The following is a 72,089-nucleotide window of genomic DNA, read 5'->3' as shown; positions in this document are numbered from 1 at the left end:
TTAAAGATCACAGCATAGATCAGGATGTCAGTATTGAGAATTCTCCTGAATCATATGACATTGGAAGTAATAAAAACTTGCAGGCTTCACTGAGCAAAGCTCTGGCTAGACATTCCTTTTACCCCTGGAGATAAACAGAACACAACTGAATTATAAAGTCCAAAGTCAAGATATAGATTAGAAAAATGTGCAAAGACCAAAAAAGACTTGACCTTTAAAAGCTTCTATAGTGACAGCAAAGTTCAACACAATACTAACTTGGAAGATAATGACTTGACAGCATCTACAAGCAAAGCCTCAAAGAAAATTCTAGATTGCATACAAGCCCCCCCAAAAATCCAATAAGAATGTTTGACTAAAATTGGGAAGAATAATGGGCTAGGTGAGAAAATTATGAAAAGAATTAACAGCTCAGTTTAAAAAGGCCCCAAATACTGAAGAAAATAACTTCCTCAAAATAAAAATTGGCTAAATAGTAATCAAAATTCAGAGCTCTCAAATCAAGGAGAAGATATTTTTAGAAGCCAGAAAGAATGAATTAAATATTATTGAATCACATTGATAATCACACATGATTCAGCAGCTACTACCATAAAAGAGCAGAGGGCTTGTGATAAAATATTTCATAAGGCAAAAGAGCAAGAATTTCAATTGGCACTAGCTTACCCAGGAAAACAGACTATAATCCTATAGGGGGGAAAGAATATTGAATGGAATAGGGAATTTAGTATTCCTAAGCAAAGAACAGATGGATAGAGAATTTATTATTCAAAAATTTGTGTCTTTGATATCATTGAAGTATAAAAAGGTAAACATGAGGAACAAATCATAAAGCATTTAACAAAATTAAAGATGAAAAGGAGAAAATTTGAAATTTTAAATAAAATTTTAAAAATAAAAAAGCTCAGGAGCCAGATTGCAAAATTATGAAGATAAGGAGAAGAAAAAAATTGGAAGCATTAGTTAGAGATAGCTTTCTTTAGTGGTGTGGTTATAGATAATGGGCATGGAAAAAAATTGCAATAACACAATATGAAAGAAAAACAAACAATGCTCAAGAGTGATTAATGTGGGGAAGATTTTTGTGAGCTGTCCTGAGCGCTGGTGGTGCTAATTAGTATTTTTCTTCCAATAAACTCTAGATAGAAATTTATTAAAATATAACAAATTATTTTATTTTATTTTTTTAGTTCTGGCTACGTTGATATAATAAAGAAGTGTCAGAAAATCATTTCATCTGTTCATTTTCAACTGTGGAACAATTCTCTACAAAATTTGTAGATTTGAATCCCTGAGCAAAATATCAGTGGTATTATTTATAACCTTTCCAAACAATATACTGAAAACATGCAGAAGAACTGTGAAGCAAATCATGGATTTTGTGCAAGGTATGATTCCAAGGGACATTTTGTAAAGACAACCTATCTTATTCTGTTATTGAAAGTGACTTCAGGATAGAGTGCACAGTTTCTATTAAGACCATATGATTGGAATTAATTTTTTTTCCCTGTTAACTGAACCAAGTCCTCTTCATTTACTCCCAATGTGTCTCTTAAATGGAAAGCATATTCTTTATGCAATTTTCTACTTATCAGATACTTTAATTTAGTATTTGATTATTTGCAAGAAAAAATTCACAGCTAAAATTTATTATACTTAAAAAACTGAGAAAACCAATCTCATCTTACACAACAGTACCATGGAAAACTAGCTTGTCAGACTCAAAATTAATTTATTTAAAAAGCATATTTCTGTTGTTCAGTTGTCACTATAGATATACTGATAAACCATAGATAGGTGCAACTTTATAGATTTCTTTTTTAATTATTTTTTTCTTTCCTTACCTAGTCATTGTAGAAATAATATTCTACACAATGATATTAATCACATGTAATCTTGTTGTTTTGAGACAATTAAAATAATTACAATAAATAATACATTTAAGATTGGTTTAGAGATTAAAGACAACATAATTCAACATTTTAATATTACAGATAAGGAAACTTATGCTGAAAGGGAATAAATCCTTTGTCAAGATTATACAGATAGTAAGTGATAAAGGTAGGATCTGAACCCAGGTGTTCTGATTCGGAAGTCAGTGTTCCTTTCACCATACCATGTTTGATCTCTCAGAAATGCATTAGTGCCTGATACATTGTTGTTGGAATTGTGAATACATCCAGCCATTCTGGAGAGCAATTTGGAACTATGCCCAAAAAGTTATTAAACTGTGCATACCCTTTGATCCAGCAGTGTCTCTACTGGGCTTATACCCCAAAGAGATACTAAAAAAGGGAAAGGGACCTGTATGTGCCAAAATGTTTCTGGCAGCCCTGTTTGTAGTGGCCAGAAGCTGGAAAATGAATGGATGCCCATCAATTGGAGAATGATTGAGTAAATTGTGGTATATGAATGTTATGGAATATTATTGTTCTGTAAGAAATGACCAGCAGGACGAATACAGAGAGGATTGGCGAGATTTACATGAACTGATGCTGAGCGAAATGAGCAGAACCAGGAAATCATTATATACCTCAACAACAATACTGTATGAGGATATATTCTGATGGAAGTGTATTTCTTCAACAAAGAGAAGATCTAACTTAGTTTCAATTGATCAAGGATAGACAGAAGCAGCTACACCCAAAGAAAGAACACTAGGAAATGAATGTAAACTGCTTGCAATTTTGTTCTTCTTCCCGGGTTATTTATACCTTCTAAATCCAATTCTCTCTGAGCAACAAGAAAACTGTTCAGTTCTGCACACATATATTGTATCCAAGATCTACTGTAATCTATTTAACATGTATAGGACTGCTTGCCATCTTTAGGGAGAGGGTGGAGGGAGGGAGGGGAAAAATCGGAACAGAAGTGCGTGCAAGGGATAATGTTGTAAAAAATTACCCTGGCATAGGTTCTGTCAATAAAAAGTTATTTAATTAAAAAAATAAAAAAAAGAAATGCATTAGTGCCTATAGATTAAGTAAGAATTAAATACTAGTAAAATGATTAGAAAATAAGAGCAATCCTAAAAACTGATGGAAATCATTTATACAAAAAAAAAAAAAAAGATGGAATGAATGCTGGTTGTTGCTGTTGTAGTCAAATCATTTCAGTTTTGCCCAACTTTTTATGATTCCTGTTGAGGGTTTTCTTGGCAAAGACATTGGAACAGCTTGCCATCTCCTCCACCTCATTTTATTAATGAAAAACTGAAGCAAATGGCTAAGTAACTTTTCCCATATAGTCAGTAAGTTTCTGAGACTGGATTTGAACTCATAACGATGACTCTTCCTGATTTCAAGCACAGTGATTTATTCACTACTTCTCTAAACAATTATACATTACATCAATGCACAAAATTTATCCATTTCTCAATTAATGGATAATTAAAATTGTTTCTAGTTTCTTATATATGTATGTATACATATATGATAAATATTACTATTTATGCATGGGATCTATCTTTCTTTCATTGACTTGATAAATATGGGCAACAGGGTTATTAATTGATCAAAGATGTGATGGATTTAGTGAATTTATTTGTAACATTACAGGTTATTTTTCTAGGGAAATACAAATAATACAAATATAGAATACAATAATACATATATAATAAGATAGCAATACACAATAAACTAGTCGTTTCTTTCCTTCCTCTTTAAAGATGGTATGGAAATATTTATTTTCACTCCAGATTTTAGGAAAACATATTATGTGTGGTTAAAGTATCTTTAGTTTGCTGATACAATTAGTGATTCTTATACTGTATGTTGTAAACTATTGATCCAAATTCTCTTTTCATACTTATTTTGTTCAGCAATCCAGTTTTCTTAAGAGCTTTTAAATGAATAACTATTCTGTTTCTTAGGGCTTTGTCATTACTTGCTTGCTTTTTAATCATAGTTTTACCAAATTATTTTTATGAGACAAAGCAAAATCATGGATAGAGAACAAGGCTCCAGATAAAGAAGACCTAGATATAAGTACTACTTTAAAACATAAGGTCTGAATAACCCTGGGCAAGAAGTCACAGTCTCTATGTAGCCTACAAAAGTTCCTACTAATCACTGGCAGGAAATTCTTATACCAATGAAGTCAGCAATCTAAACAAAATAAAACTTTCATATGTATTGGATTCTATTTCTGGATTCCATTACTCAATTTCCCCTGGAATAAGTTCATTTTTTATAACATTTGCTATAGTGTGTTTTGAGAAATAATCACCAAATTTCTTTTCTTTATTATATTTTGTCTTCATATCTTGTCATATAAATAATTATTGCTTTAATCCTATGAAAAATATATTGATTTTTAAAATCAGTTTTCGATTAAAATCAGGTTAGATTCAGTTTTTTTGGGGGAAGTATTGACATTTTTTCCCTATATTTTCACAAACTATTCATGAGTGAAAATTCTTTCAATCTGGTTAGTTTGTATATGATATTATCAAAATTTTTTGAAATTTCCATTTCCACTGTATAATTATAAATTAATGCCTACATATTTGATGTTTTTTTCATTATCTTAATTTTTCACAGTACTTTGTACAAATAAAAATGATTCTGTAAGTTTCTATGTTATTCTAGTTTGTTGTTTCTGTTGTCATTAAGTTGTATTCTTTATTAAATTTTTTTTTAAAAATTACTTTTCACACACATTTCTTTATGAATCATGTGGGGAGAGAAAAATCAGAAGAAAAAGGGAAAACCATGGGAGAGATAAAAAATAGAATAAAGAAGTTAACATAACATGTTACATAGCAATCTACTTAGTTCTTTTTCTGGATGCAGATGACATTTTCTGTCCAAAGCCTATTGGAATTACTTTGAATCACTGAACCACTGAAAAGAATCAAGACTTTCATGGTTGATCATTACACACTCTTGCTGTTATTATGTACAGTGTATTCCTGGTTCTGCTTGTTTTACTCAGCATCAGTTCAGTATAAAGCTTTCCAGGCCTTTTTAAAATCAGTTTGTTTATCACTTTTTATAGAACAATAATAATAATAAAAATAAATAATAAATTCCATTACCTTCATATACCACAACTTGTTCATCTATTCCCCAATTGAAGGGTATCTTCTCATTTTCCAATTCTTTGTTACCACAAAAAGAGCTGCCATAAACATTTTTGCACATGTAGATCCTTTTCTCTTCCTTATGATTTCCTTGGGATACAGACCCAATGGCATTGTTGGGTCAAAGGATATGCACAGTTTAACAGTTCTTTGGGCATAGTTCTGGATTGTTCTCCAGAAGGGTTGGATCATTTCAAAACTCCACCAACAATGTATTAGTGTCCCAGTTTTCCTACATCCCCTACAATATTTATGATTATCTTTTCCTGTCATCTTTGCTGATCTGAGAAGTATGAAGTAATATTTCAAAGTTGTTTTAATTTGCATTTCTCTAATCGAAAATGCTTTAGAGAAGTTTTTCATATAATTAAAGAAGGCTTTAATTTCATCATCTCTAAATTGTTCATATCCTTTGACCATTTAGCAATTAGGGAATGACTTGTATTCTTATAAATTTGACACAGTTCTTTATATATTTTAGAAATGAGACTTTTATAAGAAACACTGGCAATAAATGTTTTTTCCCCAGCTTTTACCTCCTTTTAATCTTGTTTCTGTTGGGGAGGTTTGTGCAAAATCTTTTTGATTTAATGTTATCAGAGTTGTCCATTTTATCTTTCATTATGTTCTCTAGTTCTTTAGTCATAAATTCCTCTCTTTTCTAAAGATCTGTTAGGGAAATTATCCCTTGTTCTCCTAATTTGTTTATGGTATCATCCTTTATGCCCAAATTATATATCCATTTTGACCTTATTTTGGTATGGTATGAACCAATTTTATGACATATTATTTTCCAGTTTTTCCAGCAATTTTTGTCAAATACTGAGCTCTTATTCCAGAAGCTGGAGTTTGGTGGTTTATCAAACAATAGACTGCTATAAACCTTGATTATTATGTTGTGTGAATTAAATCATATTTAAATCTCCATGACCTCCACGGACCATAATGTGTCAGGTCCTTTCATCTTCTGCTATTTCCTAAAATCTGCTCCAAATTCATCTTCATTGTTTTTCTGATGCTATCTATCAGCTTAATTCTCTTCCATTACCTTTTTGTTTTGCGTTTAATCTTTTCCAACATCAGGGTCTTTTCCAATGAGTTTCATGTACTCATGATATAGCCAAAGTGTTTAAGCACCTTCAGTATTTGACATTCTAGCAAATAATCTGACTTAGTTTCTTTAATTAAAAAAAAAAATTATGTCTATCTCCTTAATATCCAAAGTACTCTCCAAAGTCTTTTCTAGCAACACAATTTGAAAGCCTTGATTCTGTGAAAAATAATTTTTCTTTTTAGCCCAACTCACGACCATGTGTTGTTTCTGTGAAAAAACACAATAAAATAAAACATGAATTTGAATATACAGACATTTGCTAGCAAGCTGAAGTTCCTGCTTTTTAGAATGCTGTCTAGATTTGCCACAGCTTTCTTCCAAGCACTAAGTATCTTTTAATTTCTTGGCTTCAGTTGCTGTTTCCAGTGATCTTAGAGCCCAAGAATATAAAATTTGACACTTCTTCCATTTCTTCTCCCTTTATTTGCCATTGTCCCAGGTGTTTCTTTCTTCTTTCTGTTTTTGTCAAGCTTCAAGCCATCTTTAACATTTTCCTCTTTTACTCTCATCAAGAAGTGTCTTAGTTTTTTGCTTATTGACATCAAAGTGGTATCGTGCATATCTGAAATTGTTGATATTTTGCCTGGCAATCTGGAATTTGTCTTTTGATTCATCCAGCCTAAATAATTTAATAAATTAAGTGACAGCTCGTTTATACTACTTACCCTGTCTTAAACCTATCAGTTGTTCAGTTCTACATGCTATTTCTTGGCCCACAAATAGGATCCCTTAGGATTCAAGTAAGATGAACTGGTACTCCTATCTTCATGAGGATTTGGCATACTTTTTTGTAATCCATATATTCAAAATCTTTAATGTAGTCAATGAAGCAGAACTTTTTTGAACTCTTTTGTTTCCCCACAATTTAGAAAATTTCAGCCATTTTGTCTCTATATCTATGCCTATTCAAAAACCAATTGCTCTTCTGATAATTTTCAATTGGCATATTGCTAAAGCAAAATTTTAAGCATTACCTTGCTGGTATGTGAAATAAGGGTAATTGCTGGGTAATTTGAATATTTGGCATTGCTTCTCTTTAGGACTGGAACATACATTATTATTTTCCAATACAGTGGTCATAGTTGAGGTTTGCAAATTTACTAACATATTTAACACAACACTTTAACAGCAACATTATAAGATTTTAAATTATTCAGTTGAAATTACATCACCTTCATTCGCCTTGTTTTTTAGCAACACTCTGTAACCTTTAAGCAATGCTTGACTTCATCCTCCAAGATGTCTGGCTCTAGATCAGCAACCACACCACTATAATTTTTAGTGACGTTAAGAACTCTCTTATTTAGCTGTTGTGTATATTCTTGCCACCTCTCTTAATCTCTTTTGTGCTTTTAATTCCCTATGATTTTTATTTCTTATATGCCTATTTTGCATGAAGCTTTCCCTTGATATTTCTAATTTTCCTGAAGAAATCTTTGATTCTTCTCTTTCTAATATTTTCTTCTATTTCCTTGCATTGCTCAATTAAGCAATTCTTTGGAATTCTTTATTCATTTGGGCATTTCTCTTCCTTTCTCCTTTCCCTTTTGCTTTAATTCTTTCCTTAGATATTTTATAAAGCCTCCTCAAACAATCATTTTGCTTTCTCATCCTTCTTTTTCATCCATTCTTATTCATTTAAATTCACTGACACTCAAGATATTGATATTTAATTATCAATAACATTTAAGTCATCTACTGTCTGACTACTTCCAGCTTACCTTGGTAATTAGATTCAGCAGGCCAGGTTGCAATTCTGATACTTATGATATTGGTATGGTATGGTAATTTTTTTTTTCATCATCAGATGAATCACTGAGTTTTCTTTTGGCGTTGGCCTTTTTTTTTTCCCCCAGAAGCTGCATTACTACTTAAACTTTGTATAATTGTCTTCTACTCTTCCCCACTACTTTACTAAAATAATTTATTACCTCCATTAATTTTTTCAACTGTATTAGATTTTTTAGATATATAAATACATTATCTACAAATGGAGAAAGATTATTTTTTTCTGTCAATGATTTTTCCTTTCATGTTTTTATATCACTATATTTAGTATTACATTCTAAAATTTAATTAGAGGGGTTAAATAATAGAGAGAAAGAGAGAGGCTTAAGAACTTTTTAAAAGTGGTAATGCATTTATCTTTTAAATTTTTACATAATATTTTATCAACATATTAATCTTTCCCACAGAATTTTCCTCACTTATTTCCTCTTCTTTTATTTCCATGACATAACATTATTAAAACTTTTGTCATTTATCAAATGTATGTATTTGTGTGTATCTCCATATCTACTCTATGTATATATATACACACATATAAATATATACATATATCTACATCTAAATACATAATTATTTTCAAATTTGATAAGTAGAACCCATATTTCAATGAGTCGTTACATTAACAATTGGTTTAGCTTGAAGTAATCTTAAAATAATGGGTTTAATTGTTGGTGGAATTGTGAACACATCCAGTCATTCTGGAGAGCAATTTGGAACTATACCCAAAAAGTTATCAAACTGTGCATACCCTTTGATCCAGCAGTGTTTCTACTGGGCTTATACCCCAAAGAGATACTAAAAAAGGGAAAGGGACCTGTATGTGCCAAAATGTTTGTGGCAGCCCTGTTTGTAGTGGCCAGAAGCTGGAAAATGAATGGATGCCCATCAATTGGAGAATGGTTGAGTAAATTGTGGTATATGAATGTTATGGAATATTATTGTTCTGTAAGAAATGACCAGCAGGACGAATACAGAGAGGATTGGCTAGACTTACACGAACTGATGCTGAGTGAAATGAGCAGAACCAGGAGATCATTATATACCTCAACAACGATACTGTATGAGGATGTATTCTGATGGAAGTGGATTTCTTCAACAAAGAGAAGATCTAACTCAGTTTCAATTGATCAAGGATGGACAGAAGCAGCTACACCCAAAGAAAAAACACTAGGAAATGAATGTAAACTGCTTGCAATTTTGTTCTTCTTCCCGGGTTATTTATACCTTCTAAATCCAATTCTCCCTGAGCAACAAGAGAACTGTTTGGTTCTGCACACATATATTGTATCCAAGATCTACTGTAACCTATTTAACATGTATAGGACTGCTTGCCATCTGGGGGAGAGGGCAGAGGAAGAGACGGGAAAAATCGGAACAGAAGTGAGTGCAAGGGATAATGTTGTAAAAAATTACCCTGGCATGGGTTCTGTCAATAAAAAAGTTATTTAAAATAAAAAAAAAATCATGGGCTTAAATATTTAATTCTGGAATGGACCTCAGAAGCCATGTACTCAGATTTTCTCTTTTACATATGAGAAAATCCCAGGATAAAGGAAAATTAAGTGAATTGTCAAACATCTCACTCTGGTAATAAGCATGGGGTTATATTTAAACTCACAGTTTTTGACTACAGAGAAAGAGATTTTTCAATTCTAGGACATTGATTCCTTAGAAATGTGAATTGATCCTAATACTTGTGGGTTTCTTTTTGTTATTGTTGTTTTGTTTTGGCCAGGAGATTATTTTGTTGTTTGAAAACTTCCTCAAAGTGAGAATGTCCTTTCGCCAACTTTGTAAAGTTTATTTCTCCTTATGCAAAAGTATTCAAGCATACACAAAAAAATCATATATATATATATATATATATAAACAGAAATATGTGGATATGTGTGTGTAAATATATATGCACATATGCGCATACTGCTATATAGTCACATATATATAAATCCATGTATACAGCCACATAGGTGTATTCATGTATATACACCTGTATCTATATACCTATCTTTACATGATAACCTTAGTTTTAATTTTGATATATAAATTATTCTGGACACATACTTCAAGGACCTTATTTTTTAAAAAATGATTTATTATAAATTTTTCTAAGTTTTACATCTTTTATTTGAAAAGTCCTCTGTTGTCATTTCTAAATTGCTTATATTTTCCTATATAATTACATATTCATTTCTAAATAACTGTAATTATACTTGCATATTTTAATTCAACATACTCATTATCTTACATTATATAATTATTTCTACATTACACAGAATAAAATGTATATTGAAATATATGCATGTGGTATATGCATAATCTATATGTATTTATATAATTGATTTGTGTGTATGTATGTGCTTGAAACACCTATAGCATTTTTGCTATGTGTTAGAATTCATAATGTGTCTAAACAAATTAAACCTTAGTTTCTTCCTTGTCAGTGCTTTATGGATTCATTCATTTTATATTTAACCATTTTCACCTATTGAAGATAATTTCTTTGGGAATTGTCTGAAAAGCAGTGTTCAAATTTTCATTTTTCTACATTCTCTAGGATATCATTAATACTGAAAATGATGAACTATATATTGTCTTCCAAGCTTATATCTTAGAAAAGATGGAGGGAAGTTCACAAATAGTAATTATAACTTTGAATGTGAATGGGATATATAAAGCAGTTCTCTTTGTGTTGGCAAAGAACTGGAAATTTCAGAAAATCCTGTGAACTGGGGAATGGCTAAACTGATTGTGGTATATAATTCTGATGGAATAATATTGTTTTTATAAGAAATGATGAACTCTATTATTTTAGAAGAACATGGAAAGACTTGCACGAAATCATAAAGGTTAAAGTGAGCAAAAGCAGGAGAACATTTTATAAGTTAGACTTGCAGTTTCATGTGCAAGCATATTTTATATTGTACTATGTCATGGAAATACTTTCGTTTTCTATGAACCAAAAATAAAATACTTTAAAATATTTTAACAAACATAGGTTGTTGTTTTTTAAAGGCTAGATTCTTTTTGTTTCTTTGGAAGTCTATAATAAAAGTTTGAATTTTAAGAAAATTAGAAACAGATTTTTAAGCAGTCGGTATAATATAAAGGATATAACTCTACTACTTGAGTACACAAAATCTCAGGACTTTAATAATTAGAAAAAGAGGAATAGTTCTATAAAAGCTCTTTTAAGATCTTTTTTGAAGTTTCATTAACTGAAATTTGCTTGATATCCTATAAAGCTTCTTCTTCTCTGTTGCCTGACAGAAGTATTATGTTTTTACTTGGAAGCATAGCACAGTAGATAGAGTACCTGTGACTATATCTGTAGGAACTAAATCATGTGTATTAAAATGTATATCCAGATGTTCAATCTCATGCAGGCAAAACATCTGGATGAATTATGCTTTTGCTTTTCTTCTGTATTTTTAAAGCATTATTCCAAGAGAACACAGGAAGAACTGTCTGTAGGTTGAATGCATAAAAGTCTCATTCTTTTGAATAATAGAAAAGACTTGAGCTATTCTTTATTTAAAGGGACTGAGACATTTTAATGTAGTCCTTTTAAATGTTATCTTATTGCTTTTTGCATATGTTAAAAAGAGATCTTAATGATTGCATCATAACATTTTCATTTTAACAAATGTTGCAGAATGGTTCTCATTTTGGAAACTCTGTTACAATTTTATAAAGAAGTGTATTTGTTTATTTTTTTTTCTTTCAAACTCCAAGAACTTATTTTCCACCAGACAGAAGTGCAAAATTAATCACGCAGAAATGTGCTTATATAGAAATGCTTTCTCTTCCATAGCCTGTCAGTTTCATTCAATACCATTAGTCAGAGTGATTAATTTGTTACATAGAATGTCTAAATCTGTTTGAAGGGTTCTAATTATTAAACATCCTTTAGGCTTATACTAATCTTAGGCAACATAGCCTTTGAAATACTCCTTTAGTTCACTTGTAATGTAAATTAAATAATTATGTATTAACCTGGCAGAAATTTAATAATAATAATAGCACAATCCCAAAGCTTTTATTTTCATGAGGCCCAAGAAATTCTTTTATCACCTTCCTAAAAGTCACCAACATTCTTTGATGTATAGAGTCCTACATATATCTATATATATCTATATCTATATCTATATCTATATATATATATGCCTTTCTTTCATTTACTTTGTGATTTTTAATTCATAAAATTTTGTAGCCTTTCTCATGTATCTTATCAATTTGCACAGGAGGATTTAATCATGATTAAATCATGATTTCAAGTAGCATGATACTGTTCTTCTAGGATTACAGAAGTTCTCTATTTTTCCCCCTTCAGTTGTTTTTCCATTGCCTTTGTAGGAAGCCAAATATAGGGATGTTGTGTATTTATACCAGCTATAGAAATTTTAACTTTTCAGCTCAGACTATACTGCAGCAATGATAATTTACATTTAACCCTTTATTCTCTACAAGACACTTTGAATAGACAATATTTTTATCTAACAATAATCCTATAAAGTAGAGAGAATAATTATCTTTCCTTTTTACAGATAAGAAAACTGTCTTTTAATGAGACTAAATAACTTATTTAAGGTGACAAAGCATGAACTTCAACGTCAGTCCACTATTCATTCAGTGCCTTTTTTTTCAATGTAATAAATGATTTGGGACAATATATATTTTTATCACATCTCAGCTCTCTGGTTAAATTATATTCAATATAAATAAACAAGTAAAATACATGCAGTAGGAGATTTTAGTTCATAATTCCATATAAATATCCATTGTGAAAGGAAAGATTCAACTAATGGTACCAATAGATATGGTATCAAGCATGACAAATATCAGAAATGTATATACTAATCCTCAGACCATTAAGGAAATTTGAATTTAATTTTAAGAGAAAGATTACTTAATTATGGAAATTATGTTGAATTATTCAAGAGAACTGATAAAACATAGACTGAGAAAATAATAATAGATAGATTTACATGAGTTTTTTAAATGTTCTATGCCTTCTTCTTATGGGGAAATATATTGTCTCGTTGTTAAACCATATAAGCATATCTTCAATTTCTGAGGAGGAATCTTTTAATTTAAAGAAGCTGTTAATTCTGTAATTCTGATAAGTTAGAGAATTAGTATGGAATTAAAATGGCAGAAGCCAATAATAGAAAACAGACATAGATTTCCATAGTGTTAGTAAGTTCTAAGAGTGATTCTGTCATTCTCAAATGTTAGTGACTTGGCATGATTCATTGGAGGAATGGGAGAAAATGAGAGCAAAAGATAAAGCTGGAGGGAAATTATATGCTGGAAAAGACTGAGAGAAATCCAGACTCAGTCTTGGATAAAGATCCTACCATTGTTGTCTCCATCCCAAAAGCCTTATGCTTAGACTAGGGCAGAAAATGGAAAAAACAAATTTCAACACCAAAAGTAGTCAGTGACTTCAAATAACATATTTCCTAAAGGAGGACAATCAGGAAAACAGAAGAGAACTAGATAACTATTAATAGATAGAGATATAGATAGATATAGATATAGATAGTCTCAAGGTAGATAAGGTTGAAAAAAAAATATATATATATAGCAGTCTCAGGGTAGATAAGGTTGAAAATACAAAAAGATATTAAGTCCACTGGGGATAGTCAGGAAGAATAGAGAGAAGCTTTCTCATTGTGGGAAGCACAGGAGACAAGATCTTACTTTTCTCTAGCCAATAAATATGGAATGGAAGAGATACTGAAAAGTTAGTATAGAGGGGGACAAACTATAAAAGAAATCACTTTAAGTTAGGGGAGTATGGAAGGTAAAGATTCTTGTAGTTACATATAAGTTACTGTACCTTATCAAGGGACTTATACACACACACATGTACATATGTCCACACACATATATGTATAATGGCCAAATATATTGTTCACAAAATGTGCAATAGGGAATAATCTGGCTAGTCAGAGAGAGAAGAGATAAACTGATAGATGAGCTTTATACTTCATTAGAATCCAAATAATGTTAAAACATTTTGAGGAACACTTCTAGTGTATTGGGAAGATTATCTATTAAGCATTTACAGAACAAAGACATGGATAGGTAAGAGGCCTCAAAATCAATGAGTGTTAACCCTAAAAAATCCCCCCCCAACTCAAACCACTTAAATCTAAAGAAGTTTTTATGTTATTTTCTGGGAACACAGTAAAGAGGGAAAAATACTTGATCTCTCCTGCAATCAAAGTTAGTTAGAGAGTAAAAGAGTAGACAATGAGAAAGAAAGATTACCAATAAATTAAATACTAGATCAATGAAAAAAGCATTTCATCATCTCTGTTGCTTACTCTAGAGGGGAAGAGTGCTACAGAGTAAAAATCTTTAGGGTTGAAATTTAAAAACCATAGGCCTGAGTTCAAGTTCTCATATACATTAACTATAACACCACAGAAAAATCATTCACTTCTCTCACACTCAATTTCCTTATTCTTAGATTGGAAATGTTATTTGTAATGGCTACTATATGAAGTTAGTATAGAAATGGAATTTATAGACATTAAGTGACATTTGTCTATTTATCTTTTTTGTGTTTATAGACTTTTGGAGAAAATTTGGCCCTAAAACACCATAGATTATTTAAACCTATCATATTCCTAGGGTCTATTGTTGTTTACTATCTGTTCTATGCTTTGATATAACCATGGTCTTCAATTGCTGAGAGGAACATGGCTGTCTGTTGTCAGAAGAAGCAGCGGAATATCTTTTCATATAGGAGAATCGTTTGATGTAGTGTTTCTGGTTGGTTTTCTGGAGGTCTCTGGACCAGTCTTCGTTTCAGTAATCACCACAAGAATAGCCAGGTGTTAAATTCCAAATACTTTATTATTCCCTTCCCAATTTAGTTTCCTTGAGTGGGGCCTGGGCTAGCTTTCTTGGAGTCCTTCTGCAGTCTTTGTTTCAGTGGAAAAGTGAAGGAGGAGAGGCCTGCCACCAAGGTGGTGTGAGATGGAATGAATCTGTCTGGCTGAGTTTGTCCCAGTTTATATGCTCTATTCTAATTACATTATCATAGATGTGAATCTTATAGAATAGGTATCAATCTTATAGAACTATATTAAGTACTAACTACATGTACTGAACTAGAGTACTATTAATCACCATGTTAAACTAGATAACCATTCTCTTATCAATTCTACTGAGTTAGCACCTTGTAAGAATCCTTGTTTCAAGTACAGAGTACTGGCCCATAACAGTTAGATGTTAGAAATAGAACAGAAAAAAACTTTAAAACTATCAAATCTTAAACTCTCATTTTACAGATGGGGTAACTAAGGTCTAAAAAAATGAAGCAACTCACCCAAGTTTATACCCCTAGTTCAGTGGAAATGGAAGAATAATAATCCAATAAATTTAGAGATGGAAGAGGCCTTATAGGCCAAAGTCTACAACCCACTCACTTTACAGTTAAAGAAACAGACATAGATGAGTAAACTTACTTCCATAGCTCACAGATATCAAGGGTGGTTTTGGACTCTGATCTTTTTAATTCCAAGTGAGGTACCCTATTCATAGTATCACCAAATATTGGTATTCAAAATTGTCTCTCATTGCCTAGTGAAATTTAATTGCACCATATTTTGAAATATCTTTTCATAAGTATTGGAGAAGGGCTTTGCTTGTTGTTGAAAATTAACAGGAAAGAATGTGGTATGGTAATAATTAGTTATTACTCAAGTGACTAGTTACTTCCCTGCATTTTGATAATTGGGAAAGTAGCACATAAGAATGCTTTCCTACTAATACCCAAGAGATATTGTTAGCAGTGCAAGAGAAAACACAAGGAGGGGTGCAAATCTCACTGCAGAATAAAAATCAGAGGTAATGCATGATTGGGTCAATTACATGTAGAGAAAAATCTGAAAAATTTGTATTGGAGATAACATAAATATACATAGAGTGACTTCTATGGTATCTGATGATTGAGAAAGTACTATAGAAGAAAACTTCAAATTTTGATCCAAAGATGATCAAAAATCTCAAACTCTATAACAACATAAAAATGATGATGATTAAAAAACAATGGGGATAGAATAAAGATGGCAAAGAGGACACATGTCTGTTTCTGACCTCTTCCCACATCCCTCAAACTAATTAGCAAATTCAGCCTCTGAATTAGCTCTGGACTGGCAGAATCCATGAGTATTGGGAGTGTAATAAATTACCAGCAGACGATAATTTTGAAGCTCTCCAGAAAAAGGTCTGTTTCAGTTGAGCATCGAGGGAGGTGGGCCAAGAACAAGTAGGCTGAGCATATAGCCAAGTGAAGGCAGCACAGACCCTAAGTGGTGAGGGCTCCATGGGGCAAAGAATCTACCACAATGTTGGCTACTCTGTCCTGGCTGCAAGTCAGTAGATAAACAGAGAAGTTATAAAACATCCAATACAAACACAAAAGGTAAATAGTAAACCCCCAAACACCAGAAGTTCACAGGATCTGGCTACAACTTACCCAGCACCAGAGGTCAGTGAGCACTGACCCAGAGCAGTTGCTGCCATTTGTAGAGGAAGTGTGGACTATCTCCCTTGCCCTAAGAGCAGATCTCAACTAAAAAAAAAATAGGTAAAAATGAAAAAAAAAAAAAAACTCTGACCATATATAGTTTTTATGGTGAAAGAGAAGAACAGATTTCAAACCCTGAAGAGACTAAAAGCAGATTGTCACCAGATGAAGCCTCAAAGGGTGAGATATCGATCTCCATCACATAAGTCTCTCCTAGAAGAAATTAAAAAGGATCTTAAAAGAGAGTTATAAGAAAAATGGGGAAAGGAAATGAAAAGACATTGACAAATATCTACACTTCATCTTATACAAAATCTTTTTGAGGGTTATATATAAGTGAAAAATAGAAGCCATTAATGAAGATCAATACACAGGCATTTAAAAAATTATAGCTTTTTATTTTTAAAATATTTACATGAATAATTTTCAACATTGATGCCTAAAAAACCCTAATTGCTCTCATTTTTTCCTGCTTTTATGCCTACCCCCTACCCTAGTCAGCAAGTGATCCAAATATATGTTAAACATGTGCAATTTGGCTATACATGTTTCTACAAATATCATGTTGCAAAAGAAAAATCATATCAAAAAGAAAAAAAAATATGAGGAAACAACAAAAAGAGTGAAAATACTATATTTTGGTTCACATTTAATTCCCACTGCCCTCTCTTTGGATGTAGATGTCTTTCTTCATCACAAGATTTTGATACTGGTCTGAATCATCTCATTGTTGAAGATAGCCATGTCCACAAGAATTGATCATCATATAATCTTGCTATTGCCATGTAAAATGATCTCCTGGTTTTGCTTATTTCACTTAGCATCATGTAAATCTCTCCATGCCTCTCTGAAATCATCCTGCTGATCATTTCTTATAGAACAATAATATTCCATAACATTCATATACCATAACTTGTTCAATCATTCTCCAACTGATGGGCATCCACTCAGTTTCCAATTTCTTACCACTACAAAGAGGGCTGCCACAAATATTGTTGCAGATGTGGGTCCCTTTCCCTTTTTAAAAATCTCTTTAGGATACAAGTCCAGTAGAAAGACAGGATCAAAGGGTATGCAGAGTTTGATAGCTCTTTGGGCATAGTTCTAAATTGCTCTCCAAAATGGTTGGATCAGTTTGCAACCCTACCAACAAGGTATTAGTTCCCAGTTTACCCACATCCCCTCCAATATTTATAATTATTTTTTCCTGTCATTTTAGTCAAGCTGAGAGGAGTGTAGTAGTACCTCAGAGTTGTTTTAATTTGCATGTTTCTGATCAATAATGATGTAGAGTACCTTCTCATATGACTAGAAATGGTTTTAATTTCATCTGAAAATTGTTCGTAGCCTATGACCATTTATCAGTTGGAAAATAGGTTGAATTCTTATAAATTTGAGTAAATTCTCTATATATTTTAGAAAAGAGGCCTTTATCAGAGTCCTTGAATGTATTTTTCCCCAATGTTTTGCTTCCCTTCTAATTTTGTTTGCATTGCTTTTGTTTGTACAAAAACTTTTTAACTTAATATATTCAAAATTATTCATTTTGCATTCAATAATATATTCAACTTCTTTTTGGCTGCAAATTTGCTCCTTCTCTACAAATCTAAGAGGTAAACTATCCTTTGTTCTTCTAATTTGTTTATAATATGAAACATTATATGTTAATCATGAACCCACTTCAATCTTATCTTGGTATAGGGTACTAAGTGTGGGTCAGTGTCTAGTTTCTGCCATATTAATTTCCAATTTTCCCAGATTTTGTCAAATAGTGAGTTCTCATCCCAAAAGCTGGAGTCTTTGCATTTGTCAAACACTAGATTTCTATAGTCATTGACTCTTTTGTCCTGTGAACCTAAGCTATTCTACTACACCATTTCTTAAATAGTCCCAAATGCTTTTGATGACTGTTGCTTTATAAAATAGTTTTAGGTCCATACTGCTTGTTCACCCTCAATTTCATTTTCATCAATTTCCTTGAAATTCTTAACCATTTGTTTTTCCATATGAATTTTGCTAATTTTTTTCTAAATCTGAAAAATAATTTCTTTGAATTTGAATAATATGACACTGAATAAGTAGATCAATTTAGATAGTATTGTAAATTTTTTTATATTAGCTCTTGATATTTTCCCAAGAGATTAGATCTGACTTTATTGATGTTGAAAGTGTTTTGTAATTATATTTATGTACTTCTTGACTCTGCCTTGGCAGGCAGACTCACAGATATTTTACATTATCTCTAATAATTTTAAATGAAATTTATCTTTCTATCTCTTGCTGCTGAGCATATATAAAAAATACTGATGATTTCTGTAGATTTATTTTGTATTCTTCAACTTTGATAAAATTGTGAATAGTTTCTAGTAGTTTTTTAGTTGATTCTCTAGATCTCTAAGTATACCATCATATCATCTCCAAAAAAATGATAATTTGGTTTCCCCCTTATGTTTCCTTTTATATTTTTTTCTTCTACTGCCAAAGCTAACATTTCTTTTTTTTTTAAAATATACATGTCCAAACAGTTGTTTTGCTTTTCAAAAAGAATCAGACTTTGAAATAGTGTGCAATTAGCCTGTGAAGGAAATAAAAAATGCAGGTGGACAAAAATAGAGGGACTGGGAATTCTATGTAGTGGTTCATAGTCATCTCCCAGAATTCTTTGGCTGGGTGTAGCTGGTTCAATTCATTACTGCTCTGTTGGAACTGATTTGGTTCATCTCATTGCTGAAGATGACCACGTCCATCAGAAGTGATCATCATATATTATTGTTGTTGAAGTATATAATGATCTTCTGGTTCTGCTCATTTCACTCAGCATCAGTTCATGCAAGTCTCTCCAGGCCTTTCTGAAATCATCCTGTTGGTCATTTCTTACAGAACAATAATATTCCATAATATTCATATACCATAATTTATTCAGCCATTCTCCAATTGATGGGCATCCACTCAGTTTCCAGTTTCTGGCCACTACAAAGAAGGCTGCCACAAACATTCTTGCACATACAGGTCTTTTTCTCTTCTTTAAAATATCTTTGGGACACTGCTGGATCAAAGTTTGATAATTTTTTGAGCATAGTTCCAAATTGCTCTCCAGAATGGCTGGATGTATTCACAATTCCATCAACAATATATCAATGTCCCTGTTTTCCCAAAGCTAACATTTCTAACAATATGAAATAGTAATGGTAATAGTGGGCAACCTTGTTTCATTCCTGATCTTACTTGAAATGGTTCTAATTTAACCCCATTAAATCTGATGTTTGCTGATGGCTTGAAATAGATGGTATTGATCATTTTACTGAAAACTCCATTTATTCCTATGCTCTCTATTGTTTTTAATAGAAATGGGTGTTGGATTTTGTCAAATACTTGAAATACTCATATGATTTTTGTTAGTTAGGTTATTGATATTGTCATTTATTATGCTAATGGCTTGCTTAATATTGAATCAGCCCTGCATTCCTGATAGAAATCCTACTTGGTCATGGTGTATTATCTTGGGAATGATTTACTGTAATCTTGATTCTGTCCTTAGGACTTTTCTTTAAAATGATCTCTAGCATCTATTTTAAACCATCAGCAAGCATTATATGTAATGGGGACAAATGAGAACCATTTACCATAAGATCAGCTGTGAAACAAGGTTGCCCACTATCACTATTACTATTCAATATTGTATTAGAAATGTTAGTTTTGGCAATAAGAGAAGAAAAAGAGATGAAATAAATTAGAGTAGGCAATGGGGAAACCAAATTATTACTCTTTGCAGATGATATGATGACATACTTAAAGCATCCTAGAGAATCAAGTAAAATAATACTAGAAAAAATTCATAACTGTAGCAGAGTTGCAGGATACAAAAGAAATCCACATAAATCATCAGCATTTTTATGTATTACTAACAAAGTCCAGCAGCAAGATAAACAAAGAGAAATTCTATTTAAAATTATTGTTAATAATATAAAATATTTGGGAGTCTATCTGCCAAAGGGAAGTCAGGAACTATATGAACACAATTACAAAACACTTTCCACACAAATAAAATCAGATCTAATCGATTGGAAAAAATATCAAGTACTCATGGGTAGGCCAAGTGAATATAATAAAAGTGACACAAAATTAGTGTACTTACTTAATTCCATACCCATCACACTCCCAAGAAATTATTTTACAGATCCAGAAAAAAATTTTTAAAAAGTTATTTGAAAGAACAAAAGGTTAAGAATGAAAAAAAAAATGACAATGAAGGTGGCCCAGCTGTACAAGACCTAAAACTATATTATAAAGCAGTGATCATCAAACCCATTTGGTACTGGCTAAGAAATAAAATAGGTTAGTGGATCAGTGGGATAGGTTAGGTTTGCAGGACAAAATAGTCAATGAATATAGAATTCTAGTGTTTGACAAACCCCCAGCCCCCCACTTTTGGGATAAGAATTTACTATTTGTGCAAAACTGCTGGGAAAATTAGCAACTAATATGGAAGAAATTAGGTATTAATCCACACCTACCACCATATACCAAAATAAGATTGAAATGACTTCATGATTTAGACATGAAGAATGGTATTGTGAGCAAATTAGAAGAACATAGGGTAGTTTACCTCTCACATAAGTGGAAAAGGAAGGAATTTGTGACCAAAGAAGAACTGCAACTCATTATTGAACACAAAATAGATAACTTTGATGATATTAAGTAAAAAAAAAATTGTACAAACAAAACTAATGCAGATAAGAGGGGGAGCAATAAATTGGGAAAACATTTTTACATTTAAGGGTTCTTATAAAGGCCTCATTTCTAAAATATATAGAGGATTGACTTAAATTTATAAGAATCTAACACATTTTCCAGTTGATAAATGGTCAAAAGATATGAACAGACAATTTTCAAATGAAGAAATTGAAATCATTTCTAGCCATATGAAAAGATTCCCTAAATCACTATTGATCAGAGAAATGAAAATTAAGATAACTCTGAGCTACCACTACACACCTGACTGGCTAAGGTGACAGGAAAAAATAATGATAAATGTTGGAGGGGATGTGAAAAACTGCAACACTAATATATTGTTGGTGGAATTGGGAATGGATCCAACTATACTGGAGAGCAATTTGGAACTATGCTCAAAAGGTTATCACGTTGTGCGTACCCTTTGATCCAATAGTTTTTCTACTGGGTTATATCTTAAGGAGATGATAAAGGAAAGAAAGAAACCCACATGTGCAAAAATGTTTGTTACAGTCCTTTTTATAGTGGCAAGAAACTGGAAACTGAGTATATGTCGATCAGTTGGAGAATGGCTGAATACGTTATGATATATGAATGTTATGGAATATTATTGTTCTATAACAAATAATTAATAGGATGATTTTAGAGAGACCTGGAAAGACTTACATGAACTAATGCTAAGCGAATTGAGTAGAACTAGGATTTCATTGTACACAGCAATGGCAAGATTATACAATGATGATCAATTCTGATGGATGTAGCTCTTCTCAGGCCACAGGCCTGTTCCAATGTTTTTGTGATGATGAGAGCCATCTACAACCAGAGAGAAGACTGTGGGAACTGTGTATGGATTACAACATAGCATTTTTACTACTTTTGTTGTTTTTTTGAATTTTATTTTCTTTTAAATTTTTTCCCTTTTTGATCTGATTCTTCTTGTGCAGCAAGAAAATTGTGTAAATATGTATGCTTATTTATATTGGGGAAAAATTTAAAAATGATATAACTGCAAAAAATGATTTATTTTATTAAAAAATGAAAAAAGGAAAAGGAAAACAAAACAAAGCAGAACATTGTCTAGAGCACAAAACAATATCAGTGAGAATTCAAACATATAAGAATAAATTACCAGTTCAAGAAAAGATATATAATAGTAGAAGAAATTATATTCAGCTTTCTTATAGGTTATTCTTTTGTTCTCTGCTGTGTACTTTTGAAACTTTATTCTTTTTTCTTCTTTCATCTCCTCAGTTTCATCTCAGTTTCATCTCCTCAGTTTCTGCAAAGAAGGTATAGTTAAGCACAGATATATGTCATATATATATATATATATATATATATATATATACACACAAGCTTACATTCTTCCTTGCCTATATATATACATATATATGTATATATATGTATACACACACATACATTGACATTCCCCCACATTCCCACCCACATATACACATATCTACACACACACACATATATAAGCAACATGGATATGTATCTCTATATACTCACAAACACACACATATACACACATGCATCCACCCACATGCAAACATGCATCTTAAACAAGATCAATATGATTGATATAATGTAGATTTCTATCTTAATTGATTCTTTGACTTATCTCTTCTTTCCTATCCTTGCTAACTCTTCTGCTATAATTCTGTTCCTTAACTTGCTTTGTTATTATTTAACCTCCCACTGCCCATGAATCCTTTTTTTATCTTCTTCCCCGACTCCTTGCTTCCTGATCTGCCCATCCCTCTCTCCTTATTTCTTATAGATTTTGGATGATGTTATACTTTTCTTGGTTATATATGGAAGGTGTTGCCTATTTAACCCACTGCCAACATGAGTAGATTTTCAGAACTATGAGCCCTCCTCATCCCTCTAATGCCTGTGTCTTTTCTTCCTCTGTTCCTCATTATAACATGATTGCTATTTTACCTTAACTGCCCCTATCTTTCTTTTGAGCTACCCTACTGCTAATGTTAATCTTAAACATATGGTATACATTTCCATGTAAAATACATAAGCAATTTATGTTGAGTTCCTTGAAAATGATTTTTGACATCGGCTCTTATATATTAAATGTTTGATTGACTTCAGGTTTGGTTGATATAAAGTCCTGGAAATCTGCAGGTTCATTGAATGTCCATTTTTTTCTCATTCAGTTTAATGGTTAATTTTGCTGAATGTGATATTTTTAACTGTAGGACTAGTTCTTGTGATTGCTAATAGATATGATTCCAGAACATATTGTCTTTTATTGTGGCTGCTGCTAAATCCTGTACAATTCTAACCATAGCTGCAGCTTGTTTCTTGCAAAATTTTCTCTTTGATTTGTGGTTTTTGAAATTTGGCAACAAATTTCCTATGTGTTTTCCACAAAGGATCTATTTGAGGTGGTGATTGGTAGATTTTTTTCCATTTCTGCTTTTCCCTCATGTTCTTTCACTACAGGATGATTTGACTATTGATCAAAGACCTAGAATATGCAAACCAGAAACCAGTAAGCACCAAAGATTGATGCAAGGAGCTTTCTCACAACTGTGTTTCTCAACTAATCTATTTGTCTTATCTGAAAAGTGGCTCATACTGATAAATCAGCTTTTGTTTCCTTGTTCCCTTGATTGTTTATAGATACTTGAGGGGTGGGATACCTCCTTATTTGAATTCAGGGATTTGTACCTGATCTCTCCCCCTCTACTTTTCCCAACTGGATAGTTCCTAATCTCTCCTTCAATTAGAAATCAAAGTACCTAATATTGTACTGTTTCTTTTTAGTAAATTAATCTTTGATTTATAGTTTTTTACATATAAAAATCTGTCTTCTCAATTTGGGGGCAAGTTCTAAACTGAATAAGGGGTCTGGTTCAAAATTTTCAGGGAATTGACAATCTTGTTTAACAAATTAATATACTTGAATGATTTATCATTTGTTTCCTCAGTCATTTCATCTTTAAACCACTACACTACTGCCACCTGACATCTTCTCTCTACCACCCTTAAGCTCAGTTCTCCTCCTCACTCATTCCTGGATCTGTGACCTAGAATGGGGTAGTAACCAAAAGAGTTGTTAAGTTGTACTTGACCTTTTGTTACCTTTTTCTGTCCTAGTTTCATCTTTTCGGAGTCCTTGACAGACATTGTCCCTATCATCCACAGATCTCTCTGTTTGTGTTTCTTGTCCTCCTCTTTCTCCTTCTTTTTCTCCCCTAACCTAGGGTGAAAAATTAATCAGTGATTTTTATCTTTGTTTCCCAATCAGGATTCATAATGGTACTTTTTATCTTGTTTCCCAATCAGGATTCATAATGGTACTTTTTCTAGATACTTATGGAAAAGATGGAGCTACTCTACAATGCTTTGCTTCACGTTTATTCATGCTCTCTGTATTAGATTCCTCAACACTGCCTTTCAGAAAAGAAAGATAGTAATTGTATAATTCCTTGCATAACTGAGCTATTCACTATTTTACCTTAGTATCAAAGACTAAATTACAGGAATAAAGAAAAGCAAAACAAAACAAAACAAACAAACAAAAAAAACTAATCTTATTCTAAAAGAAAAGCAAAACAAAACAAAAAACTAATCTTTTTCTACCCATTAGGCTCCAAGCAGTATTATATCTAAGCCATACAAACAAAATGGATTCCTCCAGAATCTAAGATCCAAAAATAGTAGAAATTTACCTTATTTTTGTTCCCATCTAGCTGGTAAGTTTATTTCAGGGGAAAATGGAATTTGACCATGTTCAATGATACTGACTTGTTATGGGGAAAATATAATAAGAGTTTTAAAGAAAGGGGAATTTAAAATAATTGGGTTCAGTAGATTATAAATTTTAAGAGGAAGGACCATCCATATTTCCCTCATTTTGGTACATACAATAAGTAATCAGCAGATTTTTATTGAATTGAGAAATATTAAATTGAATTTGTGACATTTTGGAGTCTAAAATTTTATATATATTGGTTTAGAAACATATTTGACAGGATATATTTTCATTTTTTAAAATAAAGTAATTTTACTGACCTGAAATAGTGAACTAGAATTGAATGATAGTCAAAAATAATTTTTTTCTCTTAACAAAGGGTTGTCTTTGGGATTATATTTATTTTTGCTGAAGACTTTTCATTTTTAGAGCAGCTTAATGCTTTTAGGTGAGAGGGAGTAATACTATCTTCTCAAACAGAAAGTAGAGGTGGGAAAAATTATTACTTTGCACAGGCTGACTCATCTCTGTGTTTGACTGACAGTAGAGAATTTATACTGTATGAATAGAAGATGATTTATCTTCAGTATGGCAAATTACTGAAAAGTTCACCATGTATATAAAGCAGAGTTGTGCTTTTCATGGTGAAGTGCAAAGAATCAGTGGATCAGTATTTCCGAGTTTCTTTTTGTCTTCATCCTTCTTATTTCAGGTTTTCTGTCAAAGAATCTTTTAATATCTTCGGCTATTATGGGAGTAAATATAAACATCCATCATGCTACAGTTTAGTGAATCAAATGTAGATGACTCTTACTGCTTTCCAAGGAGAATAAGCATTTTGGTGTAGCCTAATGAAGTAGAAAATTTTGTAAAAGATTTTATGTACGTGCTTTAACTGTTATAGTTAATTATAATTAGAAAAAATATAAAAATTAAAAATCCTGTTATTAAAAATGTCTTTAAGGTTTGATTTTTTACATTAGAAATTGAGAAATTTCCTAGATTAGAAATAGAATATCAGTTTTGAAAGGGGTCTTTAAAATCATTAAGTATAGTTCCATATGCCATTTAGGAATCTGCTTTAATGCCTCTGTCAAGTATTTATTGAAATTTTTTGGGAGGAAAAAACAAAATAAAGAGTTCTTTTCTTTCTCCTCTTTTGAGGAACTTACTATCTCAATGTATATATCTGCCTTACTACATATAATTCTAGACAAATAGAATAATTATAATATTGAAAGGAAGTCTCTTTATAAAACTTTTTATTTTCAAAATCAATGCATAGATAATTTTCAGCATTCACCCTTGCAAAACCTTGTGTTCCACATTTTTCCCTCTCTTCCTCCACCTCTCCCCTAGACTATAAATAATCCAATATGTGTTTAAAATGTGCAATTCTTCTATACATATTTCCACAATTATCAAGCTGCACAAGAAAAATCAGCTCAAAAAAGAAAAAAAAATCAAAAAGAAAACAAAATGTAAGCAAACAACAATAAAAAGTGAAAATATTATGTTGTGATCTACATTCAGTCCCCATAGTGTTCTGGATACAGCTGGCTTTCTTCATTACAAAATCATTGGAATTGTGCTATTAAATCACTGCGCTATTGAAGAGAGCCATGTCCGTCAGACTTGATCATTGTATAATCTTACTATAGCTGTGTGCACTGCTCTCCTCATTCGACTCACTTCACTTAGCATCTGTCCATGTAAGTCTCTCCAGACCTCTCTGAAATCATCCTGATTGTTTATTATAAAATAATAATATTCCATATACTCATATATCATAACTTGTTCTGCCATTCTCCAATTGATGGGTATCCATTCAGTTTCCAATTCCTTTCTACTACAAAAAGAGCAGTTACAAACATTTTTGCACATGTGGGTTCTTTTCCATTTTTATGATCTCTTTGGGATACAGGACCAATAGACACTGCTGCATCAAAGGGTATATACACTTTTACAGCCTTTTCAGCATAGTTCCAAATTGCTCTCCAAAATAGTTGGATCACTTCACAACTCCACCAACAATGTATTAGTCTCCAAGTTTTCCAACAACCCCTTCAACACTCAACATCTTTTCCTATCATTTTATCCAATAGGAGAAGTGTGAAGTAGTACCTCAGAGTTGTTTTAATTTGTCTATCTCTGAACAATAATGATGTAGAGCAGAAATAGTTTTATTTTCTTCATTTGAAAATTATCTGTTCATATCCTTTGACCATTTATCAATTGGAGAATGACTTGGATTCTCATAAATTTAAGGCAATTCTCTATATATTTTAGAAATGAAGTTTTTATCAGAACCCTTAAATGTAAAAATGATTTCCCAATTTATTGCTTTCCTTCTGATCTTATCTACATTTGTTTTGTTTGTACAAAAACTTTACTTAATATAATCAAAATTATCCATTTATCCAAAAAAAATCCATTGATATAATCAAAAATATCCATAATGGAATATATTCCATTAATATACTCTAATTCTTTGGCCATAAATTCCTTCTTTCTCCACAGATCTAAGAGGTAGACTAACATTTGTTCTTCTAATATGCTCGTAGTATCACTCTTAATATGTAAAACATAAACCCATTTCAAGCTTATCTTGGTAGAGGGTATTAGGTGTAGGTCAATGCCTAATTTTTGCCCTACCTAATTTTCCCACCAATTCTAATTTTCCCACCAATTTTTATCAGATAGTGAGTTTTTATCCCAGAAGCTAGGATATTTGGGTTTATTAAACACTAGGTTACTACAGTCATTGGCTATTGTGTTTTGTGAATCAAAGCTATTCCACTGATTGGCTACTCAATTTCTTAGCCAGTAATAAATATTCAATATTGTACTAGAAATGTTAGTTTTAACAATAAGGGAAGAAAAAGAAATGAACAGTGTTGGTGTTCTTTTTCCAAAACACAGCCAGGTGGTAAAAGTTCAGATCTTTTATTGTGTCCTTCAATATAGCCCTGTTAACTCAGGCCTATCTCTTTGCTTGGTTCCAAGAGCTCCCTCCGAATGTCTCCAAATCCAAAGGTTTGTCTTTTCGACTCCAGCCAGCACCAAGGTAGAAGATGCAATGAAATCTCTCTTGCCTCGGAGATAGGGCTTGTAGGCTTCCTCCCAGAGTACTCCTCACCAACTCCTGGGAATGTTCCCAAGTAACTCCTTCTGGAGTTGACTAGTTTTCCTACTTTCAATTTTATTAATCTCTCCTTTTATTTTCAGAATTTCAAATGTGGTATTTAATTGGGAGATTTTAATTTGTTCTTTTTGTAGCTTTTTTAGTTGTATATTGAATTCATCAACCTTCTTTCTCTCTATTTTATGCAAATAAACATCTAGAAATATAAAACTTCCCCTAAGGATTCCTTTGGCTGCATTGCATAAATTTTGGTATGTTGTCTCATTATTGTCATTTTCTTGGATGAAATTATCATTTGTGTCCATGATTTGCTGTTTCATCCACTCAGTCTTTAGGATTGGATTATTTAGTTTTTCAAATAATTTTTGGTGTATTTTTCTCTTTTTTTTTTTTGCATGTAATTTTTATTCCATCATGATCTGAAAAAGATGCATTTAGTATTTCTGCCTTTGTGCATTAGATTTTGAGGTTTTTATATCCTAATACATGATCATTTTTGTGTAGGTTACATGCAATGCCAAGAAAAATGTATACTTTTTTTTCTGTCTCCATTCAGTTTTATTCAAAGATCTATCATTACTAACTTTTCTAGAATTCTATTTACCTTCTTCATTTCTTTCTTATTTATTTTGCGGTTCAATTTATCTAGTTCTGAGAGTGCAAGTTTGAGATTCCCCCACTAGTATAGTTTTGCTGTATAATTCTTGCATCTTTCCTAATTTCTCCTCTAGAATTTAGATGCTACACCATTTAAAGTATATGTATTTAGTATTGATTCATTATTTGTGATACCCTTCAGCAAAATAGAATTTTCTTCCTTATCTTTTAATTGGAGCTATTTTTTCTTTAGCAAAATCAGAATTGCTACCCTTCTTTATTTTTTTTTTACTTGAGCTGAAGCATTATAGTTTCTGCTGCAGCCTTTGTATATATGTATGTATCACTCTGCTTTAAATGACTTTTCTATAAACAACATATTATAGATTTTTGGCTTTAATGCAGTCTGCTATTCACTTTAATTTTATGGGAGAATTCATCCCATTCACATTCATAATTAAAATTCTTAACTGCATTTCCCGGAATTTTGTTTTCCCCCAGTTACACTTTCCTCTTTCCTTTCTCTTTTTCCCTCCTCCCCATTGCTTTGCTTCTGACCACAACCTCCCTCAAACAGCTCTCCCCTTATACAGCTCTTCTCCCTTTCATATCTCTTTGCCTTTCTACTTCTGTTCTTCTTTCTATTAGACACCCCCTTTCTTTTGCTTTTTCCTCTTTGACTTCCCTGTAGAGTGAGGCAAGTTTTTCTGTGAATCTAAATATGGCTGACGTTCTTTGAGCCAAATCCAATGAGAGTAAGATTCACACAATGTTCAACAAATTCCCTTCTTTCCCTCAATTATAATATCTTTTTTTGCCTCTTCACAAGATATCATTTACCCCCTTTAGTTCCATTTTCCTCTTATTCCAGCACAATTCCCTTTTCAACTCATTTCTTTTTTATGTCATCACAAGTAAATCAAATTATACCTATACTTTCTAAGTGTACCCATAACAGATATATGGTTTTCAAGAGTTAGAAATATCATCTTCCCATATAGGAATGTTAAATTTTTAATTTTTGAAAGAAACAGTTATTTTTTCTTTACTTTTTACCTTTTTGTCCTTCTCTTGAGTTTGCATTTGAAGATCAAATTTTCTGTTCAGCTATGATCTTTTCATCAGAGATAAAGGAAATTCACTTGTTTCACTGAATGTCCAACTTTTTCCCTTGAAAAATAATCCTTAATTTTATTGTATAGTTTATTGCTGGCTCCAATTAAAAGTCCCTTTGCCCTTTGGAATATCATATTCCAGGCCCTTTCATCCTTTAAAGTGGAAGCTTGTGGGTCCCTGATAATCCTGATTGTGGCTCCTTTATATTTGAATTATTTCTTTCTGACTGCTTACAATATTTTCTTCTTGAATTGATAATTCTGAAATTTAGTTATGATATTCCTTGCAGTTTTTGTTTTGGGTTTTTTTTCAGGAAGTGATCAATGAATTCTTTCAATGACTATTTTACCCTCTAGATCTAGTACATCAGGGCACTTTTCTTTGATGATTTCCTGAAAAATATTTTCTAGGCTTATTTTTTTTTTATCATGAATTTTTGGGAAGTGCAATAATTCCTAGGTTGTTTCTCTTGGATCTATTTTCCAGGTTAGTTATTTTTCCAATGATGTATTTTACATTTTATTCTATTTTTTCCATATTTTTTCTTTAAGTTTGTCTGATTCTTGATATTTCATTCATTGAGTCATTCACTTATTCATTCATTCATGTTATTTATTGAATTTGGTGCATACTCCCTATATACAAACATTTTGTTTTTATGGTAAAATGGTATCCTGTTTAAGTCATTTTTTCTAGTACTGCAATGTAATAGGAAGTAGCGGGTTACTGAATACTTGTATTCTGCAAACAGAAGCCACTAAGGATATGCTCAGTGTGCTTGTTGGGGGCTGTACCATAAGTATATGGCTCCACACATCAGCACTACAGGTGGAGGCTATTCTAACCTTAACAGAACCTTAACAATTTGTTTAATTTTAATTTTTAGTGAATTATTTTCTTCAGTTAGCTTTTTTTAATTTCCTTTTGAATCAGCCAATTGAACTTTTAAATGAGTTGTTTTATTCATTGTTTTTTAAAACTATTTTACAAATTATGTTTTTCAATGAATTGGGTTTTTTTCCATTTCATCAAACCTATTTTGTCAGGAATTATGTGGTTTTTCCATTTTGTCAATTCTATTTTGTAAGAAGTTATATGCCTTTTTCACCTTGTTAAAATCTATTTTAAGGAGTTTACTTCAGATAATTTCTTTGTTTCCTTTTTCAAATCCTCTTGCAAAGTTCTCAATTCCTTTCTCAATTTTTCTTCTAACTCTTTTGAGATCCTTTTTGAATTTTGAAATTTTCACAATTTCTTGTGCGTTGGAGACTAACTCATATCACCCTTTGGAGTTTCATCTGGAGATGGTTTGCTTTTAGTGTCTTCAGGGTCTGAGGTCTGTTCTTTTCTATCTCTATCAATTTTTCTATAATCAGAGCCTTTATTTTTTATTTTTTTGCTTTTTTGTTCATTTTTAATGGTTGAGGTCTGCTCTTAGAGCAAAGGAGAGATTCTCCCACACTTCCTTTATAGTCTACCTTGGCTTCACACTGCCCTGAGGCCTGAGCTATTGATTTTCTTCCTTGCTGGGTGTGTGTGGTCAAGTCTTGCATTACTCTGGGTTCAAGGTCGGGGGGAGGGAGGTAGTATTTGCTTCCCATAATTGTGTTGAATATCTCATAGCTAGTCTGGCGATTCACTGGCTTCTGAACCAGGTTAGAGTAGCCAATGCTTCTTTATTTAGGCTAAATGTCTCCACTTAGATTCCCCTGGCACAGGGATACACACTACCCTTGGTCCCTGCACTTTATCTGCACTTGGTCATGCCCCGATCCCCCCACTCGTGTTCACTGGAAAAGACCTTTTCTGAAGTTCTTCCAAAATATCTTCTGCTATAAATTTGCTATACTCCAAATACTTGTGTGTTCTGTCATTCCAAAACCAGTTCAGAGGCTTGATCTGGTGTTGATCAGAGGGAAGCCAGGGATATCTCAGACAAAGATCTGTCTAATCTGCCATCCTGGCTAAACCCCACCTCAAATGGATATTTTTATCCCTATATATTCTTCTCATTTATCCTACTTTCCTCATTTGGACAGTATAGAATAAATTCAATTTAATAAATTCAAATATAATTTTCTTAAATACTTAGTTATCATTGCATTGCATTAGGGAAATTAGAAGTTCAGATTAAGTTTTAGTTTAGGCAAACTTTAGTTAAGACAAAATAAATTATATTAGTAAATTATAAATTTACTAATAAATAGGACCTCAACTTCCTTAGCAAAGTTAATAACTCAAGGTAGGGAATGATTGTCTTTTAAAAGATTTAGAGTAAAGCAGAATGAAGAACTGGACTTTATAGTGAGGAAAGTGATGATGGTAAAAAGAACTCAATATGAAATATCAATGTCAATTTGATTGATTATAGAGCTGAGATTGAGGAAACAATATGATTGGTTGGAAAATAAGAATAAGAAGCTAGCAACAACACTCTCCTTCTGGTGACTAAGAAATGAAATATTAGGGATAGTAAACCAGACTTCTTTGACTAACAAACCAGAGATTCTTGAAGGATAACTTGGTGATATAAAAATGCTAGATTACACTCCCTGGTGTCTACCTGCATCCCTGAAGTTTAACAGATTTTCTTAGGCAATATTAGAAGTTCCCAGAGAACTGGATTTCTAAATCTTCAAATTTTTTGTCCTTCATTTTCAAAGAACATCAGTGATGTAATAGTTGAAGTCTTTAATTGCTTATGAATTGAATTTAAGTGAGGCATAGATGCACAAAGTTGTCAGTCATTCTCTTATTTTGTTGAATTTTGTGCATACTCCCTATACACAAACATTTTGTTTTTATGGGAAAATGGTATCCTGTTTAAGTCATTGTTTCTAGTACTGCAATGTAATAAGAAGCAGTGGGTTACTGAACACTTGTATTCTGCAAACAGAAGCCACTAAGGATATGCTCAATGTGCTTGTTGGGGGCTGTACCATAAGTATATGGCTCCACACATCAGCACTAGGGGTAGAGGTTATTCTAACCTTAACAGAACCTTAACAGGCTCTGATAAGACAGTTCTAACATAGCAGTGAGAACATCAAAGAAAGGTGGAGAGGAGAGGGAAATTAAGCAGAAGAGGCTCCTACCCCCAGAAGAAAACCAGTTTAGGATTTGGTAATTCCTATTTTTGGGACAGGAGCAGACTTCTACAGAGATGTCTGGGACCTGCTAGCTCTTAGCTTGGAGACCTGATCAGGAGTTTACTTGGATCAAGGGTTTCTGAAGTTCTTTCCAGCAAATTTAGCCTTGCTGTCCAGATCTTCCTCAATCCTAAGAAGCTGATTATACTTGATGAGACTCTCAGATTGGCACAGGGCACCAATCTTGATTTGCTCTGTCTAAAGACCTATTACAAGATTTAATGAAGGTATCTTCAGTCTCCCTGAAAAAAGGAGAAACCATTACTCTCCACCCACTAGACTGAGCCAGCTCCTACTCCTAAAGAAATCCAGTCATGGAGTCAATCTGGTTTACTTTGAGTAGGAGGAAGTTGCAGGCTTTCTCATTCATAATCTTTTCAATGTGCTTAAGATTCATCATGATAAGATGATTTCCTACCCTAGATACCTGCAGTAGCAGTGAAATTTTTCAAAGTTCCCAAATCATCCTAATCAAAAAGATCTTTAATAGACACCACTGAATAGTCCTTGATGAACATCTTGTAGAGGTCCCCACACTCAAAATGAGAGATTTATCTCCTACTATCATCAGCAGAATTGATGTCCAACTCATATTTCCCAGATCAGAAGAATTCTGAGGCAACAACATCCATGACAATTACAACCATATCAATATAGCCAGCTTTGCCTTTAGCATTCTTTAGCAGTGCCAGAGCTTCTTTATCCTCTAGAATGTTAGGAGGAAAGCCACTCTTATCCTGTACATTAGCGTTCTGTCCATATTTCTGTTTAATCACATTCTTCAGGTTGTAGTAAATCTCAGCTCCAGTGCTCAGAGCCTCCTTGAAAGTTGCTACTCCAATGGGAAGGATCATGAACTCTTGCATGAACAGCTTTTTACCAGCAAGAAAGCCACTATTGATCACATTGAAGACTGGAATTGGCAGGATAATTTCGTCATTGCCTGAAAGGTGAGCAATATGACAATAGAGGAAAACCATTTTCTCAGCAGCTCTGATCTTACAAATAGCCAGAGACACTTCCAATATAGCATTTGAAATAAATTTAGATTTATTATTGGAGCTGTCCATCTCTATCAGCAACTTATTGATTATCTCCTGCTCTGCAATATTCAGTTTCTTGCTAAGCATGGTCAGGGGAATATATTTATTTATTGATGTGCGTAGCTACTTTTGAGATACCTTTCCCCATATACAGGTCTTATTGTCTCAGAGCTCCATTGTCTTGGAGCTATCATTGTACATGAATGCCAGTACAAGCACCACTGTGCACAACAGCTTGAATGAGACATTTTCCAGTGTAAAGATTGACATCAACAGTAAGGTTTCCACTAGAGTAAAAGACATTTCTGGCCTGGATTTTGAGAATATTGAATTTCTAAATGGGGCTTCCTCCACTGGCCTCAGAGAACAAAGTTGAAGGACAAAGGCATTTATTTTCAAGGAACTCACAGTACAAAAGACAAAACAACATTGAAGTAACTGTGTACCAAAAATATATAGATAGGATCAAAGATTAGACCAAGATTAAAAGGATTAAAGGTCTTTTTCAGAAATTGGGATTTGGACTTGAAGGAAGTCTAGAAGCTAAGAGGCAGAGATGAAGAAAGAAAACATTCCAGACTTGGGGGAGAGTTAATAAAAAATACACAGAATCAGGATATGGAACAACCTGTGGAAAGAAGGTATTTAGGGAAAATAAGATGTGAGTATGAAAGTTCAAAAAGTCAAATTATGAAGAGATTTAATAACCAAAGAGAAGATTTTTTTATTTGGTCCTGGAAATAATAGGGAGACACTGCAGTTTGTGAATAAGCATAGGGAGGAGTGATATAAATGAATTTTTACTTTAAGAAGAAACATTTTGCAGTTGAATGGAAGATGGTATGGAGAGAGACTTATGAAAGCTAGTAATTCCAGGATATATCATATAAATCTATGCATTTAAAAAATCACTCAATCTAGAACAAAACATTATCTGATTTTTCTTTCTTTAAAAAATAAAACCATGATTGAATTAGCTCCACTAAATAAACTTCTAATTTTCAACTTCTGGTGACCATGAATATTTAATTTTGAGGATAATGGGAAGCCTCAAGGAAACAAGAACTTCTATTTAAAAGACCAAAATAAATCACTTCTGTGATTGAAAAGATACATTGAGAAATCTGTACTTTCAACTAGAGAGAGAAACATAATAATATTTATATAGAATGGAGATGCTCTGCTGCATGGAAAGTCCCCGGTACAATTGATCTGTGTACAAGCTTTACTGAACTAGGTCAGAATGATATTTTTATATGAAACTTAGTTATTTATCTCCCATTTTATGTGCGATCCCATTCAGTTAATGGATCTTATACAAGAGGTATCTATCACCAAAATGGTGGTGAAAGAGGTTTCACCTATATATGGATTCAGTGGAAACCACAGTGAGAATTAGATCCCAATAATCATCCTCATAGGCCAATGAAACACAGAAAGTTTGAATCTGAAGGACTCTACCTCATTAGAATTGGCTGTATATGATTCTGATAGAATACTACTGTGCTATAAGCAATTATGAGCTCAATTATCTTAGAAAAACATGAATAGACTTGCAATGAAAACCAGAGTGAAATAAGAAAATCAAGAGAATGGTGTATACAGCAACAACAACAGCAACATTGTTTTAAGAACAATGCTGAGCAAATAAGCTATTTTGACTCTTATAAATATCTAATTAATCACAAAGGACATACAAAAAAAGATACTATCTCCTATCTGGATTCTGGGAAAGAAAGGATTAAAAAAAAGAAGTATGTATTGAATGATTTTATATGTGTGTTTGTATGTGTATGTACATGTGTGTTTAATGATAGATAACTCTAGCCTGGGAATCAAGAGGGAAAAAAAAAGGGAAAAAAGAAATGCACATAATAACTTTATTATATTTTTAAATGGAGTGGCAAGTTTTGCATAACAGATTTGCAATTTCATGTGCAATCTTTTAAATTTCAGCATATTATAAAAATGCTTGTTTTATTTAAAAAATTAAAACTAAAATAAATGAAAATTTTAAAAAGAAAAAATTTATTAAACCAAAGAAAAAAAATATGTAATAACACTAAGTTTTATTTAATTGACGATCTTACCCTAAGTTGTGTCATTCTATTATTTCTCAACATTTCAACATCAATGTTAATTTGGTGGGTTTTTATTTGATGTATTTCTAGAGTTTTTATAATTGCATAATTAATTTGTTAATCTGTTCTTTTTTCAATAGTTAATGACAACATTTAGAGATACATATTTTCCTCTAATTGCTATTATACATGTATCCCATGAGTCTTGGTATGTTGTCTTTTTGTTTTTTATGTGGGAAATTTTTTTAGGAAAATGCCTTATACATTGTTAGACATGACAAAATGGTTAGAAATGGTTAGAATGTTAGATTTTGAAGTCCAAGTATGTCTTTTACTAAGTTGTGACTTTGAATAAGTTCATTCATCTTTCTGGGGTTCACTTTTCTCATCTATAAAATGGAGGCTCCAACTAGATGAATACATTTGTTTCCTTGAGGCAATTCTACCTAAACTGAGTAATCTTTCACTCCCTAGTTATACATGTGTATTAATTTTTTAAAATACACATTTCTTTATGAATCATGTTGGGAGAAAAAAATCAGAACAAAAGGGAAAACCACAAGAGAAAAATAACAGAAAAAAGAAGTGAACAAAACATATATTGATTTATATTCAATCCCCATATTTCGTCTTCTTCTTTTTTATTTTATTTAATAGCCTTTTATTTACAGGTTATATGTATGGGTGACTTTACAGCATTGAAAATTGCCAAACCTCTTGTTCCAATTTTTCCTCTCTTTCCCCCGCCCCCTACCCCAGATGGCGAGATGACCAGTAGATGTTAAATATATTAAAATATAACTTAGATACACAATAAGTATACATGACCAAACTGTTATTTTGCTGTACAAAAAGAATCAGACTCTGAAATATTGTACAATTAGCCTGTGAAGGAAATAAAAAATGTAGATAGGCAAAAATATTGGGTTTGGGAATTCAATGTAATGGTTCTTAGTCATCTTCCAGAGTTATTTTGCTGGGCGTAGCTGGTTCAGTTCATTACTGCTCCATTGGAAATGATTTGGTTGATTTCATTGCTGAGGATGGCCAAGTCCATCAGAATTGGTCATCATATAGTATTGTTGTTGAAGTATATAATGATCTCTTGACCCTGCTTGTTTCACTCAGCATCAGTTCATGTAAGTCTCTCCAGGCCTTTCTGAAATCATCCTGTTGGTAATTTCTTAACAAACAATAATATTCCATAATATTCATATACCACAATTTATTCAGCCATTCTCCAACTGATGGGCATCCACTCATTTTCCAGTTTCTAGCCACTACAAAGAGGGCTGCCACAAACATTCGTGCACATACAGGTCCCTTTCCCCTCTTTATAATCTCTTTGGGATATAAGCCCAGTAGTAACACTGCTGGATCAAAGGGTATGCACAGTTTGATAACTTTTTAAGCACAGTTCCAAATTGCTCTCCAGAATGGTTGGATGTATTCATAGTTCCACCAACAATGTATTAGTGTCCCTGTTTTCCCACATCCCCTCCAACATTCAGCATTATCTTTCCCTGTCATTCTAGCCAATCTGCAGGTGTGTAGTGGTATCTTAGAGTTGTCTTAATTTGCATTTCTCTGATTAATAATGACTTGGAGCATCTTTTCATATGACTACAAATAGTTTCAATTTCTTCATCTGAGAATTGTCTGTTCATATCCTTTGACCATTTATCAACTGGAGAATGGCTTGATTTTTTATAAATTAGAGTTAATTCTCTATATATTTTGGAAATGAGGCCTTTATCAGAACCTTTGACTGTAAAAATATTTTCCCATCTTATCTGCATTAGTTGTGTTTGTACAAAAACTTTTCAGTTTGATATAGTCAAAATTTTCTTTTTTGTGATCAGTAATGATCTCTAGTTCTTCTTTGGTCATAAATTCCTTCCTCTTCCACAGGTCTGAGAGGTAAACTATCCTGTGTTCCTCTAATTTATTTATAATTTCATTCTTTATGCCTAGATCATGAACCCATTTTGATCTTATCTTGGAGTACGGTGTTAAGTGTGGATCAATGCCTAGTTTCTGCCATATTAGTTTCCAATTTTCCCAGCAATTTTTGTCAAACAGTAAGTTCTTATCTCAAAAGCTGGGATCTTTGGGTTTGTCAAACACTAGGTTGCTATAGTTGTTGACTGTTTTGCCCTTGAACCTAACCTATTGCACAGATCAACTAATCTATTCCTTACCCAATACCAAATGGTTTTGATAACTGCCGCTCTATAATATAATTTTAGATCTGGTACAGCTAAGCCACCTTCATTTGATTTTTTTTTTTTCATTAATTTCCTTGAAATTCTTGACCTTTTGTTTTTCCATATGAATTTTGTTGTTATTTTTTCTAGGTCATTAAAATAGTTTTTTGGGAGTCTGATTGGTATAGCTCTAAACAAATAGATTAGTTTAGGTAATATAGTCATCTTTATTATATTTGCTCATCCTATCCAAGAGCATTTAACATTTTTTCCAATTGGTTAGACCAGATTTAATTGTGTGAAAAGTGGTCTGTAATTTTGCTCATAAAGTTTCTGATTTTTCCTTGGCAGATAGATTCCTAAATATTTTATATTATCAGTAGTTACTTTAAATGGAATTTCTCTTTGTAACTCTGCCTGTTGGATTTTGTTAGTGATATATAAGAATGCTGATGACTTATGTGGGTTTATTTTATAACCAGCAACTTTGCTAAAGTTGTGGATTATTTCTAATAACATTTTTAGTAGAAGCTCTGGGGTTCTCTAAGTATACCATCATATCATCAGCAAAGAGTGATAATTTTGTTTCCTCATTGCCTATTCTTATTCCTTTAATCTCTTTCTCAGCTCTTATTGCCAAAGCTAGCATTTCTAATACAATATTAAATAGTAACGGTGATAGTGGGCAACCTTGTTTCACTCCGGATCTTATTGGGAATGGTTGCAGTTTGTCCCCATTACATATGATGCTTACTGATGGTTTTAAATAGATGCTGCTGATTATTTTAAGGAAAAGTCCATTTATTCCTATACTCTCAAGTGTTTTTAATAGGAATGGGTTTTGGGTTTTGTCAAATGCTTTTTCTGCATCTATTGAGATGATCATATGGTTTTTGTTTATTTGGTTATTAATATGGCCAATTATATTGATAGTTTTCCTAATATTGAACCAGCCCTGCATTCCTGGTATAAATCCTACTTGATCATAGTGTATTATCCTGGGGATGATTTTCTGTAATCTTTTTGGTAATATCTTATTTAAGATTTTAGCATCAATATTCATTAGGGAGATTGGTCATAATTTTCTTTCTCTGTTTTCAACCTCCCTGGTTTAGGTATCAGTACCATGTCTGTGTCATAAAAGGAATTTGGTAGGACTCCTTCATTCCCTATTTTATCAAATAATTTATATAGCATTGGGGCCAACTGTTCTCTAAAATGGTAGAATTCACATGTAAATCCATCTGGTCCTGGGGATTTTGTTCTTAGGGAGTTGTTTAATTGCCTGTTCTATTTCTTTTTCTGAAATGGGAGTATTCAAGTAATTTACTTCCTCCTCTGTTAGTCTGGGAAGTCTATATTTTTGTAGGTAGTCATCCATTTCACTTAGGTTATCAAATTTATTGGCATAAAGTTGGGCAAAATAACTCCTTATTATTTCTCTAATTTCCTCTTCATTGGTGGAAAGTTCTCCCTTTTCATTTTGAAGACTACTGATTTCATTTTCCTCCCTCTTTTTTCTAATCAGATTTACCAAAGGCTTATCTATTTTATTGGCTTTTGCATAGAACCAACTCTTAGTTTTATTAATTAGTTCAATAGTTTTTTTACTTTTTATTTATTTTCTTTTTAATTTTTAAATTTTCAAATTTAGTATTTGATTGGGTTTATTTGGTTTTTTAGTTTTTTTTAATTCGCATTTCTTAATTTTTTCTTTTATGTTTTATTGAAAGTTGGTTGATATAAAGATTATTTCTCTTATTAATTTGGCTTAATCCTAATTTAAATTTTGGTTATGACTTAAAAAAGCATATCTTTTGTTATTAATTTATCTATAATTTGTTATTTCTATTCCCAATATTCTTTTATTTGTTTAGTTTATTCTTTTTGGTCTATGGCTTCCTTAACTTTTTGTTGAATTTATTTTTTAGGTTGGATCGAAAAGGAATGTTTAATATTTCATTGTCTTGATTTAATTTTGAGGTTTCTTTTTCTAATTAAAATTTCTAAATTTTTGGAGATAGGTTCCATGACTGCTGAAGAAAGTATTTCCTTTCTGTTATTATTTTCTTTAAAGGGCTTAACATACTATTTTTTTTTTTTAATATTCTATTTTCCTTTTAATTTCTTCTTATTTGTTTTGGTTGGTTTCTAATTTGAATGCAAGGTTGTTCTCCATATTCCGTTATGGTTCTTTTTTGCAACTCTTTTTAACTTCCCTTTAGGAGGTGATGCCATACCCACTTTGATTATGTTTTTTTTGTATTTTTTTGTGTTTTTACCCTTTTGTGATGAGGTTTTTTATTCTAATTAGACAATTTTTTCTTTGATCTGGATGAGAGGATGTTACCCTGCTTTTTTTATTCTAGAATGAAAGGTCCAGCCTTTTTTAATTGTTTATCTCCTGCTTTTTAAATGTTTTGTCCTATTGCTTTTTCTGCTTTGATCCAGTCTGCTATTGCTTCTCTTTTGGGGTTATCCCACAATTTACTTAGAATTCTTTTATTTTCTTGCATCCTTAATCCCAGTTAGTTCTTTTTTTGCCCCCTTTTTTTTTTTAAAACAAATGACTTTGTTACTCTAAGCACCTCTTTAAGAAACATCACTTTTGATTTTTCCTCCTTCCTTAGTTTTTTCTTCCTTCCTTCCCCCTTTTTTTGAGGCAAGGAATTTTTAAACATTATGACAATTTTTTCTTTTGGTCATTTTCCATGAGAGTAGTTCTAATGTTCCATCAAATTTTTGGGTAAGTTTTGGTCTTTTGAGGTGTATGGTTTCTTTTTATCCTTTCCCACCTTATTCTTCCATTATCTTTTCAATATCTACTTTTTTTTACGTTATTCTTTAAATCAAATTTAATGTATTCTTTGTATTTCCCAGAATAAAATTTCAGGTTTTTCCTTTTTGCATTTTGTTATGGTTGGAGATTCAATTTTGTTTAGTTTCTGTTTTCTTAAAAATGAATTATTTTTTTATTAAATGTCCTTCTTCCTGAGCAAGAAAATGTGTTTTGCTTGGGTATTTTTCTTGCGCATTCCAATTTTTTTAAATGATTGCCTTTTCCTTTAATTGGAGCACTTTCCAAGTCTTTTTCTTTTCCACCTCAAATTTTTAAATTTGGCTTCTTAAAATTTTTTCCCAATCCTGGAATTTGAATTTCCAAAATTTCAGGGTTTTTTTTTGTAAGGGTTTTTTCTTTTCATGATTTTTCAATCCTAATTTTAATTCTTTTCTATATACATTTGGGGGGACAGTGATTTCTTGGGTATGCTCCGGGTTTTTGTTTTTTATCTTTTTCTGAAAGTCCGTAAGTTCTTTCATTTTTCAGATCTTTTTCCAAGTCTGGATTTTTAAGAGGGAAATTATGGTTTCTCAGTTTGTATTTTTTGTTTTGATTGACTGATTTTGGGCTGCTCAATGAATCTCAGTTTATTTGTTATTCTGATTTTTAAAAGTTTTTTCCTTCTTGCTTTTTTTTTTTTGTATATTCAAGTTGTTTTGAATTGTTTTGCTCTAAATTTTTTTCATTCTCTTAATTTTTTTTTATTTTTATTTTTTCAAATTCACAGTTATATTTTTCAAGTTTTTCTTTTCCTTCACAATCTTTGGACTTTCATAGTGATTTTTTATTACACAGTTTTTTTCCTATTTGGGAATTTTTATTTTTCCAAATATTTGGATTAGTTGACAATTTACATACTTCTTTTGTCCATTTTTCCTAACTCTCTTAGATTTTTATTTTTTCTAGAGCATCATTAAAAGGGACAGGGAAGTTTCTTGAGTTGTCTTGTGTTTCTAATTAGTTTTAGGTTTTTCATTTAAATGCTTCATTTCTTGAATTGTTCAATCTCTTTTCAATTATCAGTTTTAAAGCTTTCTTTAAATTGCATAGCTTCTAAGAAAGGGGACACTTTTTGAAACAGCGAAAATTATTTCAACTTTGCCTTTTTAATATTTTAGTTGAATTGGAGAAATTTTCAACAATTATACTTTGCTTTTTTTGGTTTTCAGTTCTTTTTCATAAATTTTCTTCCTCAAGATCCTGAAGAAAAACCTGGTTGTTCCTTAATTTGTTTATGGTGCACATTTATCCCTGGTTTTGTTTTTTGCTAGATAGATGTAAGTCTTCCCAGGTTTCTTTTAATCAGTTTTCCCACCAATTTTTGTCAAATACTGAGTTCTTATTCCAGAAGCTGGAGTTTGAGCATTTATCAAATACTAGATTATTATTGTCATTGATCATTGTGTTATCTGTATGTAATCTATTCCACTGATCCACCACTCTATTTCTTAGCCGATACCAAATGGTTTTATTGAATGCTCTTTATAATATAATTTCTTGGTGTGGTAATGCTAGGCCATCATTCTTTGCATTTTTTTTCATTAATTCCCTTGATATTCTTGACCTTTTGTTCTTCTAGATGAATTTTTGTTATGTTGTCTCAATGCCATTACTTGGATGACCTTTTATTGTTTCTATCTTTTGACCTTTGTTTTAAATTATTTAATCAATTTACTTTTCAAATCTTCAAAATAATTTATTGCCTTATGATAAAAAAGGGGTATGTTTATTTTTTTAAAGAATTTCCTCAGACTTTACAATGCTGCTTTAGGGCAAAAATTAGGCTAAACAATTTTTAAGTTTCTTCCACACTATTTTCCTAGAAATAAAAATACTTAATTCTAGCATAAGTCTACTATTCATAAATGGAAATTATGGTTCTGATACTTTCCAATGAGGAAGATATGGTTGCTGAAGCAAAACTGATAAAAGTCTTAGGAGAGAATGATCAAAACTAGAATTTATTCTAGGTAAGGTGGGGTATGATGAGAATTTCCTCATGTTACTGATGATGAAATTGAGGGCTGGAGAAATTAAATTCTTCTTTTAAGGTTATACATGTATATCAGTATCTGATATGGACCCTAGATCTTTCAAGACATTTCAATGAATTTGTAGAAATGATATCCTATGGACTAACACTCTATAGAGAAGATGATTCAAAAGTGATAAGGTATTGCTAATTAACTAGTACTGACAACATGAGTCCAAGCAGTTGAAAAATATGAAATGATAACTTCATACATAAAAATGTCTATCTCCTCAGCACCTGAAATTATATATATTATTCTTCAGATGAAAACAATTGTGGGTCATTTGATCTACTAATTAGCATTCTATATCCTCTTCTCTTCCCTGCCCCCCAAAACCCAAACAAACCAAAATAAAAAACTAAAACAAAACAATGAGACAACAATAACAAAAATAAGAATACAGAACTTTTAACATTTATCATAAATGAGACTTTTCCTATAAAAATGGAGAAAACGAGAAGATAAGTTTGAAGCTTTCATACTATGGCATTCAAAAGAGACTAATTTGGAGATCTGAAATGTCTCCCATCTCTAAATGGTTTTAAATAAATCTCCTTTGGACTATGACATCCATTTCCCTTCCTTTTGGATACTCTTTGGGTAGCCCATAATCACTCATTTGGAGAGGCTAGCAGAAGAATGAATTAAAATTGATAACTATAACTAACAAATCTTTTCATGTGTAGATTCCTTTTGTAATTGCTGCAGTACATTTCAAGGTTTGATGTGCCTCTATGTAGAATACTCTCTCTAAAGAAGTAAGCCTAAGAAATGAGAGAAGTTCTAGCAGGAGGATTCACTTAATTATATATGAAAACTAACAATAAAATTTCATTTTAGAAAGATAAGTTTCTTCAATAGAATAAACATCTGTATTAAATGAATTTTATTGCAACTCTCAACTTTCATATCGATCTCAAAATTTGAAGTATATCATAACTGTTTATGATATCTTATCTTGCCCTTTAAATGGTCAATTGTCCTCTTCATCTTTGTAGCTTATATGAGTGACCTTATTGTAAGGACTGCTTGCCCCCAACTCATTCTAAAATAACCATAAATTTTTAATGATCATTTTAAAAATAATCATAGATAATGCTCTAGGTAGACTATCCCACTTTTTTGAATCTATGTTAAGGCTGAAATGCCTCAAAGTCCAGGCCTGAGTTCAGATAAATTCCTCTTGAGTTAGTCAATTGAGATCTAACCAACTAAGCTGTATCTTTGAAAAAGTCACACTTGAATTTATAAATTATGTGTTTTGCTCTTTCAGTTTTAGTGATACAGTGGTAATATTAAGCCTATAATTTTCCATTTAGTAAGCATTTGTACTAAACATTGCAGAATGAAGAAAAGAGACCGATTACTTCTTAGGCTTCTCACATTATATCCTTAAGGTTATGAAAGCTAATGTGATCTAATCAGGGCAAACCTAATTTCTGAAAATGATTTTTTCTTATTGTAACAAGTAAAATAAGAAGACTTTTTATTTCATTTGTTTTTGTTTTGCCAATCACTAAAGTTATCTATGGCTTTTGTCTTTTCTTCATTCCTACTTTCAGTCTTTTGCCAAGACTTCTTAATTCTGCTTTCACATCATTTCTTGCATCTATTTCCTCCTTTTAACTTACAATTGCATCAACCCTACTTTACACTCTATTTCTTGGACAATTCTTGGACAATTTAAATAGTCCCTTAATTGGTCTTCTTGACTATAGTATGACTCCTGTCCAATGTACTCTTCATGCCATAGCTAAAATTATCTTCTTAATACACATTTAACTAAGATATTCAAAAGTATTTAGTAGCTCAACACAACCAATGGGATAACAAATCATGCTCCTCTGTCTCATTCTAAAACTTGAATCTCAAACCTGGATCCTGTTCTACTTCATAGCTAAATACCTTTCCACACTCTGGATGAAATGCGTGCCTAGAATTTTTTTCTGAATTTTTTTCAAGAAACACAATCTAATGGGGTAGACAAAGGATAATTGTAATTCATCCCCATTTCTTGGAATTAGTTTAGTGGGGTAGTTAGATTAATAAAATATTAGAACTAGAGTCAGGAAGACTCATCTTCATGTAGTTCTGGCCTCACTTATTTACTAGCTTTGTGACTTTGAACAAGTCACTTAACTGTTTGCTTTAGTTTTTTTCATTTGTAAAATGATCTGCAGAAGGAAATGACGAACTATTCCTACATCTTTGCCAAGAAAACTACAAATGGGTTCATTCAAATTAAAATGACTGTTTTAGTCCAGCTTACTTCAGAATGAAAAATATCAACAACAACTGCTTTCTCCACTATATAACTATTTGCAACAACTACTATATTACTTTGTCAGTTCTTCACAACCCTTTCACATCTGATTTTACATAATTTTGATATATCTTATTATATTCACTTCAAGAGACATTTTGTTAATTTTCTTTCCTTGTCAGATTACCTTTATCTATATTCTGAATATCACTACTTCTGTTAACATTCTTCATATCATATTTCATAAATTCAGCTCATTCTCATAACAGTTTACAATTGAAGTTGCAGCTTATTTTTCAGTGATTACATCTTAAACTTACCACTTCCTGATATTATGCAGGAAAGCATGTTTACCTCATAAAAATATTCTGCAAAATCATTCAGAGTGACTATGATGACGGTTTATTAGAAACTCATGTATGAAAATGGATTATTCCAGATGCTTATAAAATGAGATGGTGCCTTTTGAAATTGATCCTGGATTATAGGAATGATCCAACTTTGGAACTAATTATGGAACTAGTATTTGGAACTAATAATATTATGAACTCTTAGTATACCTCAAAATAAATTTCCCAAGTGAAGAATAATTTTTAAAATTATGTTAAAGATGGAAAGATTCTAGTTAGTTAATACTAAGGACTTAGGTATTATTTGTACTTGTATTTCCATTCCATAGTCATTTCTTTAGTAAAATAAGGAATTATCACAAACATCTTGTGAAATATGCACTCTCTTCTTTCACCTCTCTTGTAGAGATTCAAAAATTGAATTATGAGAAACATCTGATTTACAGTTACTTGCCTGAATAAAACCAATAAATATTAGTATTTCTTTGTAAATTTTAAAGAATTATAGCTCATCCATTGACTCTCATTTCATCTATTTAGTAGAGAAATTTATTTGGCATTATTTACTTGAGTATGGACTTCATCATGTTCTCTGTTAAAATATATATCTCTATTTGTAACATATCCAAAACAATTATATAGTTTTCCCTTGTTTCTGTGGTGTGGATTTAGGTTTTTTTTTTATCTTAACAATTTATAAACATAAATGATGATACAGGTTCAGTAGGAAATGTAGTTTTAGTATACATTAATCTAGGCTACAGGCATTAAGACAGCTTATAAATATTAACAGTTTATTCTGATTTTGTAAGTTTCAACTGTTTATTGTGAATTTTGAACTGCTTGTGACATAAATTATTTATCCATCTAATCTTGTGCTGTGTATTACTTTGGAAGTTTTCAAAATGAAATATGCTTCATGGGGGGATATTATGAAGAAATGAGTATAACAGAGTTATTGTCCTCTGGATTTAAAAAAAAAACACATATTGCCCCATCTGTATGGTTATTCATCATAACTACAAAGAATGAAGTTTAAATCATTTTATTTCATTTTAGCAAAAGAGGAGAAAATAGGCAAACAGCAGATAGAAAGGGAGAAATTATTCTGTCAAGCACTAATTCTACCTGTCAAAAATAGAACAAGGTACTTTAATCCTACTAGCCATTAAATTTCTTATTGTAGAAGAGAGATAACAGGAATCTCCCATGTGTCAGACCAAGTGACCAAAAAAAAAAAAATTAGGATGAGTCATGTTTACTGTAGGGAGATTAAATTTGAATTTATGTTGGCTGAATTTTAATCAGGTCTAGGCACTTAGAAACTGGCCGTGAGCATCTATGTGAAGACAATGATTTTGTTTCCAAGAGCCAATACTGTTACTATATTGGATGATTTAGAGTAGTTTAGAACATGTTCCAAAAGAAGATTCTTTATTTATTATATCACAGTTTAAATTTCAGTAGAAAAAGAGCACAGAGTGTTAATATGTTCAAGTCATATGTTCCAAACTAGGTACTTTGTTGTTGTTGATAATCTTCATGAAAATCTTGGTATTTTGTATCTAAGAACTGTCTTGTTAGACAGTTAGATGAAAGTGGATTACTCCCCTCCCCATATTTTGAAAACCCTACACTCAGACTCAATTACATATCTGGAAACAGGTGAATTTTCCTTTATTTTTACTTCTTTGAACTGTGGAAAAATTCCTCTAATTAAATGGAAAAAAAAGAAAAATAGAGACATAGAGATATTTTTTTCCTTAACAATGAAAAGGAAAGATATTAGGGAAGTTTAATCTTTAGTCAAAAATAATGTTTGGATGACTGCCTTTTTTTTTTAATTTTAAGAGACTATAGAAAAGAAGAAAAAGAAGAAACAACAGAGAAGAGGAAAGATTCAGTGATTCTATAAATAAGATTAACCCTCAAAACTAAAAGTATTTAAAAAAATTAATTTATAAAACAAACTAATTCACAGAGTATATTTTTATCATAAAATTATTTGTCCAAATATTAGCTTAAATATTGAACTCTTTAGAAGAATTTATCCATATTACAAATCATTGGTGACATATTAGATAGTATAGAGATTAGAGATATACTAGAAGCTATTAATGATTTACAAGTAAGTTGAATAAATTATCTTTAAAATATAATTCAATGGGTAAATATTGTAAAATCTTTCATATCTTTATGAATAGAGAGCAGATCTTGTAGGTTAGAGGACCTAAGTTAATCTTTCCTTTGATCTAAAAGGATTTTGTTATTCTTAAGAAATCACTTAATGTCTTAGTTAACTACACATTTCTTCAAAGCTATAAATTTTAGAGCAGGTCCATATCTGCAAAAAGAGAGAGTTTCCTCATCAGGAGTTCTCTGTACTTATCATAGAGTACTGTATGACAAGTATATTACAAGTGCCCTTCCCCTCCACTGACTCCCATCAATTCTGGACCCACTAACCATGACCGAATCAAGTCTGTCATTGTCCTTGATGTTAATTTACTCCCCTAAGACTCAGCTACTATTCCTAATGTTTTCCCCTGATTCTCAGTCTCTTTGTACATTGTCTACTCCAGTTAGAAAGCAAGACCCTTGAGGGAAGAGGCTTTCTTTGATTTTTATAGTTACTACTAGGCATATATCTAAGCACTCAAAAATATTTTTAATTCATCAATTCATCTATTCATTCATATTGAGAAATAACATGATAATTTAGTAGCTAGACAGTTAGCTTCAAAGCCAGAAAGACCTGGCTTTGGAAATTCAATTCCTTCCTCTGATAATACTGGCTGTGTGACCCTGGTAAGTTACTTAACTTCACAGCATTCTTAGCCAGTGGTTTCCAGTGGTTTTGTTTCTACAGCCTCTTTGTATAGCACCACAAGTATGATTTAACATACTATTCACATTATTATTTTAAATTGACTTAATAATTTTTAAAATGAAAAAAACCCAGCAGCAGCAGCAGCAGCAAGAGCAGCACTTCTGAAGATCTCAGCCCACAGACAGGGAAGTTGCAAAAATCTTTTTCTTGGTCCTGAGATAAGACTTATTTTGCCAATATCCTGCCTATTGGCCTTAATGGCCAATGGAAGATATATGTAATTCAATGCACCAAGCTGAAGGAGATGGACAGGCACTGATGATGAAGTCCTGGGTTACTGGTGTAGGCAGAAAAAGCCTGAAGTACTGAGACAATTTGAGGTCATTGATGGAAATCAGTTAAACCTTATGTCCCACCCTCTGTGGAGGTTATGAGTAATTCCACCTCGCTGTTCTAGTCAGAAATCCATGTTATGTCAAACCCCTGAGGTTAAATTTCCTCAATAAATATATCCATGGGCCATGCCATCTATGCTAAATCCCTTGTGGATTAGCTCACCTCAGCCCTCTGCCTCATAGTGTCTTTCCTCTCATTCCCTCACCATACCTTATTGTGTCTTTCTTCTTACTCAATCCTTCTCTGCCATGCCTCATAGTGTCTAACTATATGCCCTCCCAAATATATTTCACATTTACCATTCCTGGTGTCTATACTATCTCTTCATTTTGTCTGTAACCTTATAAATAAACCTACCTTTTGACAAAGAAATGGCCATCATGAATTCATTGCATCACTAAACCCCAACATTTGATGCCAATTACTTTCCTAAATCTCATCATTTGGTACCTACATCAATCTCAGACATATCACTGGGACGCTGATGTATTTCAGTCTGTTGACAGAGAAGCTGCTTCTCATTAGGAGACAACAAAGAAGCCAGTTACTTACATCTAATTCTAGGACAGTGATCTGTCCCTATTCAAAAAAATAAAAAGACAAAGCAAAGCACAACCACTCAGTAGAGGTATAGGTTGAAGAGCCTAAGCAAGAATGAATTCCGGGCTCTCTCTTAGTTTTAAAGTCTGACTCTGGGCCAAATGAAAAATTGCATCTAAGCTCCTACCCAAGCTTCAGAGAAGCAAGCCAAGTTTTCAGCAGCAATTCACCTTGAAGGGGAACTGCCTTTCAGGGGGCTTTTTGAAGATAATAGATCATCTCCACCCTCCACCCCATCCCCGCCCCAGTAAAATTGTGAATGGTTCTATAGTCCAATTTCAGCTTACTCTTGGACTCAGTGCAGAGGCAAAACCTCAAGTTGTAGAATGGAATTTCCTTGAGGACAGGAACTGTTTTTATTTTATTTTATTATTTAAATCTGGGATTTAATACATTAACTTGCACATAGTAAATGTTTAATAAATGTTTGTTGAAACATTGCTTTAGTACTTCCATGTGTAGATCAAGGAAGTGGTGCAGCTGCCTGGTTTTCCCTTACCCCAGCTTAGTTCTGAACAGATGGATATCTTCAGGCAGCAGGTCCTGAGAGTGGGTGAACAAAGGTTGAGTGAAGGAGAGAGTTTAAATTGCTATGCCAGGTATCCATGCCACTGACTTCATTGCTGATTACTAAGGGCCAGCAGAGGCCAAGTTTCTTCAGAATAAACCCCAAACACCCCCCAATTAAAAAAATTGCTGAATTTTATGGGACACACACTCATACATACACTCTGAAACAAACATAATCCTTTAAAAATATAGATGATTTTATGTTATGTAATCATTTTATTGGTATCTTGTATAAAGGCATAGATGGTATGGTTATTAAATTTAAAGACTGCACAAAGCTGTGGATAGCAAATAGTACATAACAAAATAAAGATAAAAAGATTTTTTGATAGAGTAGTGCACAAATTTTTATTATATTGAAATCATAATATGACTCAGTATATAAAATAGTAGCTAATGGGATATAAATTTGCATAACTTTCAAGAAAAAAGAAACGATATTCTATCATTTAGACTTATTTACAGAATTATATTTAGCTTTGGCATCAGTTTAAAAGGAGGGTTAATAAAGTAGAATAAATCCCAAGGAGATCAATCTGCTTACATTGTTTAAAAGACATTTTTTTCTCAGGGAATAAAGGATAAAAGGTAAAATATTTTAAAATGACCCACATTTACAGTAGTAAAGAATCATTCATAGTTATTAATTCACATATACCTGCAAAAGTAGGGTTATAAAATTTGGAGCTGGGAGTCAATAGATCCAGGTTCTGATGTTCCAATCAGCAGTTTGACTTCACTTTTGAAGGTCTTTGTTTCCATTTTTTCACAAACGAGGAGTCTTTGTAGAATGATCTGTAAGAGACTTTTGGGAACCAACAAATTTTTGTTTCAAGAGATAAATATTTCTCTGGTAATGGATGACTGAAGGTTCTCTTTCTTCTTCACTGAAAATAAAGACTGACGATTTTCCCCTAACCTGAATTCCTGACTCCTGCTGATTTAATACGTGATCTTCACATTTGATATATTATGCAATCATTCCTTTCTTTTTTTCTCTTATTGATGAAGATTTTATTTTTCTTATTTTATTAAAGCTTTTTATTTACAAAATATATTCATGGGTACTTTTTCAATATTGATCCTTGCAAAATCTTCTGTTACAAATTTTCCCCTCCTTCCCCCTCCAGCCCCATCCCCTAGATGGCAGGTAGTCTATTACATGTTAATTATGTTAAAATATATGTTAAGTCCAATATATCTATACATATTTGTACTGTTATGTTGTTGCACAAGAAAAGTCAGATCAAGAAGTAAAAAAAAACCTGAGAAAAAACAAAATATAAACGAACAATAACAGAAAGAGTGAAAATGTTATGTTGTGGTCCACACTCAGTTCCCACAGTCCTCTCTCTGGGTGTAGATGTTCTCTTTACCACTGAACAATTAGAACTGGTTTGAATCATCTCATTGTTGAATACAGCCACATCCATCAAAATTGATCATTATATAGTCTTATTGTTGCCATGTACAAAGATCTCCTGGTTCTGCTCATTTCACTTAGCATCAGTTTATGTAAGTCTCTCCAGGCCTCTTTGAAATCATCCTGTTCTTCATTTCTTATAGAACAATAATATTCCATAAATTCATATACCATTATCTATTCAGTCGTTCTCCAATTGACGAGCATCCATTCAGTTTCCAGTTTCTTGCCACTACAAAAAGGACTGCCACAAACATTTTTGTACAAGTAGATCCCTTTAAGATCTCTTTGGGAAAAAAGCCCAGTAGAAACACTGATAAGTCAAAGGGTATGCATGGTTTGATAACTTTTTGAACATATTTCCAAATTGCTCTCCAGAATGGTTAGATCTGTTGACAGTTCCTCCAACAATGTATCAGTGTCCCAGTTTTCCCACATCCCCTCCAACATTCATCATTATCTTGTCCTGTCATCTTAGTCAATCTGACAAGTGTGTAGTGGTATCTCAGAGTAGTTTTAATCTGCATTTCTCTGATCAGTAGTGATTTGGAACACTTTCATATGAGTGGGAATAGTTTCAATTTCATCATCTGAAAATTATCTGTTCATATCTTTTGACCATTTATCAACTGGAGAATGGCTTGATTTCTTATAAATTAAAGTCAGCTCTCTATATATTTTGGAAATGAGGCTAATGATGAATGTTAGAAGGGATGCCAGACATTGATGCATTGTTGGTGGAGTTGTGAATGAATCTAACCATTCTGGTGAGCAATCTGGAATTATGCCCCAAAAGTTATCAAACTGTGCATACCCTTTGATCCAGCAGTGCTATTACTGGGCTTATATCCCAAAGAAATACTAAAGAAGGGAAAGGGACCTGTATATGCCAAAATGTTTGTGGCGGCCTTGTTTGCAGTGGCTAGAAACTGGAAAATTAATGGATGCCCATCAATTGGAGAATGGTTGGGTAAATTGTGATACATGAATGTTATGGAATATTATTGTTCCATAAGAAATGACCAGCAGGATGAATTCAGAGAAACTTGGAGAGACTTATATGAACTGATGCTGAGTGAAATGAGCAGAACCAAGAGATCATTATATACCTCAACAATGATACTGTATGAGGATGTAGTCTGATGGAAATAGATTTCTTTGACAAAGAGACGATCCAACTCAGTTTCAATTGATCTATGATGGACAGAAGCAGCTACACCCAAAGAAAGAACAGAGGAAAATGAGTGTAAACTTTTTGCATTTTTGTTTTTCTTCCCAGGTTATTTTTACCTTCGGAATCCAATTCTTTCTGTGCAACGAGAAAGCTATTTGGTTCTGCACATACATATATTATATCTAGGATATACTCTAACATATTTAACATGTATAAGACTGCTTGCCATCTGGGGAGGGGGTGAAGGGAGGGAAGGGAAAAGTTGGAACAGAAGTGAGTTCAAGGGATAATGTTGTAAAAAATTACCCAGGCATATGTCCTGTCAATAAAAAGTTACAATTAAAAAATAAATTAATTAATAAAAAATAAAATAAAATTGCATCATAAAAAAGAAATGAAGCCTTTAATCAGAAACTAATATAAATATATAAAATATAATATAAAATATTTTCTCAGTTTATTGCTTCCCTTCTAATCTTGTCTGTACAAAACTGTTTTAACTTAATATAATCAAAGTTAACTATTTTGTTATCAGTAATGATCTCTAATTCTTCTTTGGTCACAAATTCTTTACTTCTCCACAGGTCTGAGAGTTCTAATTTGTTTAACTGTTTCTCAATTGACGAGTATCCTTTCAGTTTCGATTTCTTTGTCACCACAAGAGAATTGATATAAATATTTTTTGGGCAGCGAGGTGGCACAGTGAATAGGATGCTGGACCTGAAGTATGGAAGATTCATTTTTGTGGTTCAAATCTGACTCCTGATACTTAACTAGTTGTATGACCAGGGCAAATCACTTAACCTTGTTTGTCTAAGTTTCCTTCTCTTTAAAATAAGATGGAGAAGTGTTAAAGACCATGCCTGGGTGAAGGGGCAGATCAATCCTCTGAGAGCCTCCACAGCTGTGAATCATAACATCTGAAAAAGTTGTAAAGCAGCCTTTACTGACACAGGTGTTGCTTGTGGATTGAGAATGAAATAAAAGGGAGGCAGAGGGAAGAGGAGAAAGGTCAGATAACTCAACTGCCTCTCAGTGGAGAGGTCAGAGAATAACAACTTCCTCTCAGTCTCCTTGTATCATCATCATCCTCTCACATGAAGAGATCCATTCTACAGGTCTGAGTTAGACCTCCAGCAGCTACTGACTCCTGTGTCACAATAGAGAAGAAAATAACAAATCACTCCAACATCTTTGCCAAGAAGATTCCAAATAAGGTCATGATGAATTGGACATGACTGAAAATGGCTCAGCAACATAAATATTTTTATACATATGTATCCTTTGTCTTTTCCTTTGATCTCTTTAGAATACAAGCTCAGAAATTGTATCAGTGGGTCAAATTGTATGCACAGTTGAATAATTTTTATGGCATAGTTACAAATTGATTTCCAGAATGGTTATATCATTTCACAGATAGACCAACATTTATGCTGTTTATAATATATTTGTTTTCCAGTAAGCCTTCCAATGCTCCGCATGTTCTTTTCTTGTTATCTTTGCCATTATTATATATAAGATGGGATCTCAAACTTACTTTGGTTTTATTATTTCTAATAATTAGTGATCCTGAACATTTTACAGAATTTTTAAATGGACTGGGTTTCTTTGAGAACTGCTTACTCATATCCTGAGACCACTTATGAATTTGTGAATAGCTCTGATTCTTATAAAATCAAATTATGTTTATTTTAACCAAGGGGAACCAGATTTCATTTATAATGCTTATACAATTTTTAAAAATATTTGTCTTCTTTAACTAAAATGTCCTTCAAGATTTTTTTTAGTTATGCATTGAGAATTAAAGGGAAGGACTTGGAGAGTGTTACATGGTTTAGCAAATCCAATTTCTATATTAGAGTGTTTATCATCTTGAAGTTCTAAGGATTAAGGAGAAAGCTCACTACATTAATTAATACAAGGGTTGACTCTAGACTTATAGAAAATGTCTCAAGATAACATCTCTTCATACTGACTCAGTCTTATTAACCTATATAAAAATAAAACAAAGCACTAAATTTTTAAAGATATGAACATGTTAAAAAATAGCTACTTTTAAATTGTATTATATCTTTAATAAAACTTGTAATGGGCTGAGGTTTGAGTTGATGCACTGAGGTCCCAAGTACGTGAGGCTAAATAGTAATTGGGCTATACTCTATTAATATACATGATAAATAAAGAATGGTCCCTGCCCACTCTCTGTGCAAGTCCTGATGTATTGTATAGGAAATGACGATTTTGGTGGGTGGAGGAGAGAGAGAGACAGGAAGAGAAGCTGGGAAAGATTGGGCCTGGGTTCCATACTCCTGGCTGCTGGTCGTGTGGCTGCTGGTCTAGCTAGCTTCTTGACTCAGCTACACACATTGCTATCGCCGATTCTCTTCCACCTCTGATCCTTCTTCACTGAAAATAAAGACTGACGATTTTCCCCTAACCTGAATTCCTGACTCCTGCTGATTTAAAAATACGCGATCTTCACATTTGGTGCCCAACGGTGGGAACCAAGGACTGAAGAAGTCTCCGGTGACCAGGAACTTGGGTGAGTATTGTTAATAGACAAACAAGGAACTTATTTTCTTAAAAACTAAACCAGTAATCTTTTTTTGGCTAAAATGGGACAAATGCTAGCTAAAGACTCTCCATCCCCGCCCCCAACCCCACCCAAGAGTGGTGCTATAGAAAGCATGCTTAAGCTGATAGAAGGACAAGGGCTACTTATAACTTGGGAACAGGGAGCTAGACTTGTGGGTACATTAAACTGCATCTCCCCTTGGTTCTTGAGGAGGAGCAGATCTCTCTCGAGATAACTGGTCCCTGGTTGGACAACAGATGTCCACGTATTTCAGAGAAAATGGTCCTCATTCAATTTCCATCGAGGCATTTTATTTATACAATATAATTCAGTTAGCACTAAGAAACCCTATCCCTAGAAGAAAGAAAAAACCCGTGGCTCCTTCTGCTCCTTCTCAAAGTAGCCATGATATTAAGGAGGAAGACAATGAAGAGATTAATGACCATATCCCCACAGGGCATGGAGACTTAAGTGAGCAAGGGTGTGGTGACTTTCCACCTCAGGAGGCAGCTTCAGCCCCACCTCAGGAGCAAGTGATTGACTCTCCTCCACCAACTCCACCCTCCGGGATGGAGGGAGGAGGGGCAGTGGGGGGGGGGCAGTGACAGCACCAGCACCAATTTTGAGTAGACTGCAAGAGGGCTTAATGAAGGCCAAAGAAAAGGGCGTGGACGTCCAGGAGCTCCAGCCACTTATCTTTCCTGTAATTTCCCAGTTTAATGCCTCCGGTCAACAAAGTCGAAGATACGCCCCTTTTAACGTAGAAATCATTAAAGATCTGAAAAAGGCTTGCACTCTTTATGGGGCTACATCAGCTTATGTTAAGATGCTATTACAGAATTTGGCTTTTGAAATCTTGACTCCTGATGACTGGAAATCTATAGCAAGGGTATGCCTAGAACCTGGACAAAATTACATGTGGCTTTCTGAATATAGTGAGCTCTGTAGGATACAAGCCCAACAAAATAGTCAAAATGCTGTTCATGCTGCGATCACCTATGACCTACTACAAGGTATAGGTCCATATGCAGACGTCACAGCACAGATTAATTATTCAGTAGCAGCATATGAGCAAATTGCTGCTAATGCTATCAAAGCGTGGGCTTCGATTCACAATAAAAATGACAAAGGTGAGGCCTTCACAAAAATAACACAAGGGCCAGATGAACCCTTTGCTGACTTTGTGGGACATTTGCAGACTGCTATCACAAGAACTAATGGGGAAAATTCATCAACAGATGTTTTAATAAGGCAACTTGCTAAGGAAAATGCTAATGAGGTGTGCAGAAGGATTATACTAGGACTGCGCAAGGATGCTCCTTTAGAGGAGTTCATAAGACGCTGTGCCACAGTGGGCACAAATGCCTTTTATAGCCAGACTATGATGCAGACTTCCCAAGATCCCAACATGGGTAGACAGGGTCCCTTCCGGCAAGGGACTTCTAGAGAGACACGTCAATGCTTTCAGTGTGGTAAAGTAGGGCATCTGAAAGCTCAATGTTGGTATAGAGGCAGAGTGAGAGGACAGGGTGGGAGAACAAGACCCAGCACCCCATGTCCAAAATGCAACAGAGGCTTCCATTGGGCCTCAGAATGTAGACAGGTTCAGGGAAACGGGATGAGGGGCCCAGCCCCAGGGCCCCAGGCAAAAAACACTTGGGGCATGATGGCAGCCAATGGTGCACCCAGAGAGTGCCTAGACGGCCAATACCCCAATATGACCAATCAGCCAGGAAGCCATATGATGGGAGAAAGGGATTACACAATCAATCAGCCAGGAAGCAACCTGATGGGAGAAAGGGATTACAATTAGGGAGAATAGAGTTGTATGCAGCTGAGACAACTGAGATACCCCCTGGAGAGGTGAAATCTGTTCCTCTCCAGCCTATGGATCCCTTGCCTCCAGGCACAGTAGGCTTGACCATTTTACCTCCTGAGAGTACGTACAAAACAGTGTCCATCCACACACTGATGTGGGAAACTGGGGAATGTGTAGATAATATCCCAGTCACCAATACAGGCAGACAATGTGTGACTTATCACCCAGGAGAAATAGTAGCATCAGGTTTACTCATACAGAATCCTAATAAGCAACCTGGTGATAGTCACCCAGATTCTGATTCCAGATCACAAAATCCAGCAATTTACTGGACAGCAGCTGTAACAACTGACCGACCTATGCTCACGATCTATATAAATGGCCTTCCATTGGAAGGATTGGTAGACACTGGTGCAGATCAGACAGTCATTAGAGGTGCCAGCTGGCCCAGTCACTGGCCAAAGATTAAAGCAGACACCTACATGTCTGGTGTAGGAGGATCAATAGCAGCTGAAGTTAGTGCTGCCCCTATGAGATGGACTTTTGAAGGCAAAACAGGAGTTTTTACTCCTTTTATAGTTGAAAAAATCCCCATCAATCTGTGGGGAAGAGACGTTTTACAGCAATTAGGGTTAAAAATGAGTACTTTGGTTTTTTAAGCAGGGCTGCTGTGAAGGCCCATTTTTTTCCCATTTTTCTTTTAACTCTCTTTTAAAATCCTTTTTGAATTCCTCCAAGAGAGTCCTGTGAAATGGAGACCAACTCATATCACTCTTTAGGGGTTCATCTGGAGATAATTTGCTTTAAGATCCTCAGGGTTTGAAGTCTGTTGTCTTTCTCCCCAAAATTGTCTATGGTCAGAGTTCTTTTTACATTTTTGCTCATTTTTAAAGGTTGAGGTCTGCTCCTAAAGCAAAGGGGCAATAACCACTATAGTAGCTAGCCCAGTCTATCCTTAGGATTAGTGCTGCTGACTGACTTCCAGTGCTGGGTGGGAGTGGCCAGGTTCTACATTTTTCTGGGATTGAGAGACTATTTGCCTTTTGTATTTGCTTTGGATCTCTCACAGCTAATTTGCTGAACTACTTGCTTATATCCAGGACAGAGTAGTCCAAGAGCCTTGCAGTAGATTTCTAGGTCTGGCATGCAACAGTGCCTTGCCTCCATAACCCAGATCCCTGCACTGTGTCTGGATTTAGCAGCCTCTCCCTTGCCTGATTAAAACAGACCTTTTCTGAAGTTCTTCCAAAGTATCTTTTTCTAAAAATATGTTATATTCCAAATATTTTTGGGTTTTGTCACTCCAAAAACAGTTCAGAGGCTTGATCTGGTCTTGATCTGAGGGAAACTAGATGGAGCTCAGATAAAGATATGTCTACTCTTCACCATCTTGACTCTGCCCTTGATTTTCCTCTTTATGACTAAATCTTCTAAATTAATTTTCAATTATTCTCATAAGAGTAAGAAAGAAAATTAAAAGAAATCCTAAAAATCATAGTGTCATGAGAAATTGTTACAACATTAAAAATTGCATCATTGAAAAAACAATGTAGTCAATTGTTCCTGAATTTCCTGATCTTCTCACTGAAATCCCACTTTTTTTACATTATAGCTCATGTAATCATCTTATGTGCGTGAATATTTGTTCCAATTGATGCAATTTTCTTGAAGTACCTTTCCTCATTTCAAGCCCAATGTCTGCATGTAGATGAAACTCTTATTACCAAAGTCATTTCTATATAGCATGTAATTGAATAGAGATCTGATCTTTTATTTAGTGAATTCAATCAATGTATTCTGCTGACTGGGAAAACTCAAGGTGAAGTTGATTTTATTTGGTGGGGCAGAGGTCATATATTTGAACTAATTTCACTGATTAAATTAAATGAATAATTATAGGACTTATATTTTTCTTTCTGCATTTTAGAGAGTAGTCTTGTATCATGCCATAAGTTCTTTTCCTAAACTTTCAGAAAAAGTTTGGTGTTATGATTATGACTGAAAATTTCTGAACATTGTCCTATAAAAAAGGGACCAGGAATACTTTACATAGGATAGGTAGATAAGAACACTGATTATAATTACACCATTACATGTGTTTATCTTCATGGCTTCTTCTATTTCATAGTAAGAAAACAGAAATCAATTAAAATATTAAAGGAAATTGTAAATTAATATTCTTATTTGAATCATTATTCTGAAATAATTTTGATGTTTCAGATAGGAACTTGCATTTAATGTACTTTGGAATTGACCAATAGGGCGATATATTTTGGAATGTCTGCCTGCAATTTTAATTTGGTTTCTTAGTTTTTATTTTAAATTTTAAAAAAAGTTCATTAAGAATATTTTAGAAAAAAAAAGTAACAGATTTGTCCAAGTTGGAAAGTACAACAAGTCCCCTCCTTTGAAACTGAATAAATCAAGGTGATGAAACACCCATGATGATCCAGACTAAAATCCAATTGGGAAGAGTCTGAATAATTTGTATCTCTGTCAGTGATATATTATTTCAATATATTATTCTGTCACACTCAGAATTGCCCCTTGAGCAAAGATTACATTTATACTTTATTTGCTCTGGTTTCCAGATGTGAAGTATACTTTTGTGTTTCTTTCAAAATCCCGAGTTAAAGTAGAAAGATTTGGGATCAGCAGACAAATGTATTCTTAACTTAGAATCTTTCAATCACAACAATTCTAAGAAACCTGGAATTTAAATGTATTTTTAATTGTGTCTGTGTACTAAGTATTGTTTTACTGCTTAGGATTCTTAGTTATATTCCTTGTGTTTTTCCTTGCTTAATCTATGTAGATCTGCTTTTTTTTTCCTTTTTCTTTTTCATTTTAGGATTTGTTTACTCAAAAATGATAAATGGATGTGCACTGTACCGCATTATCTCCGTTACACTTATCAGCATTAGGAATGGATTCATTATCATTTTCATCACTAAAAACAAGTTTATTACCTGATAAGAAAATATTTCTCTGCAAAAGCAATCTAAGGTATTAAATTTTCCTTGTTGGTATTCTCAGTTAGACATCTCTTCCCAGGGAAGAAAATTTATCTTCCCTCAGCCACTTGTCATTCTGCTCATTATCCTGTTTTGATTATAATGTCTTCATCTCTGTAGCTCAAGATGCCTGTACATGGTATATCTTGCTGTGTTTCTCCTTTGGTGCAATTGTACTCTGTGAGCAGCCAGGGGATGACACCCATGGAGAATATGTCTTTCACATGAAAAAAGTGATCTCTTCACACTCCTTAGGCAAAGAACTCACCATCTGTGTCTCTATTTGGATAAATCTTTTTTTTCAGGTAGTTAGTCAATAGCATTTTCAAAGTGCATACTGAGTACAGAGAACTTTACAAAGTACTGACAAAAGTCACAAGGAAAAGGAAATAGGTTATTTGTTATTATTCAGGTAAATAAATTGGGGTTCAAAGAACTTAAATGATTTGTCTAGGTGACTAATAAACAACTAGCTAGTAAACAAGCAAGTAAATAACAAAACCAGCATTTGGATCAATGGCTTTATATTAGAGAACTGAATGGAATTCTAATACTTCACAAAATAATTATTTTAATCAACAGGATTATTCAAGCATTTATTAGGTGCTAGGCATTTTTCTAAGAGCTAGGAATACATAGAAAGTTTTTTTTTTTTAAATTAGGCCTACTCTCCAGGAATGTACATGCAGATGGAGACAAACTGAAAATAATTACCTACAAACAAGACATATACAGAAGAGAATCTTCAAAAAAAGGCACTAACAGTTTGTGTGTTTAGAGGGAAAAGGAGGGAAAACCTCTTTCAGATGGTGGGATTTGGACTGATTCTGGATCTGATCCTGAGGAGGTAGGAGTTGGAAATGAGGAAGGAGAGTATTTCAGGCCTAGGGAACAGCCAGTTAAAAGGCACAGAGTTAGGTGATGGACGCTGAGAAGGGAAAGGGATAAATATTTATATAGTGACTAGTGCATTCCAAGCACAATGCAAAGCACTTTTTAGAAATATTGTCTCATAGGTTAGTCATATGTCAGGAATAGCAAGAAAATCCAGTTAGCCATATTGCAGATTACCTGGAAGATCATACATGTAGAAAGAATATCAGTGGCCAATATAAGACTTGAACCTCATAGATGAGGAGACTAAGAGATTTGTCCATATAGGATTCAAACAAATGCTCTGTTTCCACACCTTCTGATGTTTCCTCAGTAATATGCACTCACTGGTAACTTAAGAGTGAACTATTTGTGTCTCTAATCATAACCTATTTTCTCATTCCCATCCCATTTCCTCAATCTAATTATCTCACCTAACCAATCACGATCAAGTCTTGTTGTTACCTCTTCAACACTTTTTATACATATATTCTTTTCTTATACAGCCATAGTCTTCATTCAGGTTCTTATCACCTCTTACTGTGACAACTGAAATAGTCTTCAACTTCATTTCTCTGACTGAAGTCTCTTTCTTTTCTGATTCATCCATTTCACAGATGCCAAAATGATTTCCTTGAAACACAGTTGTGATCATGTCATCTCTCTATCCAATAAACTTAGAGAGATTCCAATTGCCTTTAGAATCAAGGAAAACTCTTTTGTCTGGTCTATCACAAGGGTTCCCACAATCATGCTCTTTCCTAACTTTTCAAATCGATTGCACACTATTCCTCCCCAGGCACTAACCAGTTTAATCAACCTGTCCTTTTTGTTGTCCACAGAAAACTTCAGCTCCAGTTCCAGTACATATTTATATATTAGGATATTTACATTCTTTTTCTTACAACAAACCAAAAATTATCAATATCTGTCAACAAAAAGTCAAGTTTTCATGCATTTTCTTTTTTTTTCTAATAAAATACACATCAATTACAAAGAGGGAAAGATGGAATAAGATCAAACTTAGGGTTCAGGGGCAAGAGTCATATAAGATGGCCATATATGGGAGAATAGGAAACCACATGGCTGAAGGGAATAGATCATAGTTTCATTTGAGAATTTGAGTGCTAGGTATCATAATGAAGAGTGGTACATGCATTACATACAAAGCTCTTTCCAAATTTTCCTTAAATCTTACTTCTTCTATTTTAAATTTACGACATTTTGGATAGTTCTCAATAGAAGGAAAAATGCCGCTAACATCCTTATAGAAGATCTCTTTATGTATTTCAATGTTATTTGATTTTTCCCTGAAGTTTTCTTATGTTTAAATGAATCCAATTCTACTTGCTTTTTAGAATTTTATTTCTGAGTTTTAGAGTATTTTCTTTTGTCAACATTTCTTATATCCTAATTCTATCATCTGGTATTTTCTTATTACATCAAGATATATGTTATGCAAAAATTAATAAGTATATTTAATCTTTTTTATCAATAATTTGATTGAACAGATTAGGGCAGAATACCTAAACAGATCTACCCATGTGCACGTGTGTGCACGCATACATATACATACACACACACACACACACACTTGCATACAAACACAGTTGATTTTTTTCCTGAAATTTATTATTTTTACTCTTTTTTGAAAAATCAGGATTTGCATTTCTTCGAGTTTCTAGATTCTTTTTTTATTTGCTGTGATCCTACAAAGATGAATAATCATGTTTATATGATCATACAATTGGAAGTTCTTTCAATATTCTATAATATAATTTGTTTGTGTTTGAGCTTCTGTAATATAAATGTTTGCTCTTTTGCTCTTTCCTTTTATTTCTTGGACTCCATTTCTCATTTCTCTATCATTTCTTAACATTGCCTTAAGTGGTGAGCTTATTCTTCCCTTGTAGTTCCTATTGCAAATACACTTCAAAATGTCTTTACCTTTCCTTATGCCACTGAAACCAAAGTTCCATCCTCTATCCTATCTTTATCCAGTTCATCCTAGGCTTTAGCTTTCCTGTCATTATTATTATAAATCTATACTTTTGTACATTTCTACCTGGTCATGTGACTGCAGTGGACTATCCCTAGGTGTTATGTTTCACCAAATCACATACATTTACTACAGAATCCAGCTCCTTAGAACTGATCCAGAGATAAATTGCTCTGGGCTTCATGGCTTTTCTCTTTTGTTAGTTTTTAAACTTCCTGTGATTACTAAAACTCAATTCAAGTCACTTCCTTTGTTCTTGAATGTGCTTGGGTCTGAGAACTTGAGTACCTAAGTTAATTTTTCTTTTATTCTGTTGCTTCTGTTATCAGCGTCTGTTACCTTTTCCCTTTCTATCCTGTCTTCAAAGACTCTAGCCTGCATGAAGGTTTTCTTGTATTAATTTATAAGGGAAAAGAAAATATAAAAATATAAAAAGTCAGAACTAAAACCCTAGGGTAAAGTAATTAGGAGCACAGAGAAAATTAAATCTAGCTTCAAATCAAATGGCATTTTAACTTCCTAAAGTGTCCTATTTAGCTGAAGTTTTGTAGGCTTAATTTGGCCCCAAATGGTTGCTCTTGGAGTGACAGAATAGAGTTTTATATCACAGAAATTTTCCAAGTCAGTTTTATGATTTTCCCATATAGGTATGTTCAACTGAGTTCACTCTCCAATTTTATAATCCCTGGATAACTTCCAGGAAATTAAAAAGTATACTGTTTCTAAGGATAATTTTCAGTGATTCACTCATACTACTATATACTAACTTGACAAAGTTAAGATCCCTATCCCAGTAATGAAAGGAAAAAAAAGTAAATGCAAATTATACAGTATTATGATTAAAAAATAAGAAAATTTCAACCTGGCACACAGATTTTTCTTAACATCCATAAAAGACAATCCAATTCCTTATGCTATCCCTACTTATAAATTTGGCACTACCTTTTAAAATCAGTTTTCAAAAATGTTTTCTGTGAAGTTAGCTTGGCTTCTTTGGAGATGTCTCCTTCCCTCTATTCCTCCAGATTCAATTACTTTATATCATTAACATTTTGTTTATGTATTTCTCCCATTCTTCTTGAATCATCTTCCCTTTTCCCTAGGCATCATATTATATCTAGTCTGTCAAGCATATTCATAAACAGAAAAAAAAAAACATTTACAGGTCATGTAATAAAAATGAGGGACCATGGAGATACCATGTGATATGCATGTATATGTATATATACTCATATACAGATAGAAAAGATTTTCAGTTCATTGGTTCTATTTTCTAAGAAGGATTCATGGAAAGTAGCAAAGCATCACAAGCATGAAAAGGTATGAATGAAATGTAAGCTATGACTTTGGAAAGACCCTATATCAAACATTTTCCATGATAGTGCCAAATTTATATATATATATATATATATATATATATATATATATATATTATATATATGTAAATGTACTTCATACTTCATATATTTGTCTTTCTTGATATCAACCACTAGAGGGTCATGTAACAAAATTATCACCATTGATCCTACATATTTTCAGAAAAGAGGTATATTTCATATAGATTTATGGGAGACAGCATTGTTGGAAGCAAGCCATCAAAATCATGATTTTTCTCTCTCTAATCAAGTGGTATTGTGCAGACACCAATTAGTATACTGTGATCTTGTATAAGCTACAACTATAGTTCAATCATGTGTCTAAATGGATATGTTCTGATTTCTGATTCAGAAGTTGACTTAGAAAATCTTGCTCTGGGGGCAGAGCCAAGGTAGTGGAGAGGACACATGCTTCATTCTGAGCTCCCCTACTACCCTCACTACTGACTACAAAATTCAGCCTCTGAAATAGTGCTTGATTGGTAGAATCCACAAATGTTGGGAGTGTAACAAATTACCAGCAGAAGATAATTTGGGAGATCACCAGAAAAGGTCTGTCTTGATTGGGCAGGAGGAGGCCAGTGCAAGGCAGGGAGGCAGAACATGGAGGCCAGGACATGTTGAGCAGACTGGGGGCAGGGTGTGATCTCTATGGGCAGAGAATTTGTGGGGAGGACTCTACCATCACGTTGGCTGCTCTACTTTGGTTGCAAAGCAGTTGATCAGCAGAGAAGTTACACAAACTCAAAAGGTAGAGTGTACTCCAAAATGCCAGAGTTTCACAGGACCTGGACACACCCACCCAGATCGAGTTGTGACTCAGCATGATCACAGCACAGCAGCTCTTCCCAGCACACCTGCTCTTTGCAGAATGACCATTCTTCCATAATGCAGCTGCTGTTCCACAGGGCAGTCCCTCTTCCTCAGGGCAGTCACTCTTCTGCAGGGCAGCTGCTCTTTGCAGGGTTGCTGCTCTTCACAACCTATTCACAGTCCATTTGCAGGGCAGCCACTGTCCCTCCCTTTTCTTTAGAGGAAGCTTAGAAACCTCCTTGCCCTAAAGGCAGACCCCAAGGGTTTTTTTTTTTTTTTTGAGTAAAAAAGCAAAGTGATCTTTAGCTATAGATAGCTTCTATACTGAAAGAAAATAGATTTTCAATCCTGAGGAGACTAATAGCAAACAGTCTCCAGACAAAACTCCAAAGGGGAATATAATCTGGTCCCCACCACACAAGGCTCTCCAAGAAGAAATTTTAAAAGATCTTAAAAGAGAGCTAGAAGAAAAATGGGGAAAGGAAAAGGAAGCTTTGCAAAAGAGTATGGAAAAAGCTTACAATTCATTAAAAGAAAGATTTGAAAAAGAAAACAACTCCCTGAAATGTGAAATGGAAAAGGTAAACAACTCCCAGGAAAACAGAATTTGTGAATTGGAAAAGATAAAGAACTCCCAGAAAAGCAGGATTTGTGAATTGGAAAAAGAAAATAACTCATTAAAAAAAATTCAATAGAACAAAAGAACTCATTAAAAAAACTTAATTGGACATATACAAAAAGTAAAAAAAGTAAATTAAGAAAATAACTCATTAAAAATCAGAACTGAACAAATAGAAATGAATGATTTGATGAGACATCAAGAATCAGTCAAGCAAAACCAGAAAAATGAAAAAAAATAGAAAAATATGTTAAATATCTACTTGGAAAATCAATAGACTTGGAAAATAGATCTAGGAGAGATAATTTAAGGATTATTGGGCTCCCTAAAAATCATGATGAAAAAAAAGAGTGTCTAGACACTATTTTTCAGGAAATCATCAAAGAGAACTGCCCAGATGTTATAGAATCAGAAGTTTAAATAGCCGTTGAAAGAATTCATCAAACACCTTCTGAAAGAGACCCCAAAATAAAAACTCCAAGGAATATTGTGGCTAAATTCAAGAACTATAAGACTAAAGAAAAAATATTACAAGCAGCCAGAAAAAAAATTCAAATACCGAGGAGCCACAAGATCACTCAGGATCTAGCAGGTTCCACACTAAAGGATTGACTGGCCTGGAATCTGATATCCCAAAAGGCAAAGTAACTTGGAGTACAGCCAAGAATAAACTACCCAGCCAAGCTGGGCATTTTCTTCCAGGGAAGAAGATGAACATTCAATGAAACAGGTGAATTCCACTTAATTCTAATGAAAAAACCAGAGCTAAGCAAAAAAATGACCTCCAAATATAGGACTCGAGAGAAGCATAAAAAGGTAAAAAGAATTCTTGAGAACTGTATTTCTGTTACAGGCATACATAAAGAGTGCATGTACAACTTGATTTTACTGTATTAATATTAACAAAAGGAATTAGAAATGAAAAGGGGATTGTATCAGAAAAAGGGAAAAGTGGAGATAAAAAGAGGGAAATTGTATCTCACAAAGAGTCAAAGGAAACCTATCATATCTGAGGAAATTAAGGGAAGGGGAGGAAAATTATGTGAATCTTTCTCTCATATCAGATTTGGCTCTAAGAGAAAATATTAGATATATTTGGTTTACAGAGAAACTTCTCTCACCTCATTGAAAAGTGGGAGAGGAAAAGGGAAAAGGAGAGGGGTATGCTAAATAGAATAAAATACAGAAATAGTAGAATCTTCTTTTTATCTTTAGTTTCTTTTTTATATTATCACAATAAAATGAAATCATACCCACACCGTCTAAGTATATCCCAACAGAGATACAGTTCTCAAGAGTTAAACATATTATTTTATCATATAGAGAAATAAGCTTTTTAACTTAAAAAATATTTTTTTTTGTAAAGGACTGAAACTCTGAAAAGGTGTACTTGAATTAGACAGCAGAGCACTTAAGGCTAATTACTTATTTGATGTGAGATATTGGCTCTATAAGCATATACTTAGATGACACGGTAATGTGATGGCTCTTTTCACAATTAAGGCTTGCTGAACTTGTGGTGGTGAGTTAATCCTAGGCAAGGATTGGAGGGCTGAGGTAGAGAGGTCAGGGTCACTTGGTTACATGACTCTACAGAAGTAGAGAGTCTGGAGACTCAGGACTCTAAAATCCAGGATACATCTTTGGCAAACTACGTGGCAGCTTGCCTGCCTCCTTCACTTCTTCCTCTATAGATCAAGGAATTTGACTAATCTGGACTCTTACTGATCCTGAGGCCCTCCAGAGAGTTAGCCCAGACCTTATAGTTTTTTTTTTTACCTTTTCTTTCCTTTTTACCATTATGTACTTCTCTTGAGTTCTATATTTGAAGATCAAAATTTTTGTTCAGCTCTGGTCTTTTCATTAGAAATAAATGAAATGGACTTGTTTCATTCAATGTCCATGTTTTGTACTGAAATATTATGCTTAATTTTACTGGATGGTTGATTCTTGGCTCCAGTTCAAGTTCTTTTGCCTTTCAGAATATTAGATTCTGACCCTTTGATCCTTTAAAGTAGAAGTGTTTCTTTCTGGCTGCTTGCAATATTTTCTTCTTGATCTGATCATTATGAAATTTAGCTATAATATTCCTTGGAGTTTTCATTTTGTGGTCTCTTTCAGGAGGTAATTGGCAAATTATTTCAATGGCTATTTTGCCCTTTAATTCCAGGACATCAGAACAGTTGTCTTTGATTATTTCCTGAATTTCTTGGCTCTTTTTGCATCATGGTTTTCAGGAAGTGCAATAATTCTTAGATTGTCTCTTCTGGATCTATTTTTCAGGTCAGTTGGTTTCCAATTACTTATTTTATATTTTCTTTTATTTTTTCATTTTTAAAAATTTTCATTAACTGAATCTTGAAGTCTCATTGAGTCATTCACTTCCATTTATTCAATTCTAAATTTTAGTGATTATTTTCTTCACTTAGCTTCTTTATCTACTTTTGCATTTGGCCAATTTAATTTTTAAATGAATTGTTTTCTTCATTGGATTGTTTTTCCATTTTACAAATTCTGTTTTTAATGAGTTGTTTCCTTTTTCAAAACTATTTTGTAAATTTTTTTAAGAAAATTTCCATGTTTCCTTTTTCAAACTCTCTTGCAAAATTCTTATTTACTTTCCTTATTTTTCTTCAAATGCCAGGAAGAGAAAGGTGTGATCAACTGTATCAAAGTCTGCAAAGGGATCAAGAAAAATTGGACTTCAGAAAAGAACATTTTACTTGACAACTGAGATAATTTTTAACTTTAAAGAGAGTAGTTTCAGTTAAAGGATAAAGCTACATGTCTAACTGCACAGAGTTTCAAAGAAAGGGAAAATTCAGAGAGTGGAAGCACCAATTCTAGACAATGTTTTGAGAATTTAGCAACAAAAGAGAGAAGTATAGGATTATAGCTCACTGAGATAGTTGGATGAAGTGAGGGGTTTTGAGAATGGGGAGATATGACCATATTAGTAAAGCAATAGGGAAGCAGGCAAAAAACAAAAAGATGTTGAATATCAGTGAGAGAATAGGGATAGATAGAAAAAATATATATTTTAATATGAGATAAGGGTGGAGAAGATAAAATTCAGGAAACATCTTAGTGATGGGAAATGATTAAGAAAGGAGAAGGGAGAAGTCTTAGTGAATGACCTCAGTATTTTTAGCAGCAGAATTTTTAGCTAAGAGGCTTAGAGAGAGGTTCCATAAAAGGTTTGAATAAGAGTAAAAAGATCTGGAGAGAAAAACCACTGTGGTGAGGGGCATTGTTAATTATTTAAGAAAAGATACAAAGTTAGCATCAGACAAAAGAATTTCAGAATTCTTCAACACAAAGGCAGAACACTTGTGGGTGATGACAAAATCAAAGTTATGGCTTTGATATGAATAATGGGAAATGAATAAATTGAGAAACTATAAAGTTGAAGTATCTTAATCTGTATGTTGAAATCCCCTACTTTGACTGTTGGAATTGAAGAGGGGAGAAAGCCTGTTAATTATTGAATTAATTAAAGAAAGAAGCAGAGTGTCCTGAGGTTTGGCAGTTCTTGGATGCCACAATATTGATTAGGTGTTACTCAATAATTGAATTAACTTTAAGGAACAAATTACTCATTGTGGTAGAGGGAGAATCTGGAACTGACAATGGATAGCAAGGAGTAGTCTGCCTCCATTGCCATGCCTATAGAGTTGGGGGTATGAATGAACAAGTCTTGGAAAAGTTGTAATCATCAAAAAACTCAGTGAGTGATAGGAGATGGAAATGGTGAGAAAAGACAAGCATTGACATCAGAGTTAGCATGATTTGGGATTGCTAGAAAATTCTTCAATGTAACAAAGGTAGTAATAAGTGGGCAGGTGCAACCTCACAATAGAAGTTTAATTTTTACCAGTTGTTCAATATAGAAAACAAGGAAATGTGATATATTGGGTAGATAACTGAAGTGGGATTTTAGGAAACCCAAGTTCTATTACAGAATACTGTAATAGCCCACAGCACACTAGTTTTGTGATTATGGGTTAGCATTATTTTTGAGGAAATTTGGGTTAAGTAACTTGTCCACAATCATTCAGCTAATAAATATCTGAGGCCAAATTTGAACTCAAGGTCCTCCTGTCTCCAGGGCTAGTATTAAGTGTACCACTTAAATGCCCTGCCTCCTTTTAAACTCTTAGAGACTCAGGTTCTTCAAGCATAAAATGAAGAGGAAAACTAGATTCATGCAGCTAGAATATCAAAAAATAATAGAATCACACATAGTTAGAAAACCATTAGAAAATAGAGCTGTAAGAATAGATTTACATACCATCTAGTCCAACTTGACCCTAAGCTTTTCTATACTACCCCTCAAAACTGATGATTCAAACTCTTCTTAACAATCTCTAAGAAAAGGGAAAACACAATTTCTTTGAGGGAGTACATCCCCCTTTTTTGCATTCATATACTTATTGGGGTGTAAGTGTTGTTCAGGGAGAACCAGTAATTCTAGTGTGAGACATTACAGTCTTTTTCAGAACTACTCAACCATCTTTGGTGTTCACCTTCACCCAACTGTCACCTTCAAGAACCTATAGCAAGTGCAGTGGAAACCATTTTCGCAGACAGGTTAAAGCAGTTTGATGATAATTGACAGACCTCAAACCTGTCACTGAGTTAGAAGAATGTATATCCAAAACATGTAAAGACTTTCCATGGTAGAATGAACAATTGAGAACAAATTGTTCCAGTAGCCATGAAAGCAGCTGAAACAGGATTGTAGAACACCTAGAGGTTGGTCAGATATGGAAGAAGTCAATGTCATCCACTGCATCTCAGGCCATTGTTTAGTTGTTCTAACTTTTATCTTGCCACTGGACTTTGATGAATCTGGAAGAGAGTTAAACTGACAATTTTGTACATCTCTGTCTCACTTAAATCCAATTCATAAGCTAATTAATATATCTTCCTATGATATCATTCATTGTCTTTGAAAGAAAAACAAAAAAAAAGTCTGATTATTAAGGGAAAAAAATGTCCTTACATGGTACAAAAGCCATTTGCTGTAACTTTTTCTTTATGATAGCTTATGATATTGAAATTATTGATCTTAAAAAGTTTTTTATTCATTCGCCCATCCACCCAACCATTCATCCAGGCAGGAAGAATATTTCCTTTAAATTTTAGCTAAATCAAGTGGAAATAATTAACCTTTACTGGTTCTTCACTGTCAAGATCACAGACTCCAAGTTAATGTTCTACTCTATGCAACCCAAACTTCAAAAATCTGAAAGAACAATTGTATTTGCCCTATTTCATTCCTTTTTACAGTTATTGCAGACAAATATTTCCCCCCTCCCCTTTGCTTTATTCTAAAATTTTACATGTAATACTTTCTCAGTTCTATAGAATTTATTACCCTCCATTATAGTAAGATTAGATGAGGCAGGGTTTGGGGAGTTTCCAAATCATCTTTTTTGGAAATTGCATTTTAAATGAGATGACATTCATCCTCTTGTAAAGTGTTTCACTTGCCAAGATTTCTTATTAGAATAGATGAAATTTTTTTTCTGGTTATATCAGTTTACTATTATGTGTAGAAGGAAGAATGATATCCTTCCTCAAGCATCTGTTTAGAAACCTTAGCTTAGTCTAAGTACCTATAAAATGGTCATTCTTTCTGAAAAGTCATGTATTTAACTGCATAGTATATTTGGCTTCCTTCATAGAACACTAATATAAATAGGAATACAAGTTCATATAAGACATGCAAATTTATTTGCTAAGGCAAATGATGAGCTGAAAGCTAGGTACAACTTCCCCTTACATGACTTCTATAAGTTGATGGTTTTCCATGGCTTATGAATGAGTTTATAAATATCCAAATTGCCCTTTGCAGAAAAAGAAAAAGCAGTGAGTACAGATGAATTAATTTATGGTGATAAAGAAATCCTGGGGATGTTTTATTTCAGAACTAAATGAGCTCTCTCTAACCTTTTCTCTCTACTCACATCAAATTATAGTACCATGTCACCGAAAGACAGTAAGAAAATTGATATTTAGAAGTAGTTTTGACATGCTACATGATTTAAGAATAGAGATGGACAGGGCACTATACAATAAAAATGATGTGATTTGGGGAGAAGGAGTAATCAGTACCAAAACACTTTTAAGGAGAGACAGGGTGAAAGGAGAGATAGAATAAATGGGATAGAGGGAGAAATACAGTTAGCAACAATAAT

General features: G+C 33.1%; 1 pseudogene; it reads right to left on the bottom strand.

The window, feature by feature from the left end:
* Positions 1-33,055: 33,055 nt before the first annotated feature.
* LOC100934320 lies at positions 33,056-61,734 on the bottom strand (annotated as a pseudogene).
* Between the last annotated feature and the right edge of the window lie 10,355 nt (positions 61,735-72,089).

The sequence above is a fragment of the Sarcophilus harrisii genome, chromosome 1 (genome assembly GCF_902635505.1).
Source record: "Sarcophilus harrisii chromosome 1, mSarHar1.11, whole genome shotgun sequence".
Classification (NCBI taxonomy): domain Eukaryota; kingdom Metazoa; phylum Chordata; class Mammalia; order Dasyuromorphia; family Dasyuridae; genus Sarcophilus; species Sarcophilus harrisii.
This window is presented reverse-complemented; position numbering and strand designations above follow the sequence as displayed.